Raw genomic sequence first — 72,089 nt, 5'->3', positions numbered from 1 at the left:
AAAGTGCATTTTTAAATGGTTTTATAAAACAAGATGTGTATGTGGAACAACCTCCTCGTTTTGAAGATTCAAAATTTCCAAATCATGTTTTTAAGTTGACAAAAGCTTTATATGGTTTAAAACAAGCTCCAAGAGCTTGGTATGAAATATTGTCAAACTTTTTAATTGAAAAAGGTTTTTCAAAAGGGAAAGTTGACACTACATTGTTTTTAAAGCGAAAAGGTAAAGATTTATTAGTCTTTCAAATTTATGTTGATGATTTAATATTTGGTTCTACTAATGATGCTCTTTGCAAAGAATTTTCTAAGCTAATGCAGAGTGAATTTGAGATGAGTATGATTGGGGAGCTTTCATTTTTCTTGGGGCTCCAAATCAAGCAAAGAAAAGATGGCATATTTATCAATCAAGCAAAATACATCAAGGATATGCGTAAAAAGTTTGGATTGGAATGTGAAACCCCAAGCCACTCCAATGAGTTCATCTACAAAGTTTGACTAAGATGAAGAAGGTAAATGTGTAGATGTTAAACTTTATAGGTCTTTCATTGGCTTTTTGCTTTATCTAACTGCAAGTAGACCAGACATTATGTTTAGTGTTTGCTTATGTACTAGATTTCAATCATGCCCTAAGGGATCACATCTAAAAGCCATTAAGAGAATCTTTAGATACCTTAAGGACACTCCTAGTTTAGGACTTTGGTATCTTAGAGAATCTAGCTTTATCATGCATGCCTTCTCTGATACGGATTATGGAAGATGCAAAATAGATAGTAAAAGCACCTCCTGTACTTGTCAATTCCTAGTAAATATGTTGATTTCTTGGTTTTCAAAGAAACAAAATAGTGTTTCATTATCTTCCACTAAAGTGGAATATATTTCAGCCGGTAGTTGTTGCGCACAAGTTTATGGATGAAACAACAACTTTTAGACTATGAAATTAAAGTTAGTACCATACCTATCAAGTGTGACAACACTAGTGTTATTTGTCTCACTAAAAATCCCATCCAACACTCTAGAACTAAACACATTGAAATTAGACATCATTTTATTAGAGATCATGTCACTAAGGGAGATGTAGTTCTAGAATTTGTTGATACTTTGCATCAAATAGCTTATATTTTTACAAAACCTTTAGACAAAGAAAGATTTTGGACACTTAGAAGATGATTAGGTTTAACTGACCTACCTTGACTTAGTGTTTAAAATGATTTTAGCACTTTTAATTAGAAAATGAAAAATGCTTATAAAAATAACATTTTTGAATGCCTTCTATGCTAATAGTTAGGGGGAGTTTATGATCTTTAGTGAAAAATAATAATATGTTCAAATAAATTTTAAGGATAATTTTGATTGATTGAACATAGTTAATTTTCGAAATATGAGTTGTCAATGCCACTAGAGCTCATTAATTTAGCATTCTAAGAGTTTAAATGCATATTTTTTACATTTTTGTGCACTAGGTATCGATACCCCATAAAAAGGTATCGATGCCCCCTTGCTAGGTATCGATACTGCTTCAACGTGTATCGATACCCTTGTTGAAATTGTATCGATACCCCTAGATGGGTACTGATACCCCCTATCGAGTTTAGGCTTAAAATCCCTAAAATCTTTATTTTTGCTCAAACCCTCACTAAAAACACTCACCGCCGTTTTGCTCTCAAAACCCCCAAATCTCCATATTACTCAAAACCTTCGATTACAAGTCGGATTTCATTTGTTTTTCAACTCGTAATCCTGCTAGCATCATCAAATTAGTGCAAACAACAACAAAATTCACTCAATCTCAAAATTTCAAGGTAATTTTTCTAAAATCACTATTTTATTGATCTTTGAACATATAACTAGTTTTTGTTAGTTCTATTTCGAAATAGATATCGGGCATTTGATAGATTATAGTTTAGAACTAGAATCTATAACTAATTTCATCAAAATCACAAGATTTTTCAAAAAAATTTTAAAAAAAATAATGTTTTGTTTTTAAATTATTGTTTTTGATTTAATTATGTTGTTTTTAAATGAAAACTATACATATAATGATTTTTCAAACCTAGTTTTAAAATAGTTTTAAAAATTGAAAATTAGGTTATTTATTAGAGAATCTTGAATATTGAGGACTCATATTGAGTTTTGGGATTGATAATTGTTGCATACATGTGTTTTAAAATTATATGTACTCTTATTCTGATTTCGTAAACCATGTCTCACACTAAAAGCCCTAGGACATCGTCTAGTCGATCAAACTGACTTCCAAACCGACCTACAAATACACTTCCTATTACTCCAAGAAATCCAAATCTAAATGAACCCGATATGACAATATGAAACTTGTGTTTTAATGAACCTGGCCGCCGGGAAAATCTCTACACTAGGTTTGTTAACCTCTTCGAGTCTTATAAAATTCGGGAAGAGCGTATCCTTCTCTTCAAGCCATGATTGATATGAAATTTAAATATCTTACTACCCTCCAAGAATGCTAATTTGATAAATTATTTCAACTTGAACCAGTTATTTACCAACAATTTGTTCGCATTTTCTATTCCAATGAGATATGCATCCAAAATGAGTCCCAAACCACCATCTAGTCGATCAAACTGACCTCCAAACCGTCCTCCAAATACACTTCCTATTCCTCCAAGAAATCCAAATCTAAATGAACCCAATATGACAATACGAAACTTGTGTTTTAATGAACCTGGCCGCCGGGAAAATCTCTACACTAGGTTTGTTAACCTCTTCGAGTCTTATAAAATTCGAGAAGAGCGTATCCTTCTCTTCAAGCCATGATTGATATGAAATTTAAATATCTTACTACCCTCCAAGAATGCTAATTTGATAAATTATATCAACTTGAACCAGTTGTTTACCAATAATTTGTTCGCATTTTCTATTCCAATGCGATATGCATCCAATATGAGTCCCAAACCGCCACAGTAGGTATTATGTCTTATCTCTTAGACCAATACATTTATATTGACTCGGACTACATAGCTAACACATTTGGTCTAGATAATAACAGTTTAGATAATGAGCAAGAAATAGTAGGTACTCCTTACCAAGCAAAGTCGAGTGTGAGTGTGTTAGATCACCACGAACGATTTCTTCATCTGATCATCCCTTGGTGGTTTAGACCATCCGGATGCAAATACTCCACTCTTAGAGCTTTAGACCTATGGTGGATATATTGTATCAGAAAAATAGGAAAATAAACCTACCACAAATTATCTTTGTCGAACTCGTTGAAACCGTAAACAATGTCCCTTCTAAAAGCGTAGAAACTTTAGTTTACGATTGTTTTCTTAGTAATATGTTTATCAAAGCCAATCTTAAGGTAGATCTTGATGTATCCATCCCTCTTAGCACCCAAATCAATCTAAAAACTTTGCATAAATCAGGATGAAGCGGTGACAAGGATCAATGGGTTCGATCAACACAGAAAACTTTGGGTGCTAGCTCTTCATGAGCTGCTCCGGCTAATGATCCAGAGCTTGATGAACTTCTTCGGGATGTCGATGTTCCCATTAACATAGCTAAGGATGAGCCAGCACAGGAAGGGAGTTCGATGCCTCCATACTTTAGCTCATTCATGGAGATATTGGATATGAGGTTTGCATCAATAAAGCCCCACTTGACTACTATAGGGATTCAACAATTGGAGAATCAACAAGAAATTTGAGCTAACCGCGAAGCAATGAATAATCGATTCAATGCTATGGACGAGAGACTCGATGTGCTTACATGAGATGTGTCTAATATATGGGCACATCTATCTCCTCCTGATCCTCCGATGGATGATTGACCTCGACTTGCTAGTTTTCTTAGGTTGAATTTGAACTTAATTGTTAAAACATTTTGAATGATTTGGATGGTTGTTTGAATATTTTATTTGTATTTTGGATTTTGGATGTTTGTGTTTTGAATGGTTTGAATGTTTAATTTAAACTTAATGTTTATGTTAAATTCATTAATTTTTTACATCATTTACATCTTAGTTAAATTATGACAAATTACCATTACAAATTGTTTATGAATATTGATTAAGGACTAATGGCTAATATTCTCTTGACTTTGATCTTAGCAGCTATATCTATAAATAAATCAATTGTTTATGATATAGTAAGGAGGAGTGGGAGTAAATTTTTCAAAAAAGATTTTTCAAAAGAAAATCTTAAAATTTCTAAAAAGTTTTGTTATATCAAAAATGGGGAGATTGTTGAAAACATTTTGGTGTTTTGATATAACAAATAAAGTAGTAATAAATTTTAATATTTTATATTCAATTCCAAAAATAATATTCGATCAAATTAATCGAATATCACATATATTACTCCAAATTTTCAAATGTCAATTTTACTCCTTACTTAAGTGAAAATTTGTGTTTCAATCTTAAAACATTTTTGAAATAATTTTTACAAAGTATTTCGAACCAAAATTGAGCCAAAAATGAGTTTTAAATATGGAGGTATTGATACCCTCTTAAGAGGTACCGATACCCTCTTAAGAGGTACTGATACCCCTCATATTTCGAATACAAAAAGGGTATGGATACCCCATAGGGTACCGATACCCCTATACAAAAAGTTATCGATACCTAGCTCAAAGGTATCGATACCTCTTATGTTGATTTTGGCTCCGAAAAAAACTGATTGCCCAATGGGTACCGATACCCGTAAGAGGTACCGATAGCCCTAGTCTTATAACAGTCGAAATATTTGAATTTTACACAGGATGTATCGATACCCCTTGAAGGTGTACCTATATCCCTACGCTCTCAATAGCTTTTTGAAGTAGAATTCACACCACAATGGCTCTATTGACTTCACCAATGATCCCCAATGTTCAAAACTCATCCAAGGTGTATTTAAACAAGTTCTGAAGCCTATGATCAAAAATAATTGAGAAAGAATCAAGAGAGAAAGCTTCAAACATCAAGTTTGAGAAATTCAAGCCAATTTTCATTCAATATTCATTTTGCTTTCAAGACACATTTTGTGTTCAATTATATTCATCTTTGAGTGTTATTTCCTTCTTCTAGAATTGTGCAAACAATCTACCTTGTGAGGTTTTTCTATAAATTATAAGCATATCAGACTTATGTATTCATTTGATGTTACCTCCCGATGTAATGAGCATGTTGTTGTTTGAAGGGAACAAATTATCCATCTCATATTTATAGTGGAGCCAAAATTGAAATTGAAATTCAAACTCAAATTAAAATTGAAATTGAAATTGAAAACTGCATAAATGATTCCTATTGTTCAATTAACATGCGTTATCTTCCAAAAAGCAGGGAAAGACAATACTGATTCAGTTCAAAGATGAGTTGGTTCACAGAAATAAAACATTCACATGGAAGACAAGATGAGATAGTTAGATTGTATTCTTTACACCGCCCCATCCAAATGGAATATTTACTGTGTAAGTTTTAAAATACACGGTTTTTGTTTTATAGGTTTCAGTACATTTAAATTGAAAATAGTGCATTATGTGTATGGAATGAAAATATACAGACAATATAAGTAAACCAAACATACATACAAAATATTGTTATACATAACAATGTTCTAATAGTCTACCCACAATGAAATTAATCTGAATAAAAAGGGTTATTTCTGACAAAGTCCGAAACATTAGGCGCCTTCGACAAATTATCCAAATACTCGCGTATGTTTCCGCCTTTTGCTGAGGACATATATAAATAATTGCAATTATCAAATGAATCATGTGCAATTTTACTAATAATAAACCAATTTCATGTAAGTAGACAAAAATTCGTGTCATACCTAAAACATTGTCCTCCCAATATGAAGCGTCAATGGGATGTGGACATATGTAACTGTATTTCTATATAAATACATAAATTGTTAATCAAACAATGTATAAACATATATCTTAACAGAAAAAACATATGGCAAACATGTAATTTACCATATTATAAACCATTTTTCCACTTAATCATCGACCAACAGTGTAGTTAGGGCGCTAAATTGAGGAAACGCATTCCAAACATCATGGAGATCTTTACAGTATGTAACACTATCTTTTTTTTGGTAATTCCCTTGATCCTGTTTATACAGACAGTTGGACATAAATTTCTAGGAATCATAAACAAATAAAAGTAAGCAAAGTATAATGACATTCATCTTACCCAAATGAATACAAAGTGGTCACACAATAAAGGTAGTTTGTGAAGTACACGATCAATGTTATGCCCGAGATTGTTAACAATTTCGAAGATTAACACCTAATTGTAGATTATCCATTTTTCTATAGTAATTCAATTGCTTAACAGTGCTTACCTCTTCTTGGAAGACCAAATGGCAATGAAAAATTTTTCTAAACAAAAATGAAGAAATTCATATACTCTTGGTCTCAATATAAAATGACATTAAAACCTTTTGGTCTCGGTATAAAATTTTCTAAACATCTACAACATGAATAAAAATGACATTAAAGTTGTACTCTTATAGGTTAAGATAATGTATAGAAATGAACAAATTTAAAACCTTTTGGATTTCTTTAGAAGTAGGCAAGGACTCCATTAACATAAAAAATGACAAGTTTTCTTGTCAGTGGTGTTGCAGACACGATATACTTGTTTGGATCTTCATTGTCATCGTCATCATCTATAATGTAATCAACTTCATTTAGCAATTAGTTGTCCACCGCTGTTATAAGAAAAGCAAATACATTTTATAACATGAAAATTTTTAGAACATAAATAATGAATTACCTAACACGTTTAATATCGTTGACGGAATTCGTTACGTAAACTAGAGACTTCATCACGTAATGATGAAATATCGGCTTGCATTTCCTCGAGTTGATCATTAATGTGGCCCACACGAGAATCAAAATGCTCTAAAAAATTCACCATGTATTTAAACATTATCTTCACTGTAATATCCTCTCCAACTGTAGCATCTTTCATCGGAGCGTGTTTCGTCGGTTGGTGGTCGTCATGGCCAATGGGGTCCAATTGCTCTTTCTCTTGTTCTACTCCAATTCCATCTTTTTTACTCTAACCGACATTTTCAATAAATTCGTATCCCGCTCTAGTCATGGATAACATGTCAATCTTACGGGATAATCGAATAGGGGAGTCAAGCGAAAAATCAACTTCACTCTTCTTCAATATATGGGTAATGACACGTCCATATGGTAGTGAAGTTGTGATAGAATCTCCCTTTCTAACTATATTAAGAATTTTCTAAAATATCAGTTGTGGAATGTTTGGAGCGGTTTTGGAGCTATACTTTGCTAACCACCAATAATCATAATCTCGAAGTACGAAAAAATTTCCCCCATAAGGCCGAATAAACCAAGTGAGCATTTTGTGAAACACTCTGGCCTCCACATCTAGGTGAATGGGCCTATTTCTGTCAACACATTTTATTGACACCTATACCCGCAACAATAGATTCTGGAGATATATATATATCATTCCCCATGACATGCGTATAAATTTCGATGATGTTATTCCTATTAGGCTCACGATAGAATGAAACATTATTGTAGAACACTCTAACTAGGTTTGGGAAATATTTTGGTTCTAAACCAAGAAATTCAAGCCAACCCCAAGATGTAAATATCGATTTAAAACTAAAATTATATTTTTCATCGAACATAAAATCCCTACCAATAACACATTCGGGACAAATTTTTCTTACTTTGAAATGTCGATGACATTTTTCTTTCTCCTCATCGGTTCTAAAGTTGTTTGTATCAAATGACCTGATTTGGTCAGAATCCCTTACCTGAGAAGAAGAGCTTGTTTGAGAATAAGGTTTTTCTTGAGAAGAACTGCGCCTCAGATGTTTTGGAGCCATTTTTAGGCGTGGATGATGTTACATGGAACACAAGCAAGTTAAGGAAAAATAGTCAAATCCTAAATCAATAAAACCCTAATTTAGGGCAAAAGTTGCAAGGGATAATTTAGGAAGCTTGAATGGTGCAATATTTTTGAACGGTGGTATCATCGGAGTGGAAGAGTTCTCTTCTTCCTTTTGGGTTTATGGTTTTCGATATAGAGGGGAGGATCGATTCTTTTTCTTTTAAATAATGAAGACCAAAAAACACGCGTGGTTGGTTTGTTTATAGGTTAATAGTAATGAAACCGGTTAAATTTTTTTAACTTAACCGGTTAATATCCTAATATCGGTAATTGTGTTGAAAGTATTAGTGTTTTCATATTATAGCAAAAGTATCGATACTTAAGTATCGACACATATACAAAAAGTATCGATACTTTATGTTTACGTATTTTGTCATTAAACTGATATATTTTTACCACTTACATTATAAATTTACCTATAACTTTAAAGTAATTGGTTTCGAAGTTTTAAGAATCGATACTTTTGATATGTGTATCAATACTTTCTGCGTGCATCTAGTTTGGGAAGCATACTGGAAAAACGTATCGATAAACATACAAAAACTATCAAAACTTTATGTTAATGTATTTTGTCATTAAACCAGAATATATTTACCGCTTACATTGTAAATTTACCTATTACTTTAAAGTAATCAGTTTTGAAGTTTTAAGAATCGATACTTTTAATATGTGTATCGATACTTTCTGCGTGCATCTAGTTTGGGAAGCATACTAGAAAAAACTGTCGATACACATACAAAAAGTATCGATATTTTATGTTAAAGTAATTTGTCATTAAACTGGTATATTTTTACCGCTAACATTGTAAATTTACCTATTACTTTAAATTAATGGGTTTCGCAGTTTTAAGAATCGATACTTTTCATATGTGTATCGATACTTTCTGCGTGCATCTTGTTTGGGAAGCATACTTGACAAAAAGTATCGATACAAACACAAAAAGTATCAATACTTTATGTAGAAGTATTTTGTCATTAAACTGGTATATTTTTACTGCTAACATTGTAAATTTACCTATTTCTTTAAATTAATTGGTTTCAAAATTTTAAGAATCGATATGTTTTATACGTGTATCGATAATTTCTGCGTAAATATCGTTTGGTAAGCATATTGAACAAAAAGTATGGATACATATACAATAAGGATCGAAACTTTATGTTTACGCATTTTGTCATTAAACTGGTATATTTTTACCTCTTATATTGTAAATTTACCTATTACTTTAAAGTAATAAATGTTGAATTTGATACTTATTAATTATACATACCTAAATATGTCCTAAGAAATTAATGTTGTGCCCACTTTTCAACTACCATATCCTAATATAATTGAAAGCACCACTGAACCATGTTGTTTTATGAACCTCTACTTACTTACATCTACATCTACTTCTATTGGGACCACTGAACTTTCCTAAAACAAGAAAATAGTTTTCGTACTTTTGAACCAATAGTTATGGATCATATTGCATCAGACAATGTTAAGCCAACCGAAGAATTCCATGAAGTACTTATTGTTGATGAATCTGAAAGATTGGTTGGTCAGCTCTTCTCTTCACGTGAGGAAGCTTGAGACTTTTACAAGGAATAAGCGCGAAAACATGGTTTTAGTGAACGTCAGGGAACAACACACATTGATAAGGAAGGGAATGTGAAGACACAAGAATTTTTGTGTTCAAAAGAAGGGTTTCGAGTATCCAAAGTCAATAATGTTGATCATCAATGTGCTCATACACTAGTCACAAAAACCAGATGCAAGGCAAAAGTCTTCATTATAGCAACAAAAATAATTGATCAGTGGGTTCTAAGTAAGTCTTTTCAAGAATATAATTATACATTGTACACAACAGCTATGACATCATTTATGCGTTCAAATAGAGTTGTGAGTAAGGCTGATGTGGATGAGGCAACATCATTGAAAGACATCGGTGTTGGGACATCACAAGTAATGAATTATTTATCGCATCAGGGAGGGGGTTATCATAATGTTGGATTTACACATAAAGACCTATACAATGCACTTCAAAGAGGTAAAGCAAAGGAAATCGTCAATGGTGATTTCAATTGCTTACTTTGATTATAAGAAATATGATGATCTCGAGTTTTTTATGACATACTCGGAAGATAAATCAGGGGCATTGTATAATCTTATTTGGGTTGATTCTACATCGAGATCAGATTAAACGTGCTTCAGTGATGTAATTGCGTTCGACATAACGTACAAAGATAATTTGTATGGTTTACCAATTATGCCTATTGTCGATGTCAATCATCACTATAACACAATAGTGTTTGCAACTGCCATAATCGCTGACGAAACATCTCAATCTTTCGAGTGGGTGCTGAAGAATGTTTTAGAAGCCATGATGAATAAATCACCTATTTCAGTTGTCACCGATGAGGATAGGGCAATGCAGAGGGCTATCAAATCTATTATCCCTTTTTTTAAGCATAAATTATGTTCTTGGCATCTTTCTCTTAATGCACAAGCTAACATTGGTAACCCCAAATTTACAGCAGTATTCTCAAAATGCATGGCTTCCTGGTAGACAACAGAGGAATTTGATACTCAATGGCGTTCAATTGTTTTGGAATTCAATGTCGAAAAGCATTCATGGGTGATTGAGAAGGGAAATACTCGGTACTTATGGGCACAAGCATATCTAAATGATCATTTTTTGCCAATATTCGCTCAACACAAAGGTGTGAGTCTATGAATTCTTCACTCACAGTAGCACTGAAAAACAAGAAGACATATTTAGATTTTGTTCGTGTAGTTGAAGAAGGAATTAGTAGAATGCATAAGTGGATTACTTAACTTCCCAGACAAATCCCTTCCAGATCACAAAACTAATTGACCTTGAAAGCCATGCTGCTGAAATTTATACGAGCAAATCATTTCGTTTGTTCTGAGAATAACTTCGACGGGAGACATTGTACCGGCTTAAGAAGAGATTCACTCCTTATCAGTTGAATGTCAAAATTATATTTTGACAAAGTACAAAGAAAAAAACAAGAGATTTGAAATCAGTTTTGATGTCGGTACGTAAACCTTAACATGCTCGTATAAAAAATTCAAGACCGTAGAAATTCCATCTCGCCATCAACTTCATGTTTTGAAGTACTTGGATTACACATCTTTGCCTAAGTCTTTGATTCTAAGTAAGTGGACTAAGGATGTGAAGGCTTGTGCACCAAGTTTTGTTGACTTAAATATCCCCCAAAAGTAATGCAAATGGAAATGTTCGCTTCTCTATGTGCAACGTCAAGTCGGTTATGATGCATTGCATCAAAGACAGATGTGTCTTTCAAAACTGCAAGAGATGAGATGAAAAGACTAACGGCAGAATTTGAAAACTCATTTAGTTTAAATGATTCAGTCAACCAAAGCAGTGTAGTAAACAACGTTCACGACCCTAAACGAAAACAACAAAAGCGAAAAGAATGAGCAAAGAACAAGGTCGATAATAAAATTAGGCGATGTGGGTTCTAAAACGGCGAGGGACATAACAAACTAACATGTCCTCAAGTCAAGCTCAGTTTGGAAACAAGCACATATCCTACATCAACTGATTATTTTTAAGACAGAATGGAATGGTCGACTGGTCTCGCAAATGAAGACAATGATGTGAGTTACTATATCTATTTTACTATGATGTCTTTAATTTTCAATGCTTATTTATAATTTCAATCTGTCTATTATGTTTCAGGACAATGACGATATTTTGAATATTACAAGTCCTAATCTATATATATCGTAAGTATCAGCATAACTCGTGGTATGTATAACAAACATGTACAACAACATGTTGCTAACTTTCCTCATCTCATACATAATTTCATTCACATAAAAAATTATAATTCACATACAAAATTTGGCTTACATCATTACATATGTTTTTTCATGTGTCTCATGCAAACCACTGTCAACGCATCTCTCCTTGTATTTTGATCATGGCTTATGAGATCTTTTAATATTCTTATACGGTCCCAATCTCCAACAACCTATATTCAAATTGTCAGTATATTAACCACAGCAATCAATCTACGACTTTTAACATTTTAACCACAAAGTAATTTTTCATTCCACTTACCAAATGATCCGTTGACCCTCTAGCAACAATCCTTTCCATCCGCATAATCACATAAATGTCGCAATCATGTCTGTTAAAAAATTTGAATACTACACATGTCAAATATGAAACCCACATAAATTGTGCGTTCAATTTATACTAACATTACATACACATTCAATTGTGTATTCATATTATGCTCCACAAATTTGAAATCTTTCAATGAGACCTTCAGATGCCCACATGCATTTACAAAAATGTATTTCTTAATATATTTATCAAATATGGTCATCTACGTGAAAAAATATCAAGTTATATTACAAACAAATTATGCATTATAAATTATATTTTCCTTTCATACATACCAATTTCCTAGCATCTTTTACTCTCTTTTTGGCCCTTGGCGTTGTAAATAGACTATCGTAAACTGTTGCAACACAAGAAACCATATCCAACACCAACATATACCAATGGGAAGCATTTTCGTTTATTTTCATAAGGATCTGCAATAAATGTCACACTCAATTTGTCAAAATTCAACATTTCTTTATAAATAATTACATACAAAACACCATTTGCAATTCGAATAGTATTTTACCGTGTCACAGTCGGTTAATTTCGATTAGTCTTTCAATATCATCTCCTAAAAGCCCGCAACATGGTCAACACATGCCATTTCATCCAACGCCATATTCTGCATTTCCTCGACAATCATTATTAATTGACCATTTATAGTACTACTTTTCAACATTTATTAATTTAACTCACCGCTAAGTTGTATGGAATGTAGTCAATCTTCCGATTCCCCAGTATCTTATTCGAATCATAAAACAACACCCAATTGACCAAATCAATAACCTAACAAAGTTAATTATACAATAACAACATATTCACTAGGTTTTAACAATTTATACTTTCTACTTACCACACCGCTAACCCATGCCATAGGCTTTAACGTTGCAATGTCGGATATTGTGGCGTATTGATTTCCCATTTGGATTACAACATCTTTGTATGAAGAATTTGGACTAATATTTTGTCATGAAATATTTAAATATCATTCACAAAGCAATATATATCACTGACCTCGATTGTAACCCACTGTTCCATATATATTCACACTTTCCACTTTCATATGCACCAATTTCTCTTGGTATTTTCACTTTTTCAACCTACAATTTTTCTTACAAATATTAGTCACAACACAATAATAAAAATCAAATTTAGTTTTATTTTATTCAGCTTACCTTCTGTTTCTTCTTCTTAGGTCCAGGACATTCTAAATCCAGCTCAGCATCGATTACAATCTCAAGTGTTTGCATAACATTAACATCCTTCCTCCTCACTTCATCCATCTTTTCTTCTTAATCTTTTTTAAATTCATCGTATTTTTCCTCCATATAACTCTTCATATCTTTTATTTTAGCCTTCACTTTTTCCCCTTCATCCAATTTTTTTTCAACCACTCCTATCACCCCCTTAAATTTATCCCTCAATTCCACCACTTCTTTCACTACTCTATCAAATTTTCCACCCACTTCCCCCTTAAGGCTCTCAATTGCCTCTTTGATTCTGGATTGTCTTTGCAAACAATTAGAAACGGTTTTTTTTAGCTCCGCCAACTTATCCATCGAAATGTCAAATTTACTTGAACTGCCCTGACCATAATCCCCCTGCTGCCTTCTCTTCTTCCTCCTCTTCCACCTCATCTTCCTCCTCTACCTCCTTGCCAACAACCTTCAAAATTAAATTAAAATATTAATACATAGGATTATATTCTTAATATTATATCTTTCCAACTTCAACTTCGTCATCACTCTAACTACTTCTTCCTTCCCCCATGCACGGATACGTGCCACTCCGGTTCTTTAAAAAGCTGACACATTTGCACAGTCAGACCAAAAATCAAACAATACAACATGCATTTATAATGAAAATTATCATTTTATATAATAAATATACTTACAAGTTTTCTAACCCAACACATCCTTCAACTTATTTACCTCTAAGATTGAAATGCACCCTTTGAGGTATGTCTGGCTTCGGCCCTTTTGAAATCTGATTATTGATTCAATCAATCTGACATGGACATATTCAGCCCAATTCAATGCACCTTTCAAGCCTTCATCACAAATCAACTTCACATTGTCCTTTCTCGGGGATATATCATTCATTGGAAAAAGAAAGATTGCGATAATGTACAATAGTACTCAGGACTTCAAGTTATCTCCGTCGTAAGCTCCTCTTTTAATTTCCTCTTAAAGTCCAACATATGTCACCTTGGGCTTTAAATCATATTTCATAGCAAGTGCTTTCCAGTTCTTCGTCTTAATGACTTCTTTAACGCTATTGCCTTTATCTTCTAGCCCCAAGACAGTTACATGGAACCCCCAAAAGAAATAAATAATCACCATATTTAACTCTACATTTTTGTACATCGAATTCCTCCATCAACGATCAACATAATTCCCTCTGAATTGGTTGATCTCTTACTCCGATCAAATTTACAAACCCTATTTCTTCCAACACATGAATTTTATTCTTCTCCTTCAGGTGTTCAATTATGGAGTTCAGTTTTTTATGCTACACCTTGTCGACACTTCCTACATTTTTTAAAAATATATAATGTTAGTGTTCTTATATATCGTTTATCACGATATTTACAAGTTTAATGAATATTTTCTTTTCATGTGCTTTCCTCCAAGCTTTGTATTGTTGTCTATCCTTTTTGGACCGTGTCGCGTACGGTTCCTTCTCAGCTTCACTCATCGACTTCCATTTCTCCAACACCTCATGTTTCACCTGAAATTAAGCATAAATGTTTCTCAATCAATACATTAACGCTAAATAATACTCAATGTCAATTTCATTTTACATACTGAACCAATATTGTGATTACCAACTTCCTTAATCCTTTAGCATTCAATCATACTGTCAACATTTAAAGTTTTTAATCAATTTAAAGTACTTAAATACTTTAATCCAATTATCATTTCAACAACAATTGTATAAATACATTGATACTTACTAGAAGTACATATATCTACCCAGTGGTTGCTTTCGATTTACTTCATTGTTGATACTCTTGGACTCCATTTTAATGTCATCTTCGCGAACAACAATTGCAAGATCCATTGACTTCATTTTTCCTTCATATATCAGTTTACCAACATTCAAGCATTAAATTAACACAAATCAAATCAAATACAAGTTACATACAATTTATTCAATATACAAGTATCGATAACTAATCTTATAGTAAAACAGTTTCCTTCAAAGGAATGGGAATACTCTCTACTACAGGTATCGAAACATTTACACAACCTACAGTTTAATTTTCTACCTATACTACTATATAAAAGTATTGATATTTATTTTCTACCTAGAATATCACTTTCTAACTCTAATCAGTCACAAATCCTTCTTTACTTCAAAAACCCTAAACTCATAAACCCTAATCCCTATTTCTAAATATTGTAATACTAAAAAACTAGGGTTTGCTTCAAAGGAATGGGAACACTCTCTACTATAAGTATCGGTACATTTATACAACCTACAATATCATTTTCTACCTATAATATTATATAAAAGTATGGATATTTATTTTTTATGTAGAATGTCATTTTCTACCTGTAATCGGTCTCAAAAACTAGGGTTTGCTTCAAAGGAATGGGAACTCTCTACTATAGTATCGGTACATTATACAACCTACAATATCATTTTCTACCTATAATATTATATAAAAGTATGGATATTTATTTTTTATGTAGAATGTCATTTTCTACCTGTAATCGGTCTCAAATGCTTCTTTACTTCAAAAACCCCAAACCCATAAAAACCCCTATTTTCGATTACTGCAATACTAAAAAACTAGGGTTTCGATAACGTACTTTTCGATTCGACTGTAGCAACAAACAAACAACTACGCTTTCAAAAACGCCTTCCTTCTATTTCGCAGCAATTAATATGCTCCGATTTCGAAAACTACGGCCGTGTTCTATCTATTTTCAGAGGAAATGTAGATATGTCTTTGATATTTTAACTGGATATGTTATTTATATTTAATCGATACAATTACCCAATTCTCGATATTTTTGTGTAAGGTGTCGATACTTTCGATACGTTTTCATTTTTTTCTTTTAAAAGTATCGATAATATGATACATATACTTATAAAAGTAGTGATACCTTCAACATATTCGGTAGCGCTTTACCGGTTTTGTCGTATTAAAACTGGTTTTGTCAAATTTTAACATGTTATATTGTCATGTATCGATACATGTTTATAAAGTATCAATACTTTATAGGGGCTATTATTGTAATTCTTTTAAATTCCTAAAGTATCTATAATTTGGTGCATATACTTAGAAAAGTATCGATACAAATTTCAACAATTCTGGCATCTCTACCGGTTTTGTCAAATTGAAACTGATCTTGTCAAACTTCAACTTGTTATATTATTATGTATCAATACTTATGTGCAAGGTATCGATACCTACCGATAAGCTAAGTTTGTCGGTTGCAAAATTTTTAAATATTTTTTCATGATTTCCACCTAGAACATTATTATTACTCAACATTTCTGATAACGTTAAACTGAAAAAAAGAGGAAGGAATGCACTCTGCCATGCAGAGGAAATCCGTCCTTAGCAGACTGCTCCTTCAGGCCGTTTTGGGACCACTGTCAGGGGACACGGGTGGAAGCTTGACGGAGAAATCACGTGTTGTTGTCTATGGGATTGTTGATGCGGAAGCATCTGCGTCGTTGGGGCACTTTTGGTCCATGAAACAAATGATTGAGAAGATCGGTGGCTTCGAGTGAGTCACACACGCGACTTTGAGAGAAGACAGATTCATCTTTGTCGTAAGATCACAAATTCAGATCTAACGGCTACAACTTAGCGATGCAGATGACATTAGTGCATGAAACTAGGGATGGGCATGGGTCGGGTTTTTTGTCCACCCGACCCGACCCGACCCGAGAGCAAGAGAGCCTCCACCCGAGATCCGACCCAACCCGACCAAAACAAGTTTTCACCCAACCCGAATATATGACATAGAAACCCGACTCGACCCGAAATAATAAAAAAAAATTATTCAATAAAAACAGTGACTTAATTGAAAAAAATTATATATAGAGCGATATTATTGTAATTATCCCTAAATATATAGGGTAAAATTATATATTTTTTTGGGATCGGGTTGGGTCAAATTTTTTTCACCCTAAACCACAACTCGACCCGACCCGAACACCACATAAAAAAAACCCGACCCGACCTGACCCGAACCTGAATTGTTTTTAGAAAAATTCGACCTGATTGGATCAGGTCGGGTTTAAATGCCCATCCCTATATGAAACCCTAATTTTACTCTTGGTGTGAATCTGAACCGTTAATGGTTTAGGATATGATGGCTGGCAATCTTTCGCCGCCTAGAGACTTAAACTTCTAGGGTTTTCCTTGTTAACTTTCCATTTGGACCACTTCATGTATTGGGCTTTGTATCTGCTTGTAATGTTTTGATCTACAATTAGAAATTAAATGGAAATTAAATTTAATTAAATGTTTAATTAATATATGAATATTTATACTTATAATAATATATGTATTCTTACCTTATACTATCCATATTAACCACGTGCAAACAACACACATTACACACCTATATAATAGTGTGCATACACATGCTACACACCTATATAAATAAACACAAGAATACCACACATATATAAACACACCTATACATAAAAATAAGCACATATAATGTATATAAAAAAACATTAAATAACCCCCAAAACCCAGATGCTCAGATTAATTAAGAAAATAACTAAATATGAAAATAACTAAATATAAATTGAAAGAAACTTGATTATAGTCTCCAACAAAATGAGTATCTACAAATGATATTTTAAAAAGTTAATTAAATACAAAATAATTTTATTACAAAATAATAATAAAAGAGTTCTTATTAACTAATACAATAAATGATAAAATTTATTTATATTTTCTTAGTACTTGACAATGTCGAGGAGTGGTCAGATGATAATGGCGCAGGACTTGTCAAGTACATTGGGGTCGTCCACTTTGATCGTCTTCGTCTTCATCTTCGTTTGCTTCTTGAAGAGAAGATGTACTGAACATCACTTCACTTTGAGATCCACCTTCGAAATATGGTGATAGGCTTATGGTATTTGATGTCATCATTGTCATCATCGACTCGAGTTGTCTACCTTGTTAACCATATATAATATGATCTCATTCACTCTCACCCGCATGTTCGATCAAAGATGCTTGAGTACTTTACATTGCATCTCATGAACCTCCAACCCAATTTGGTTGACTTTCTGTTGAAGCATGATATGGAGGATAAAAACCAAAAATGGTCTGAGATGCAAAATAATTGGTAGAAGTAGAAGCAGAAGACGAAGATGTCGATGATGATTTCTTGGCCTTTGTGAATTTGGCCTTTCCTTGTTCTCATTCTTCTCTCCTTTGATGTCGTTAATTATGGTTTCTCACTTGCTTTATACTTTCGGAGGTAGGGAGAAATGTCAAAATCAAGGTCAGCGGATGTAATCTCGTAACATATAGGGACTGATAAATAAAGCTAATTCCATTACTCAATGTAGACAACATGCTTTCTCGGTCAATTATCTTTATGATTTCCATGCATATCAATTTTATGGAACGCGTCCATATCAAATATTTACGTAAGAATCAGTTGATGAGATGTAGATTATCGCAACATTTTATCTGCAACGTGCATCTCAACAATCACAAAATGTAGCAAAGGCGTAACGGCACCACAACTCCGAGCCTTCAAAAAATCCTGATGACAATAACCGATAGATCTCATCGTCATAATACGGTATCCAAGAAAACTACAAACATTAATTATAAAAGTTAGTATAAATAAAGGTAAAATTTTAAAAAATAAATAAAAATTAATATTTACCGTATGTCGACCGGCGATATTGATCCTCATTTGTATATATATTTTAGTTTCACCCGACAACTTGGTCTTGGTAATTTTATATTGACGTCTAAATAATATAAAAATAAAAATTACAAAAAAATACTAAAAGTAAATGTAAAAATCTACTAAAAATAATGTTAAAAAATTACTTTGCAACGATAGAAAACTCAACTAGGGTTGTTGTAATTGGTGTAAAAAACGGGAACTTATACCATACCCATGATTGTAGCAAGACTAGACAGTCCACTACATTGACTTTTTGACCCCGTTCGACTATGGTAGCCTTGTAGAGTTCCCGATATAAAAAGCTAAAATCCCATAGCCCCAACTAGTGTTGCGACACTTAGTAAAATTCTCCACCAAATTACCATATTTATTTGGTAACAATATTCCTCCAATCAATTGGAGTAGATACGCTCGAGCTATAAAAATAACCTCATCCTCGGTAAAGTTGTTTGTCACAATAAATTCGGACTCAAATTAAGTTATATGTATTTGGTACCGCTCTAAGACTTCTGATGGTGGCATCTCTCCCAAAACTTGGTGAACAATTCCAAACCGGTTAAAATCGTTGTGCGTCACTAGCGTCACACCGTTAACCGAAACACCGAGTAGATAAGCGACATCTTCCAACATAATTGTCGCTTCACCACTCGAAAGATGAAAATTATGCATCTCAGACCTCTAACGTTCAATCAAAACCGAAATCAACGTAGACTTCACCTTAAAACCACACAGAAATGTGACTGGATTGTTTTCGATATATAATAACCCGCTGATGTTGATCACTCAATGTCATTCCTCGTTGACGAATGCTGACATTTCATCTCGTGTAGACATTTTTCAAAAAAAATTAAAATATAAGAATTTCTCTTATTTTTTTCTTTAACAAAACACAATAAAAAAAGTAAAACCCCAAACCCAACAACAATAAACGATTAATTTTTTCAAAAGTCCCACCAAACTATTACCTCGAGATGACTAGTTCCATGTTGACCGTTAAAATCTAATCGTTGTAACTGTCCTTTACACAATTATTATAAACAATTAAATTTTTTAAAATTCGAGACAAACTCATCACCTCGACATGACAAATTTTACAGTTTTTTTATTTTTTATAAATATTTAATAAATTCAAAATAAAAATTTAATAAAATCATCACGTCGATGTGATAAATCTCACTAAATATATTAAAATATTAACCTATATGAGACCCACTATTTGAGACCATTAAAAAAATATTTTTCAAAAAACTCGACACTTCAACATGACGAGTTTCTCCGTGGCATTTGCCTAGATTGCAAAATAAATTCAGGCATGACCTATTAGGCTAACTAATTTACCAGCCTTTGGTACTGGGCCAAATACCAATATTTATGGATCTCCTATGAATTCAAGGCTATGTTTTATTACTCGCCCGAGTGACATGCATAAATGTGTACCCGAATGGGACTTTATATATATATATATATATATATATATATATATATATATATAACAGACGTTACAAGTTTATGCCCTATACTCAAACATGATCATTTTAAGTGCTCATCTAAAGCTTTGCAATGACATAGGGTGACAAGGTGAATTTGGTTCTAACTGGAAGCTTGAGATCTTCCCAATCTCCATTGTTCACCTTGGAGAAATATCCGTCAACTGTAGTATCAGTGACGAGCTCCAATTTCGACGGCTCCCACTAGCAAAAACAAAACGGAAGGTGGTCCAATCACCGGAACTTGATAATATTTATGGATTGAAGATTGAGAGAAGAGAATCCTAACCTTTGGGTTCTTATCTTTATCCAGCAGTATGGCCCTGCAACCCTGTTGTGTAGGCTTTTAATCAGTTGAAGAAATGGAGAGAAAAAAAAGCAAGTTAACATGCATAAATTTGAGACACTAGAAACCTCGAAAAAGTCTTTGCTGAATTCTCCACGCATGACCTGGCAAACCATTCTATATTCACGAACGAGGCACGGACCGACCCCTTCGAGTCTCCCGACTCTAATCTGATATAGTAAGAGTCAACTTATGCTGAAACAAACTCTTAATCAGAAAATCCAGGATCCACTATTCAGTAATATATAAGGAAATATATTACGTTTTATAAAAGAATGATTTGATAAACAAGGCTTCATTATCTTTTTGGTTTCAGCTATAAGAGGATAATATTCATATGCCGACATTGACGAGGGCTGTATAATTTTTATGGACAAAATCGTTAATGGAGAATTACAATATGATCTGTACTCAATACGAATACGTCAACTTACTGATCTAAGAGAAATTTTAAGACTGGTAGGTGAAGCCTTTTTCAGTGTTTGAATTGTAGCAGAGATCCAACCGTCCCTTTGATCAACAGCCTCCCTCTCCTGTGATAAGCATGTTCACAGGTTTTCAGTTTAGGTGGCATATACAAATTGCAGGAAACTTTGTAAACAGAAGCAAGAAACATTAAAAGAAAGCACCGGATTAGTGTTTCAGATAACAAATGAAATTGAACTATCGACTTACAAGAGCAGATAAAATTTCTTCAATTGTTTTTTGAGAGAAGCATCTATCAATGACAGCTAATCTGCAGCCATATAACCAATGATAATGAGGATTTAAAAAGTCTTGTCAGTCAGCAGTTAGCAAATTTGGATTTCAAAGAATACAAATTCTATATAATGTATTGGATCAGGGTGTTGAACTGCATTACAAAAATGCGCCTTCAGTTTACAGTTATAGGCTACCTCCTCTTTCATAAACAGAATTGAAATACAAGGGAAGATACTCAGTTTCTTATATTTATTATCAATCTCTCCCTCAATGGAAGCAGATATCAAACCAATTATGCAGCAAAAGGCATTGTTAATAGAAAACTAACCGATGGTACACACTCTGCTCTTTTAACGAAGGTTGCTCGAAATATTGACCAATAATTGATGAAATGGTTGCTGGATCACTGGAGTTTACAGCACATAATGCAGCTTCTAACATGGGTAATTTCTGTTGATTAAGTGAAAGATGTAAACATATAAAGTACAAAATTATTAAAAACAATCAAGTGAACTTTCTAAGGCATAAAGCAAGAGAGATTCACACTGCTTATTTTGGATATAAATTAAGCAGAGATTTTGAGGATTCAAAAAGAAGAGTAGGCATCAAAAACTTTCTTACAGCGGGAAAAACTATCTCGTACCAAAAGTAATCACAGTGCAACTTTCCCTCGGTTCACAAGGCACAAATAAGTAGGGAATGTATTTTCAGTTTCAGTTGCTTTAGAAAATGTGGACAGATGTTTTAGCTTCTCCAGACCAAGGAAAGATCTGGTTTGAGCCACAAAAGTAGCTTCATACAATAAAGAGTCCCATTTAGGACCCTTAAAGATGAATCTGGCTATTCTTAGAAAAATAGCTCTATACTATATAGAAGCACATGTTTATTAGGTGACAATAACTCTACACTTTAACTTTCAAATATTAATGTCTAAAGTTTAAAAAGAATAAGAAACATGCATGCTAACTTTAAAGCGAAAGGAAACACAAAGCTGATGCGTTACGTGTTTCCTCTATCATGTTTTCTCAACCAACCGATATAAGTCTACATTGTCTCAAATATATTTTGAAGTCAACGAAATTTTAAGTTGGGAAGCATACTGCTGAAGGTACAAAGTGAGTTGCTAGGCCACATGCAAGCATTTCTGCACCATCCAATCTGGCACCAGTAAGACCGAGATACTCTCCTGAAGTTGATGACGCTATGTGAAGCTAAACATAAAACAAATTCCAGTATACAAGTTTTTTGGGTAGCTAGAAGAAATGAATACAACTTGAATCAATTCTGTGAACCAAATTAAACCCGACAAAGCCCAAAGATAGCTATTGTAGCTATAGGAGAACCCAATTTACGGAGCCTTACTGCCTTTGCATTGTTTCTTGTAACTGTATAAGGCATTAGCCAAAATCCAGGATGCTACCGAAGAGATGAACTTTAGTATTAAAGGATTTACGCTTAGGAAATGAAATTTTAAAAATAAAAGTAATTAAAGGGCATGTATAATATATTCAAGAATATAAATGGGAGTACCGAAAAATCCTGGGAGTCTTGACAAGAAATAGGAGGCTCCTACATCTGGGAAGAGTCCCAAATCTGTTTCAGGCATTGCAAAAAGCTACGCAACATCCAATATATAAACATTTAGAAAGAGAAAACCAATCTGCTACACCTCGCATCTGATTCTGACAAATTAATAGAAAATGTAAAAAGTAGACAAGGTATAGGGAAGAGACATTGCCTTATTTTAGCTAACAATTCTAATACAGCCATTTTCTTCCAATTTATGCAAGGAACTTCTAAAGTATTTCAAAGGAGACAAAAGAGAATAATACCGAGTTCTCAGTAGCAATACGGAATCTACCATGCATTGAAGCACCATTCCCACCTCCCATAACGATTCCATTAAGAATTGAAACCTTCAGTGAGATTTGCATTTTCACAATTAGAAAAATCATATACATACATGATATAGGCAAAAGTCAGAATAGCCTTAAATGCTCTTTCATGAAATTTTACTTGGGATGTGTTCGTTTAACTGAAAAGGACTTATAGATCAGGCCATAAATAAAGGGGAAAAGAGACAAAAAGTAACATGGTCAAAGGAACAACCCTCTTCCTTCCCTCCTGTGACCTCAACAACTGATTTTTGTCTTCCTCTTCTCAATTACAACTTACTCTGTCTTCTTCTCCAGTACAACTTCCATGTTTCTACTTCTCCCTCAGGGCCCCACCCCACCCCTTTTCCATTAAAAGTCTAAGATAACAACCCTTTCTTCACTCTAATTTTGGTAAGTTACCAAATTTTTGTTTTGTTTTATACTCAAATTCAGGTTATATATATATCAATTGATTTCACCCTTTCTTCACTCCATGTTTGTTAAATTTCCGGATTTTGTATTCTTTTATGCTCAAATTAAGATTTCTTTATTGTTCATAACTTGTTTGAGGATTTATTATATGAATTCGAAGAATAGTTTTATGTATTGTTTTGTATGTATTTCACATGATTCAAGTGACTTCAAAGAATTTTTGTTGTTAATTTCTTTGATTATATGGTTATTTCTGATTCATAACTCAATGTTGTTTTCCATGCAAATGCTAAGAGTTTTCTCATGGCATGGGAAGATTTGAAGACCAATTCTGCAATATGGTCATTTGTTCCAGGGGTTGTTCTATGGACCATTTGGAAAGTCGGGAATGCCATTGTGTTCGAAGGAGGGAAGTTAGACCATACTGAATTATTTTTCTTAGCAAGGTTTAGGCTTGCTTCTTGGTTCTTAGCCAAATACAAAGAGATTTCTATTCCTAAGGATTCTCTTATATCTGATCCTTCTCTTGGGGATTCTTGTTCAGTACTCAAATCGATTGTATCTAAGATTCCTTGGTCTCCTCCTCCTAAGGGCTTCATTAAATTGAATGTAGATGCTGCTACTAGCTTTGACTGGAAGAGGAGTGGTTTAGGTGGCGTTCTAAGAAACGATAATGGCTCGATTTTAGGTTCTTTCAAAGAGTCTTCTGGTCCAGGTCCTCCTATCTTGATGGAGCTTAAAGCTATTCAAAAGGGTTTACTTTTCTTGGTCTCTTTTCGAGGGCTTGTTAAGGACCGTTTGATTATTGAGAGTGATAGTAAGGTGGCAGTGGACTGGATCAAGAATGTTGAACTGTCCAGATGTGTATTCTTTTATTGTAAAAGACATCGTTGATAGGCTCAAAGATTGTGAGGGTGTGGTTAGATGGGTTGCTAGGACAGCTAACTCAAAGGCTGATGCCTTAGCTAAGGCTAGAATAGGCTGATTTCAGTGTTGATGTTAATGGCTGATTTTTGGGTTTTAGGTTTTTATGTAAGGGAACCTTCTGGGTGTTGTAATTGTTATGTATCTTATCTTGTTATTAATAAAATTCTAAGGCACTCTTTTCCTCCTTCCGCTGATTAAGGAGCTTCTCTACAAGCTCCATTAATCATGAAGGGGATTTTTAACGAGGCCTATAACTTTTATCAAAATAAATAAATAAATTCAATTCTTCTAATTATTTAGATGGTGTGAAAAAGTTACTGAGGTGTAAATTAGCCATTGATAAAGAGTCTCGAAGATATTTTCCATCTAGTAAGGCAAATTGTTTCTTACAATGTATCCAAACAACAACAACAAAAAAATAGCATTTAAGAGAAATGCTTCGAGGAAAAAGCTATGTTTCCTGGAAAAACATTTTTTTGAAACAAATGGAGCCGTAAAGCCATTTCAGTTACCTGCGGTTTGCTATAGGTTGCCATCAAATAGTTTAAAGTGTATTCTTTCATAAAAAAATTGGCACCTGTTCTCCATCCACCTAAAGCATATAAATGCATAACAAAAGGTCATTGACTTTAGATTCCTCCAACAAACAAGAAGGAATAAGAAGACACATTTGGCTCTTCAAATGTGGTAGTAGGTCCACTGTTCTAGCAAAAGAGCAATCATAAATGGTAGCAAACATGAAGTAGACAAAGAGGAAACACAGGTGACAATAAACTAATAATGTAACTTATCAACCTTTTAGATCTAAATGATCAGTACAATCTGGTATCCACAAGAAATAATGAATCCATACCTGCTCTAATATCATGTACCACAGCTGCAACATCTCCACCAGCACAAAATGCTCTTCCTTTCCCCTAATGACAAATAGCCAGCTATCAGGTATATTCTCTTCAATGCTGAAACGTTTGCTTGCAAAACCAATGAAGGAACCTAGTCTTACCAAAGGGTTGAGTCAAAAACGATGAATTTTGTACCTAGAGATTCTTCCAATATCAATATAAAAAGCTTACTTATCTAAAAAAAATTAATTAAGTCTTTCAGCACAGCCATTACGGAACACCGATGGTCAAAACTGAGCAGACACTGCCTCTCTAAAGTTTATTTACTCTGCCAATTAAGTGGCAAAGATGAGACGTAAATTCCTATCTGACCTTCACCTAAGAACCATATATGATTAATGATGCTAATATGTAAAGCCCAATTATACTTCCAAAAGGAATGCTGACAGAGATTAGAAATTAAACAGTCATGATTGTCGACTATCTACGGCCAAGCTGATGTGCTGCAATAGTTAACCAAAAATACATATAGCCTTTCCATTGGGCATTCTACGAATATGCAAGTAAAACTGCCAAACCTAAAATGTGCTGTCAAACAATCTGATTGAGTGACTTGATATGAGATAAGAGCAGATGCCAGGCAAGCTTGTAATGCAACACCAAAAAATGTCATCAGACTCAAATGTCTTACGATTTCATGTTACTTTTCTTTTTGTCAAATTTTTTCTTTTCATAAAGTGAACAAAACGAATACTAAAGTTGTATCTGCAGAGGTGTGTACCTTCAGTATAACCAGCTTGACATTAGGATCCTCCTCATAGGCAAGAAAAAGTTCTAATAACCGAGAAACCTACCATTGAAAGAGAAAACATTATTACTATTTCATGTTTCAAACAATTAATGTGACTAGAAGGCCGTTGACAAACAATTTATGAAAGTCATGCAGAAAATATAGAAATAGAGAAGAAAAGCATGATTACAAAGTCCACGGTACAAATACTGAATACAACAGTTTATTGGAAAGAGAAATTTGATAGGTTATTTTAGTTGATGATTGACATAGAAGACATGCAAAAGAAACCAAGTGAACTAGAAGTTACACAAATAACTAGAAAAAGAAAATGTTTGATCCAATGTTCTTCAGGCATGCACCTAGGCACGCCTAGGCATTAAGAATTAGCACTAGACAACAATAGCATTTCATAACCTTTTGGGAAAGACACGTTTAATCAAGCTACACCTGATGTGCCTAGGCACACTTTTACAATGAGCCGGCAGGCTCAAAAACAATTGACCTTGATATCCTTTCAAGGTTTGCGAAACAAATCATGCATATTGGCCAATAAAAGGAAAACAAAATTGAATTCTTTGGTAGGATAAGATGGCAATTCCTTGTAATTTATATCATAATTATATATTCTATGATTAATATATAATGCACTATTAGTAGAGTATATCATAAGATGCTGCCACATTAATAAGTAGAAATAAAATTTCAAAACTCCTCGAAACATAAATATAAAAAACTTAAAAATTTTAATAGTATACACGGATAGGCAAGGAAAATTACAAAACAAAGAATTTCATCCTTAATCACATTGTATGGAAAATACTGAAAGAGTTGAAGCACCCTATTAAAGAACACATCATACCATCTGAAATGAAAGGGCATTGAGCTGCTTAGGCCGGTTTAAGGTTAGAATTCTTGCAGATGAATTTACGTCTACTAGAACCTGCAGAGGTAATGAAGAAACATAAATGAACCTCCCAAATACACCAAATTTAGTTAATCTAAGAAGCAGGTAGAAAAGTTGGGAACTCATTGTCGGATAAACAGTTTTGAAATATATAGGAAAATCGGCATGGATTGAATTCAATTAAAAAAAAGGAGTTTGAATTGAATTTAAGCTCAACGGAGAAGCAAAGAGAGTGTGAGAGGATATGGAATGTTATATGGGTTGTCGAGATTTCAAATCAAGTATTTTGAATGAAGAAAACCCAAAATTCCAGAAACAAGAAGAAGATAATTAGAGCATCGTAAATGAAGACGCGCCTGATCATGTTGGGATGAAGCCATATGTATCGATTAGCAGTTGAAAGCACAACCCCGATTCCCAGAACGACAATCTATAAGCAAGCTGAGGCGCAGTTTTAAGCAAATAGTAATTAGGTTGACATTAACATGGAAGTCGTAGCTAAATCATTAAAATAATACCTAAATGATTTTTTACTAAAATAACATTAAAAAATCTTTAATTTCTAAACTGGCATCTATTTCTATGGTATATAAAAAGGTATGCCTGTATGCCATATGGCACAAGTGTTTTTATTTACGTGGCGTAAGTGTTTCTATATGATCCTTTATCAAATCGCTGAAATCTGACATTCTTCGCTCTTGTTTTAACCATTAGGGTTGTCTTTGGGCCTGAGCACAAGCCTAGAATTTTTATAATGTATTATATTTATAAAATATATAAGTTATAGGGTCTAAATAATTTTAATATTTGTTATCGAGAATTCAAATTTTTCCTAATATTTATTATTATGGATTTAATTTTTTTCTAATACTTATTATTAAGGGTTTACTCTTATAATTTATTTTTCTAATATTTGTTTAAGTGTCGAAATTAACATAACGTGTGATATTTAAAGGTTAAAGTGCATTAATGGTGTTTGAACTATATCAAAATGAATTTTTTATTATTAAACTTTTGGATATGATAAAATTAATATTTTAATTTGATTTTAAAATGATTATTATATTTTTTTAATCGCCTTAGACTTTTGTTAATGAGATCAAAGACGAATGCATGATTTCATGTTATGATGGATAAACTTACAAAACTTGAAAGAGAAAAGAATTTATAAAATTTTAGGGGGCAAAATCAGATTTTCAATCGAAAATATAAAAAACAAAATCTAATATATATAGGAATTTAAAATTTTTAGGGAGAGGATCATCCTCACCCGTCTCTAGTCCATCTATAAATGAGATAATATTGTATAAAATTTAGGGGCAAAATCAGATTTTCAATCGAAAATATAAAAAACAAAATCTAATATATATAGGAATTTAAAATTTTTAGGGAGAGGATCATCCTCACCCGTCTCTAGTCCATCTATAAATGAGATAATATTGTACATTAAATCACTGATTATTTAGATTACTCAACAAGTTACTTAGATCTAAATAGACATATTTTGTTGAATAGTCTATCTAAATAAACATGTTAGTTCTGATTTAAATTGAAAATTTGAATAGATTAATTTAAACTAAAATCTAATCTAAGTTTAAATATACAGAAGTTAACAGTTTAAATCCAATCAACCTAAATAGGTTCAAACTTGAAATTTACTCAAATTAAAACTATATAAACCTAAGACAATCTAAATTCAAAATAACACGAACGAGTAATTTTTAAGGGTAAACTACGTATTCAGTATTTAAATTATCAGTTTTTGTTCATTTTAATATCTAAATTTTTAATTTTTTTAAAATCATAACTAATGTTTAGTTTTGGTTTTATTTTAGTATCCACACTTAAAAAGGTAACACATTAATACCTAAACTATCAGTTTTGGTCTATTTTACCACATAAACTTTTAATTTGTTTCAAAAACAACGTTAAATTTTTAAAGGGATACCAAAATGAAATAAAAACTAAATTTTATGTATGGTTTGGAAAAAATTAAAAGTTTATGTACTAAATGGATCAAAATTAATAGTTTAAGTACTACCTGTGTAGTTACCCTTTTTAAAAAATTAAACAATTATTCATAAAAGGCTTAATACAAAAATAATTGATCAAACTATGTATCGAAAAACGTTTTAGTGCCTAATGAATTTTTCACTAAAAATAGATGTTTAAAGTTTTATCCATTACCATTTTAGGTGCTCAAACGATAACTACCTTTAAAAAACTCCGCTAAGTAACACGTGTTACGTTCTGATAATTTTGAGAATTATTATTTAAAATAAAAAATATATGTTTTAAAAAAATAATAATTTTTTTCAAATCTTAAAAAAACTCAAAACTTTTAAAACTTTAATTTTAATCTTTTTGCCACCGTCGATCACCACAGATGTCTTCGATCGATCGAATAACCAATGAGGTGTAACCAGCCAACCACATGCGACCAAACCCCGCATACTTTCACAACCGATCGAACACCAAATCCCCGTAAATCTAAAATTCTTAAATATAAATCCTTAAATATAATACCCAAATCCTTAACCATAATTCCAAATTTATTATTAAATTTAACCCAAATTTATTATTAAATTTTGAATTGCGCAGGGGAGAGAGATGCGAAGGGCAGGGGAAATGCGGGGTTGGAATTGCGCAGAGAAGGTTTTTCTAATTAAAAAAATATTTTTAAAAGATAAGATTCACAAAATTACCAGAATATGATACATAAATAAACTAAATTATTTTATTCTGCACGAGTTATTCAGTTTTATTTTATTTATATATTTTTGTTTCTTTTTGGTATTTAAGGTACACATGGCAGCACGAGGTTAAAGCTCATGCATGAGATGAAAAAAAACCCTATTCTAATTGGTTTTGGCAGCAATTATGGAGAGGAAAAAGATATATTTCCCTTACTTTACGTCAAATCAACAATCTTCTCATTAATATCATATATTTTCCCCTTTCCATTTTTATCATTTTACCCCCAATAAAACACCCATTACATTCCCTAAAAAACCACACGCCCCTCTTTCTTCCTCATTGTTTCCTTGTTTTCTTTTCCTTCAACCTTTTTCTCTTCACTCTTTCCTCCAAACTACAGCCACGATACACCCTGTAACAGCAAAAAACATGGCCAGATTCAAGAAAAATCTAGTCACGTCCTCAGGATTTGAGCGTTTCCAAACTGCCGAAGCCGAAGCAAGGTTAAAAAACCTACAAAAAAGGCAAGTCTATTTGGATGACGACTTTATTTTTCCAGCAGAGGGTGACGAACCCTTCAGACCAGAGGTAATGAACGTAGTAAGGAAACATCAGTGGGAGAAGTTTTCCAGGCATCCTAAGGCGGTGGTGCCGACGATGGTCCGCGAATTTTATGCCCATTTAGGAGACCCATCTCAACATAATGTCTATGTGAGAGGGAAATCCATCCGGTTCTCTCCATCATCCCTCAACCGTTATTTTAAGCTCGGTAAGGTGGAGGATCAACACAAAAAATTCTTTTTCAGGAAGATCAAGAAACATACGATGGAGTCCTTGAGGAGTTGTGTTTCGGATGTGCTAAGTTTGAAGGAAGTGCGCCAACGTGTAAGCGGGTAGATCGCCGAGCCCTTAAGCCAGCTGTAAAGCTATAGAATCAGTTCTTGAACGGCAAGATGATGACGGCCTTCCATAACACAAAAATATTGGTGAGGAGGTTGATGTTGTTGCACTCGATTATTTATGGGTGAGAAATCGATGTTGGGGAGATCATCTTCGAGCATATTCATGACTGTGTGAAAAGGAACCGAGGTAACCTTCTTTTTCCTAACTTGATAACTTCTCTCTTTGTAGGAAGATAAATGTCCTCGAGGATTCGTTTGAGGACTTCATTAAGCCAAAGGAAGGGATCACCAAAAAGAAGGTGCCAGAACTCATGAGCTTCGATGATGATGATCCACATGAAGGCCTGGAGAGAAGAGCGAAATCAATTGTCACGGCAAGAATGGAAGTTGTGGTCACATCTACCAGAGAGACGCGCGAGAGAATCAAGCGTCTAGAAAGTCACATGCAGACTTTCTTCGGCTATGTCAAGGCAAGGGATGCACAGCTAAATGCCTTCTTCAAGGAGTTGTTCCTGATTACCAATGAGGACATGCCACCCTTTCCTAATGAAATTTTGAAACACACAACAAGCGGCAGTACATTTCATGCCTCAGCGCAAAACGTCCCCCTGAGTTACCCGTAAATGTCCCTCCACATGCCACGCATGTCTGGCCTCTACATGACGAAGGCCACAGCGAGATAGATGAATATATGAGCTCCTCATTCTCTTCATGCGAACACACCCAAGAAATTTCTTCTGAATTTTTTGAAGATGATGATTTTATTCCAGTCCCTGATCAACCCACCACCGAACAAGCATCTGAACAGTCCCCGGATCGCCATACTACACCAGTTCCTGACCCTAAAGAAAGGCAGTCTCAAGCAACACCTATAAATCCCACCCACAATAAAGAAAGACCAGAATCAGCTAATGCCCTAAGCACGGGGCGGCGTATTAAGTGAACAGCTAGCCGTGTCCTTCAGCCATCTCTCTTTCTGATTCTATCGGGAGATACTGGATCCGAGAGCCGCCTCCTTCAAAGAAACACAGAACACGCGTGTTAAGCCAAGCCTCCCCACCACAGTAAGGTAATTTTTTTCCTTTGCACTTGCATTTAGATTAATTTAGTTTTTTTTTTCATGCATTGAGAACAATGCATCCCTCAAGTTTGGGGGAGGTGTTGTGTCTCACACTTAATTAATAGCAGTTGATGATAATTAGATAAATATTTTGGTTGTCATGGCATGAGTATGTTTAGACTATTGTTTGGAATAAATTAAGGATGCCCAATGATGAAAGTTTTTATTGTCTAAGCCAGAATTATTTTACATGACTGTCGAAGGATAGAACTGACCTTAGCCTTGATTCTTTGTGAACTTGTAAACACGATTGTATGCTTTCTCTGCTTAAGGTGCTTAGTAAATTTTGATGAAAGAACTTTTTGCATGTCGTGACATTGAAGAATTGTAAAGTTTAAGTTAAACTTCTTAGTGTTTAAATTTTGTTGAATTAAAGGGACACTCCTCTGTGTAATGGCATGACCAGAAAACTCATTAAAAATAAATAGTTGCCTAGGCATATGAGTGAATGAAACTAGTCACATGATGACTCTACCTGACTAGCTTGGGGTGGAAGGTATGCTCCCTTTCACTTAGAGTGTAGAAGGGTAGGTGTGATGAGCTGACTCCCAAAAAAATTAGTTGAATAAATAGATGTGGAAACTATACTTGACTAATAATTTGATGCCTTGGAAAAGTATAAGTACTTACTTGAATTTTTTTAAATACGTTAACGCATAGAATAAGTACAATCACACACACACACTAGCAAAAAATCCTGACTTAGGAAGTCACTTGACTTATATGATAATCTACCATGTTCAGGCTAGCTTTTTTGCTGAGGGCTGAAATTTTAAACCATATGATTGTCTTAATTTTACTTTTCCATGACAAATTTAATTTTTCTACTGATTATCATCCATTGCTTGAGGACAAGCAATAACTTAAGTTTGGGTGTGATAACTTCGTAAAAAGACTCTATTTTTAGTTTTTTTACTTAAGTTATTGTTTGCCTAAACATTGTTGTCATAACATATTAATTGCATTTAATTACGTTTAGGTCATATTTTCATGTGCTAGATAAGTTTTGTCTAGGCAATATTTATTTGGCTTAACTGATGTTGCTGAGGAGAAAGGGTTTTTGTGGGTTGTGTGTGTGTAGGAAATGACTTAAGAAGAATATTTCAGTCGTGACAAAGTATTTCACAAGGGCCAGTGGAATAAATAAGACGAAGACATTGTGGAACAAATTTTTCTTGCCAAGGCAAGAATTATCTTGCAAGTCTGAAGCAGATCTGACGAACTGCTAATGTCACCTGCCATCTGTATGAATGACCTCACGTGCAATCAAGCCTCCAAGAATTTGACTATATCCATTCGCCTTTCTATCTATAGCATAGATAATTCAACACAGGAATTTAGGGAATATTTAATTACACAAAGCCCTAGAAATTCCCATTATAAATACCCATTCATAGCCGCCAAAAAAGGAGGCAATGAAGAATAAGATTTACCTTAGGCATGGAGTAAGCAGCTACAGTACCTTACTTTCCACCATTCTCCAACTCGACTGTCCTTGGTGCCCTCCATAACCAGGCTATAGCAGAGCAGCGGTCAGGCCTCGAGAGAGGGTGGCCGCCAAGGTAGGCGTGGTGCTGGTCAGAGTTGTCACGGTAGAGCCCCATGTTTGGGAGTCGTTCTTCTTTTGTTCTTAATTTCTTTAATCTATTTTGGGGCCTGTATTAAACGATGATACTTTGGCAACACTATTATTTGGTTTACTGGGTGGTTGTTTTTGTTTTGTCGAGACGATTATTCAATGGTTTATGAATGATGCATTATGATTTTGCTTAAGTCTGTTTTGTTCATTGTTTTAATATTTTGCCTTGACACTGTAAGAGCTTTCGAGAGATTTCCTGGTGCTTAGGTGAAACACTTCTATACTTTGTAAGAGCTTTCGAGATATTTTCGTTTTTCTAGAAATTGATTATTAGATTCGAGAGAATTAAGATAAATCTATGTGAGTAATGGAATAGATTCGAGATGGTGATGTTATAACCTGTCTGCCTTAGAGATAAGAAGAGGGCTTCAATCGACTAAAATAGATAAACGCTTGAGTAGGATAGACAACGACTATAGTTCACGCTGAGGGGTATAGCCCAACAATAGTCTAACAAACCAAGGGTTGTAGCTCACGTCGAGTAGTATTATCATCAGAGCCTACATCCAACTAGCATTTTAAGTGCTCAACACTACTTAGATATATACAAATATTTATGACAATACGATCATCATTCTTACTAAAGTAACTCGGGTGTCTGTGTTGTTTTTCAAGCATCACACAAAACATAAGTTTTATGGCAAGTTACTTCATAAAGATCTCATGCTTGTCACACAATTCATTAATGTTTCCACTTATAGGCTTTACTAAAGAGTTATAGTTGTCCTTAAACCCTTCTCAAGTTCTTACAACAAAACTATATTATTTTGTCTAATCTAGTTTGATGGTACCGATACTTAGTCTTTTAGTATCGACATTGGTCTTTCGGTATCGATATCATTTTTACATTTGATGTTTAAGAAAGCCCTATAGTATTGATACCCTTACAAAGAGTATTAGTACTTCTTTTGTAAGGTATCGATACTATCCTAAGTATCGATACTAAGTTCATATTTGACGCTTGGAGAAAAAAAATTCAGTGTCAATACCCCTACATAGGGTATTGATACTTCTCTCTTGGAGTACTGATACTTCCCAAGTATCGATGACAATTTTGTCTACTAGAATTTTTATCTTAACAATGGTACTGATACATAACCCTTTGATATCAATATCCGAAGAATAATATCAATACTCTATGAACAGAGTTTCGATACTACTCAGCCAAAACCCCTTGTTTTGACTTTCAGAAGAACAATATCGATATTTTTTATCTAGTATCGATACCCAAACTAAAAACATACTCTAGTTTATACGAAAATGTCAACCCAACTCAATCCTTATGTCTTTCTAAGGTCCTTAAACATTATGTGAAGCTTATGTAAGTTAAAAGAAGTCATAATAAATCCTTTTTTATACATAAAGAACATCTATTACATCTAAAACCATTTTCAAAAAAAAAATGCACTCATATGTTCTATACACTCATAGACGCTTAGCAAACACATAAGATGATCTACAAACAGTATAGAAGAGTTAGAAGTGTGTTACTTTACTCCTCAACTGCAAGAAATCACTCCAAGTTCACCCAAAAACAAGTTTCTCCTTACCATATTTTTGGAGCCCTCTCTCACTTCTTTAACTAATCACTTTTTTTGCATGTTTAGCATTGAGGCTTCCAGATTTCCTTTGATTATTCAAAATTATGTCATTCGAGAAATTAATAGATCTTTAATATAATTTTTCACATGTTCACGTAATATGTCAGAACTAAATCTACAATATGATAGTTATATCTATATAGCTTGACAACATACAAATAAATATCATTACTCTATATGTAACAATCTAATATATTCCAACTCAAAATTCAAAGGATCAAGGTGTCACACGGAACCAATAAAATGGCTAACCATTTAAAAAAATGTACATCACATATATATCAAAAATAGTTTAGATCATTCATAATTAAAGTTTTACAATACTAGGGAGCTCCCAAAATTGCATCCCAAATAAAAGTATTAAATATAGCAACATAGAGTTAAGAATCGAATGCATATAAGGTTAATGGATAATACATACCTACTAAAAATATTCAAGATGTACTATGATCGCTAGATCTTAGAATGAAACACGAACTGGCGGTAAGCTCCTCGATCTGTCCTCTTAAGAACCTACGAATGAAAACACATTCTGAAGGCTAAGCTCAGAAGCTTAGTGTAATACAAATAACTCTATTGTACTATATGCATTCATCATATAAGTGTGCGAACATGTATAGTCATGAACACACAAATATGGGTAAACATCATGGTGCAGTTGGAGGGTCACTTAGCATCTAGGAATTCACCCCCTTTAGCCTACCTAAGGTACCTTAGATAAGACCCAAGTCACCTAGAATTGAAATCTTCATTTAGAAAAGCCCTAAATGTCCAACACCTAGGATGTTTCTGGGGTCACTTAACATTGGAGCCTACACCCTAGTAGTCTACTCCTCAGGTGTACTTGGGATAATTTCGAGGTCACATAGCATTAAAGCCTACATCCAACTAGCATTTTAAGTGTCTCGACACTACTTAGATGTATATAAATATTTATAACAAGACGATCGTCATTCTTACTAAAGTAACTCGGGTGTCTGTGCTGTTTTTCAAGCGTCACACAAAGCATAAGTTCTATGGGAAGTTACTTCATAAAGTTCTCATACTTGCCACACAATTCATGTACCAATATCATTTTTACAATTGATGTTTTGAGAAAGCCCTATAGTATTGATACCCTTACAAAGAGTATCAATATTTCTCTCGTAAGGTATCGATATTGTCCTAAGTATCGATACTAAGTTCATATTCGACGCTTGGAGAAAAATAATTCAGTATCAATACCCCTACTAAGGGTATTTGTATCTTAACAATAGTACTGATATCTAACCCTTTGATATCAATACCCGAAGAATAATATCAATACTCTATGAACATAGTTTCGATACTACTCAGACAAAACCCATTTGTTTTGACTTTCAAAAGAACAATATCGATATTGTTTATCTAGTACCGATACCCAAACTAAAAAATACTCTAGTTTATACCAAAATGTCAAGCCAACTCAATCCTTATGCCCCTCTAAGGCCCTTAAACGTTATATAAAGCTTATGTAAGTTAAAAGAAGTCATAATAAATCATTTTTTATACATAAAGAACATCTATTACATCTAAAACCATTTTTAAACCAAAAATGCACTCATATGCTCTATACATTAATAGACGCTTAGAAAACACATAAGATGATCTACAAACAATATATAAGAGTTAGAAGTGTTTTACTTTACTCCTAGACTGCAAGAAATCACTCCAAGCTCACCCAAAAACAAGTTTCTCCTTACATTTTTTTGAATCTCTCTCTCACTTCTTTAACTAATTACAAGGTAAAGAGTGAGTTATTAACTCATCTAAGAGCTTGAAATAAATAAAAACATGTTTTCTTAACTTTAGAAATGAATTGAAATCACTATAGATTCCTAAAACCTAAAACGCCTCCAAAATATCCACTATGTTCACCATGGCCAAACCTCGAGATGATGTGTTTGAATAGAAGCTCTAGAGAGGAGATTATGGTTCTTACCTTCACAAATTTGGACTAGGAATAGTGGAAAACAAAGTTTTACACTTTGAAAACTTGGAGAAGAAAAAGAAGAGAGAAATGAGATAAAATATAATGGAAAATAAGAAAGAATAAAATAAATTTTGCATGTTATTTTTTCTGGTAACATCACCGAAAATTGAATGAAATTCAGCCTTGTAAGAATAAAAAGGGGTAATTACTTCGTTGGTCATTCCTCTTTTTTTCTCAATTTAAAATTCCCCCTTTAAGGCTAAATGGGCTCAACCCCAAACTAAAACAAGCCCAACTTAACCCAAAGCTTCATAGTGGGCGCTTAGGTTCATCCAAACCAACTTGAATTAATGTAACACCCTGAATCACGGGGTAGTAGAATTGAGTTAACCTAAGAGAAACAACAACAACAACAAAACCCTATTCCCATAAGTAATGAGGTATGGGGGAGGTAGGGTAGTAGGTTGCCCCCAACGCCAGATTGAGAGCAGCTTCCGTAGAAGACCTCCGGTAGTCAGAAAATTTAAAATAAAGATAAAATGCAATGTATGTATATATAAATAAATAAATACATAGTTGAACAGTCTTCATATGTCATCTTTATATGCGCGTCTGTAATGGGGAGTAATCCCTGCAAATAAATCCCTACGTAAAAATCTCTGCATATAGACCGAAACGTATTAGCTAGTAGTAAACCTTGACCTAAGTTGAGTGGAAATTAGGCTTGGATAAAGCCCAATTAGAGTTAAAAAGGGGTTTTGAAGCAAGACCAAAACTTGAAGGACTAAAGAAGAAGTTTACCTATTTTTTTTATAAAAGTATGAAATCCTTAATTGTTTGATGATATCACGTATGGGATTTTTCTGTTTCCCCACTCTCATTTGTCTTATCTTTTCTCATTCATCTCTTCATTCTTCATCTCCAAGAATCAAACAAATGTTAGAACTTGATAGCAACAATTATAGTTTGTTCCACTGAAGGTAAGAATCGAAACCAACATCTTTAGAGCTTCCATTTGAGACCACAAGATTAGGTTTTGATCATGGTGTCCAAATACGAGTTTTGTGGGGGGTTTATAGAACTTGAGTGTTTCAATCGGTTTTTTAAAGAGTTTAAGCCTTAGGAAGTATTCTTAAACTCTTCTTAACCTTTAAATCAAGCTAGTAACTCAAGTGTTTGATTCTTGCCTAGTGAGAGAAGTTGGAGAAAGCTTCAAGGTCAACGAAAATGAGAAATTAATGCTTGGTTGAACTTTGGGTGTTTCCAGTGGCTTAGAAATCCAATGTAACTTACTTTTAACTCAACTTTAGTACATTGTAGATCACTAGGTGAGTTTGTTAACTTGCATGAGTTATGAAACATGTTCACGAGATTCAATATTTGGGTGTTTGTTTAGCATATTATAGTCTTATTATAACCCCCATTATCAGACATAACACTTAAATAATGTTTGGGGACCTCAGCAGGATTTATGAGAGTGTTGAGGATGTATTTTTGTGCCCAAAACAGAGTATTTCTGATACTTTTCCCTTTTGTGGTTGCAATTTCTAAACTTATCTTAAATTTCCAAGAAATGCCATCTATTTCCCATCTTTTCACTCATTCGATTTTACACCTACTTTTAATCTTTAGAAATCCATATAAATATAATGTCACTCAAAATCATGAGTCAATTAATTTCTTTTATCATTCTCTTATTCCTTTGCAACATAAACCAATCCTTTATTCATGTATCATCTTTATCCAAATTACTATACACATATTCTTTTTATCATCTAAAAACTAACAAACTTATCTTTAACAAATTAATCAGAGAGAAATATAATACTTCAACTATATTTCAAGCTTTCTTCATACATATAAATAAATCCTTATCTCTTTGACTACATTTACATGGCTAAGTAACACAACCTTAAAAAAATATAGTTAGCTTATTATGGCATTTTTCTTCCAATCTTTTAAACTCTATTCCAAATCACCTTTACCAACCTTTTTAAAACCTGAATAATCTGCTTAAACTAACTATATGTCTATACATAGGTATAAATGCTACATTAATTTGGAATTCTCGAAACCTTGTTCAAAGATTTCCATAACTTTGAAGTAACCTTAAATCTTTATTAGATATAATTGAGACATATACTTCACAAATTCAAACAATCTTTTATATAACCTTACATACCCGTCCAAGGAATATTCACATTTTTAAAATAAAGGGTGCTAACATAATCCATTTCTTAATAGAAGTCCAAATTTAGTCTCCAAAGAAATTTTGATATAAAATTCATAACAACTCTTTATTTTTTCCACTTAGAATCGAAAATTTTCTTACTTCTATACCAAACTTATAATCTACACGTCATTACAACCCTTGTCACTATTGAACCTTTAAGCTCTATCATTTAATTTCCTTAGCTATTTATTCATTCACAAATTTAAATCTCCTTACAACATAGGTCATGTCTTTTTCTTCGTACTTCAATACTCTTCTCTTATAACTTATATTCTTCTCTAATTACCAATTTTTATCACATCTTCATAATTTTGATAGTCAACACTACTTACACAGAACCTTATTCTTTATCATTTCTTATACTTGTATTTTCTCCACTTGATTCATCAAGTGCCATACTCAAATACTCACTTAATCCATTTAAAATACTTCTTCTACTTCAATTTACATAATTTTTAACAAAACTTTTAATCCAATTCACCAAGTTCATTTTTAAACTTAACTTCATATCAATTAACCATTCTTAGCTCCTTATTTAATCTTCCAGCACCAGACCCTATTACTTGAGTGTGTCTAGTTCTCATCGAATTTGATCTTCTGACAGAGGATACCACTAATTCAAACCAAGTCTGAAGTTGAAAACCATAATCTCTGCTTTTCTTTGATGGTGCTGAACTTTATGAAGAACCAATTCTCTTAATAATCTAAAATTTTTGTTCTGAAAACCTCTCATTTTGAACTCTCTCAAGAGCTTTAGCGTGATTAACCACTTCTTGAGAAGGGAACAATTTCAAAACCTGTAACACTCTTTTAATTTAGGCGCAACCCTTAATAACCAATCACATAAATCCTTTCCAATCGGAATTAACTCAACGACAATTTACTCAACTTATCAAACCCACACTCTTACTCATACAAGTTACGATTCCTTTGTTTCAAACTCATAAAATCTAACTTCATTTGTCTTATAAACTTGTCACCGATGTACTTATTCTTGAACTCTTAAAAAAATAATAACCACATCACTTGATCTGTTAACATTCTCATGATAACATCTGTTCACTATACTCTAACTTGTCCCCGTAGTAACTAAACTACTCCATCTAACTTCTCCACTTCAGAAAAGTGGAGACCCTCCAACAATATCTTCACATCATTTAACCAAAGGTCTGCAACAGCAGGACTTTCCTCAATTTCACTATTTATCTCGGGTGTTCCTAACCCTTTTACTCCTACAAACACTCCCTGAGGTATTCACTCTTCATCCTGCCTGGCTAGGGCAGGTGAATTGCTACTTCCTTCAGGTATATCACCTTTCGCTTCACTTAGGAAGCTCTCATGGTCAGACATTTAATATACCCTAACAATTCAACTCTATTAACAAAACAACCCACTCCTTACACTATCATATCATAAAATTTTTCCACTTTGTGTTGGCATGTATACTTTTTAAAACACATCTGACTTCAGTTTGAGCCTAGAATCGGCTAAACCTTAGCTCTAATACCATTAAATATAACACCCCAATCCAAATCCAACCCGAATACAAGTATGAGGTGTCATTTTAAATTTTCAAAGCACATACTTGTACAAAATCGTAAAAATTTCAACTTATTTTAAATAAAACAGTATAATTTACATGAATTTAACCAAAACATTTACAAACCCGATCAAAGCATGTCTGAATCAAATCTTTAATTACATGCCAACTACAATCAATATAAATATATATATAATTCAATTCGTTTCTGATCTGATCTTGGGAAAGGATAAGCTGACCTGACTTCCATCTTTTCTCCTTTCTTCTTGGAACCTACGTGTGAAACACTCACACGCTAAGTCGTTGACTTAGTGAGACATATAAAATGCATAATGGAAACTTAAATACTTAACAATACAAGAACATTTCATACCATCATATCATAGAAAACCATATAATATTTCATATAACAAAATATATACATACACATATATAATTATTATCATCATCAACATTTTTATCGTTATCATTCCCTTTTTATCATATAATCTTGTACTTAACATTTATACTCATCATATAATACATTTGACACAGCAAAACACATAACATCACATACAATTTATTTGTGTTATCTCTTTTAATAGCCCATGGTACCTTACTGAAAACTTAAGGTATGTGAGTGCATTGAGGTTGTGCACAAATGTTGTCACCATAACTCGAATAAAATTACACTGAGTGCCATATAAAATATCCCGAAAGACCGTGTAGAAATGTCCCAAAGAACCACGTAGAATTGTCCCAAAAGACCACATAGATGTCTCAAAGGACCTCGTAGAACCATCGACTCTTGGCATTCCAATTATACCCCCAGCTCTCATATCACATACTATGGGCTTACCATTTATATCATTTATTGTATCTTATTCCACATAGTCAATTTATCACGTAGGTCATGTCACATAACTTATCTCATATGTTCAAGTAAACACGTAGATCATCTCACATGGATAATATCTTGTTCACATATGTTTACATATATCACATAGCACATAAAATAATATATAAACTTATACATGTACTCATGTACACATTTTCATATAGTCAGTATATCAAGGCCATATAGTTTATCTCACAAATTTACATAATCACTTATATCACATCAATTATATACTAGTTTCATATATTTACTTAGTTCAGTTTCACTTAACTTGTCACATAGACATGTATTCTCATAACTTATTATCATATAGTTCCTATAACATTTTCATATGGTTTCATAGCTCTTTACCATATAACTCATATCACATAGGAATTTCACAAGACTTATAACATATGTCCATTTAAACACATAGACCTCCTCATATAGCTTATATCCTATTATTATTATATTATCATATAGGTCAATGCTACTTAGCTTATCTCACTTTTCATTTAATCACATAAGTCAATTATACCAGTTCACATAGATCTAATTCATATAACTTATACCTTGTTATCATATATTAACATGTAACACGTAAACACATATTCATGTACGCAAATAGAAACCATATAACCAATAAGCTTACATTCATAGAATCATACAATCAAAGCATTGGAAATAGACTCATCGCAAGTCTTACTTCCATAAATGATCATATACAATATAAGATGCACTCACCTTAGCCTCACTAGTCAAAGCAATTCTCCTATCTCTCTCTTGGTAAGTTTCTATTCGTCGAATTGTCCATACTCATCTTTCGTTTGATATCTACACGAATATGCGACTTACATAAATATCGAAGTTCAATTACTATAAAAAAATACCTTAAAAACATATGCTAAACAAAACACTTAATTTCAAGATTTCCATATGATTTGTATCGGTACCTTTGGTACAGTATCGATACTTCTTTACTATGGTATCGATACTATACCTTAATATCGATACCATTTCTGAATTCTGGAATTTCATTTCTAAATTGGTATCGGTACTTGCATAATGGTATCGATACCCTTGGTATCGATATTACCCCTTAAGTATCGATACTCTTTAAAGGTTTCACCATATTTTATCTTATGGTATCGATACTGTTCCTCTAGTATCGATACTGTTCCTCTAGTATCGATACCCCCAAGCTCAAATTCTACTCATTTGCTTTGAAGTATCGGTATTGATCATCCAGTACCGATACCCTATGCCCATAACTTATTCATTTTAACCCGAAAATCAACCATACTCAGCTAAATTCTTCATTTTACTCTTCTTTTCAAGCCTTTAAACTCAACCACACTTATTCAAATCAACTTATCTCACTTTAACTCATCTTAACATCCAATATTTAACTAGAACACTTGAAACTAAAAATCTTACCGAATATTCAAATTTGTTATTACTTCATTCTAACCTCTTAAATCTCTTATTTTGATTGATGACAAGTCAAATATGACTTCATAATCCATTTATAAACTATTTCTTATTAAATCGCTTAAAAACTCTTTATACAAAATCTCTCATATCTTGTAACTCTTTTAATTTCTACTTCTCTTAAAGTTTCCTTAAACTTTCTTAATACCCAAAGAATCAAAACCCATCATAAATTATAAGAAATAACTAATTTGAACATTCCTTACCTTAGCTATTAAGAGACGGGAAGAGAAGAAGAAGAAGAAGCTCCAAGACTCTAGATTTTTCTTTCCCTTTTTATTCTTTCTTTCCACGTGGATATAAAGACACCCAAATGAATTTTTAATTCATTTTTTATCAAATAACTATTATACCCTTTCATCTTTCAAAATTTGTTATTCAATCATGCTCCAAGAAATTCTAATTAAGTCCCTAAACTTTTTGATTAATCTGAATTGACCACCAAATTTTAAAATCTTGCACTTTGGTAACTAGCCCGGTTTTTGGGATGTTACAACCTTGCTCTCAATAAATAAATTTTTTAAGAATTAAAATTTAAAAGTTTGACATATTAGTTGTCTATGATACAAATTAATAAAAAACAAAAATTTGAAGTATATATATGTATGGACTTAAAAGATTGGGTAAACTACACATTAAGTGCTTAAACTATCAATTTGATTCGCTTTGGTATCTAAACTTTTAAATTTTCAAAATCATACCTAACATTTAGTTTTTGTTTCATTTTAGTATCACAATATTAAAAACTTAACAGATGGACTAATGGGGCACAATTTTGATGGACATACAACCAATTCGAACAGTGTAGCACGAGAGAATGACGAGTTGACCAACATAGTCATGTTTCAAGCTCATCAAATGGTTGACAATAGAGATCGAATGATAAAGGAGTTGAAGAAAACATCGCCAATTTGGGGGGAGATTACAGTTTTTATGGTAAAATGAAGGTTGAAATCACGTTTAGGGGGTTGAAAATGTGCGGGTTAGAAAGTTTGTGTTTCATTGGCCGATAACTATAGATGTGACAGTTAACGAGCCCGACCGTTACGTTTTTAACAGTATAATACTAAAATAAAATAAAAATTAAATATTATGTATGATTTAAAAAATAAAAAGTTTAAGTAGTAAAATATAAAAATAATAATTTATGTACTAAAAGGTTTGACGGGAATCTTTAAAATTATTTGAGGATGATGAATTTTCATTTCATAAACAGAAACAACAATTAATTTAGGAAGTAAAAAAAGTAGTTAATAAACTTACTATGTTTAGGCATTCCATTTTTGAGTAATTATAATTTACATTTTACACCACAAAACTATCCCATTCCTGTACATAATCATAAACTCTGTCATTTTTTCCTCTCACTGACAACATATTTTCTCTCAGTTTCAGCTTGCATTTCGGTTCTTCTGGTGAAGGTAGTTGACTTAGTTATGGTGGCCTCCATTTTGCCAGATCTCGGCATGTGCCGTTGTTGGAATTGCCTTTTCTCTCGTACAATGGGCTCTCGTTTCCCAGGTCAAGCTGTCTCCGGGCTCCTACTCCAAAAACGGAGCCGGCGGCAAAAACGGCTGCACCGATTACCTCATTGAAGAAGAAGAGGGTCTCAACGACCATAATGTTGTTCTTAAATGTGCTGAAATTCAAAACGCCATCTCTGAAGGTTGTTGCTCTCTTCACTTATTTCATTTTTAAAGGCTTTAAGATCTGGGGTTTTGAAAAAAAAAATGAACATTTTGATCTTTTTTTAACGTTGTTTTTGGTATTGGTTTTCACGCTGAGTCACTTAATTGAAATGGTCTTTGAAAAAAATGCTTTTTTCCTCTCTCGCAGTTGTGAAGCATTTCGATTTCTTATGTTCTGAAAGTTTAGATCTCTAGTTTCATATATATTTTTTAATGTTTGGTTTGTCTTGTGAACTTGGAAGAAATAGTTTTGGAGCACGAGTATTTATTATGTTTTCCTATGTTAACGTTCAGTTTAGCATTTTTTTTTTCAATAAATAAAATGTTGGGATATTTGTTTGTTCTATTCAACAGCCATGAAAAACTGAAGAATGTGCAAGCTGTATGTATGTTTGAATGTATTTATGTGTGTATATATACATACATATAATGTGTGTGCTTCAATGAATGTTTATTCAGATCGAAGTGTATGGTGATGAGGGAATCGGGTTTGGATCCACGTGTATTTATTAATTACATCTCACAATCAACATTATTGAGATCTAGGGCTTTTTTTCTCTTTCCTTTTTCTTTTTGGGTTTGTACTTTAGGTGTTGTAGCAGAAGCCATAATGGCATGTGAAAACTTGTTCCTTCTGGTTAATCTACAGATTTGGACTTCCATGGAAAACATTGAATGTTCAGGAATTAAGTTTGTTATGAAATTCAATCCTTTTTGTTGAACTTGAACCAGATCTGGAACTATTGCCTTAAATGGGACCTGAATAAAGTTTCCAGTGGCCCGAATTCGTACATCTGTTTAATTTATATGGGGTCTGAATTAAGTTGCTAGTGTCCTGAACTCTGATATTTGTTTAATTTTTATGGGGCCTGAATAAAGTTTCCAGTAGCCATTCCGACTTTGCATCATGAATGAATGACTGTCATAGTAAAAGCTGATTTGAGCAAATGGTGCAGTGTTCCATGATGTACTTTACACTTTATTTCACTTTTTGAAAGTGAACTGCTTTTGAATAATTTCTATGCTTCCAAGGTCAGAACATGCTTAACTGTTTTCTTGTTTGTTTCTGCTTTCTCTGCAGTTTATAATAAATTTTACTGTTGTTGAAATGCAAAATTATTTCTAGATTCAATACTTATTTTAGTTTACCGTCAACAAACTGTTAATATTCTAAAATGATGTTACCCTTTTAATTTGTTTCTATTGCTTTGCATCGAAGAGTGAAGCTAGGATGGTAATAAAATCACTCTTGCTTTATTCTATAGACAATGTTTGTGATATTATGCTTTTCTTACCAATAATTCTGGTTTGCCGTTCTGTTTGTTGCCTTTTCTGCTTGTAATTTTTGGAAAGAGTTCCCAGTTAGCTAATATTTCGATTTATGAGTTTGCAGGTGCAACCTCGTTTCTTTACACCGAGTATCAGTATGTTGGCATTTTCATGGTTGCTTTTGCAATCTTGATTTTCCTCTTCCTTGGCTCCGTAGAGGGTTTCAGTATGAAGAGCCAACCTTGCACATATGGCCTATCTAAGATGTGCAAGCCTGCCCTTGCCACTGCTGCATTCAGCACCATATCTTTCTTGCTGGGCGCCGTCACTTCAGTTGTTTCTGGCTTTCTTGGGATGAAAATTGCTACTTATGCTAATGCTAGAACCACCCTCGAAGCAAGAAAGGGAGTCGGAAAGGCATTTATTACCACGTTTAGATCTGGTGATGTAATGGACTTTCTGCTTGCTGCAAATGGCCTCTTGGTGCTTTACATTGCCATCAATGTATTCAAGCTCTACTACGGTGATGACTGGGGTGGTCTATTTGAGGCGATCACTGGTTATGGGCTTGGAGGTTCATCCATGGCTCTTTTTGGCAGAGTGGGTGGAGGAATCTATACCAAAGCTGCTGATGTGGGTGCTGATCTTGTAGGCAAGGTGGAGAGGAACATTCCCGAGGATGACCCTAGGAACCCAGCTGTAAGTGACATGTGTCTACTGATATATGTTGTAGCATCTTTTAGATCTGACGCTGAGTTGAAGTTCTCTAGGTTTGTCTCTGACATTTCCGTGTTTTAGGTGATTGCTGACAATGTCGGGGAATGTCGGTGATATTGCTGGAATGGGATCTGACCTTTTCGGTTCCTATGCTGAAGCATCTTGTGCTGCACTTGTTGTTGCTTCCATCTCCTCTTTTGGTATCAATCGTGAGTTGACTCCAATGTTATATCCTCTCATCATCAGTTCTGTTGGTATCATTGTTTGTTTAATCACCACTTTATTTGCAACCGATTTCTTTGAGATCAAGGCTGTTAAGGAAATTGAGCCATCATTGAAGAGGCAACTTATCATCTCCACCGTTCTAATGACTATTGGAATTGCAATTGTTAGTTGGGTAGCTCTTCCTCTTTCCTTTACCATTTTCAATTTCGGAGACCAGAAAGTTGTTAAGAACTGGTAAACTCTTTGTGCTTCCTTTATCGAGAAATGTCAATAGTCATGGGCTTGCATTAGAATGAGAGTAACATTGAGTTTCTTCTGCAGGAATCTATTCTTATGTGTTGCTGTTGGTCTTTGGGCTGGCCTGATTATCGGTTTTGTAACCGAGTACTATACTAGCAATGCGTACAGGTAACTCATCTTGATAGCATTATTTTTCTCCTTTCGTTGTTCTTTGTTATCAGTGATTTTAACTCTTTATTTTATTCTGCAGCCCTGTACAAGATGTTGCCGATTCCTGCAGGACCGGAGCTGCAACTAATGTTATATTTGGTCTTGCATTGGGTTACAAGTCTTGCATTATTCCTATTTTTTCTATTGCTATCAGTATTTTTGTTAGTTTTAGCTTTGCTGCTATGTATGGCATTGCTGTTGCTGCCCTTGGAATGCTGAGCACCATAGCTACTGGATTGGCTATCGATGCTTATGGTCCCATCAGTGATAATGCGGGAGGAATTGCCGAGATGGCTGGCATGATCCATAGAATAAGAGAGAGAACTGATGCTCTTGATGCCGCAGGAAACACCACTGCTGCTACCGGAAAGGTTTGATTTGTTTTTCACTCGAGCAATTATTTGGTTCATGGTAATCTATATGTTTGTTCTGCATTACAAGTTCTAAAGCAGGCCTGAAGTGTGGCTGCAATTCTTGTGATGTATTTTTTTGTTTCTTGGAAAATGCATTCAATATTGTTTCATCATTGGGTTAATAGGATTCATTTGAAAACTCTGCATTTCTTTCCAGGGTTTCGCTATTGGTTCAGCAGCCTTAGTGTCCCTAGCCCTCTTTGGTGCCTTTGTGAGCCGTGCTGCAATTTCAACTGTCGACGTATTAACCCCTAAAGTTTTCATTGGTTTGCTCGTTGGGGCAATGCTTCCTTACTGGTTCTCTGCTATGACCATGAAGAGCGTGGGAAGCGCTGCTTTAAAGATGGTCGAGGAAGTGCGCAGACAATTCAACACTATCCCGGGCCTCATGGAGGGCACCGGTAAGCCAGACTATGCTACCTGTGTTAAGATCTCAACCGATGCCTCTATCAAAGAAATGATCCCACCTGGTGCGCTTGTTATGCTCACACCCCTTATTGTTGGGATCTTTTTCGGCGTCGAAACTCTCTCTGGATCCCTTGTTTCTGGTGTCCAGGTGATGTTCACAACTCTCAATATTGTTTATATGATTTTAACTTGCATGAGACCTTTCCTACAGAAGGGTTCATCTTAATGTTTGCTTCTGTTTTGGCATGTTTCCAGATTGCTATCTCTGCATCCAACACAGGGGGTGCTTGGGATAATGCCAAGAAATATATCGAGGTATCCCTATGAGCTAATCTTATGATCGACGTTTTTAAAGTAGTGGTTCTATATTTACGTTCTTGCTTTCTGAATTGCAGGCTGGTGCGTCAGAACATGCACGAACACTTGGTCCCAAAGGATCAGACCCACATAAGGCAGCTGTTATTGGTGACACCATCGGAGACCCTCTAAAGGACACATCTGGGCCATCACTCAACATACTCATCAAGCTAATGGCCGTTGAATCACTTGTCTTTGCTCCCTTATTTGCTACACATGGTGGGCTGCTGTTTAGGACATTTTAAGAGGAAGTAAACGTCGGCTGATGGTCCCAACTCTGCTGGGTTCTTTTCCGATTCTCGTTTCAAAGTATATTTAGTCTGTAACCCATTTTGACTCTAGAGACGATGTCCTCACAAAAGCCAAATCGGCAAATGAAAAATTTCCCTTGTAAAGGGTTCATAATGACATTGATTGTGATGATGATGGTCAGTTTATAGAGAAAAACTGTATTGTTACTATTATTACGCTTTGTTATATCAAGAATCTTGATTTTTTTTTTCATTTCCCAACTCTATTTTGCCAATATAAATACTACAGTAAAATAAATATATTAGCATTGATTATTAAATAAATACATTATTAGAAATAAAATAGTTGTACATGGTAAAAATCAGTGTCTTAGAAGATATTATGCCATGAGCGGTATAATGGTAAAATATACGTTGTTGTCAAGGATAAAACTGCACTTTCATATTTGTACATCCGAATAAGGAAGATGAAATTTGATCAGCATTACTCCCTTCGGAGAAGAAGACAAAGAAAAACTAAAGAAACCCACATGTTCATTAATGCACTCATGATCTTGCTTTCGTGTTTAATAAGAATATTGTTGGAATCCCCAAATTTTCATTGCTTTTAACTTATGAACATTACACTTGAAGATGCAGATGTACCTTTTTGGAAAGCACCTTGTCGTCTGTCCTTGTTCTATGCAAAAAATGGAACTATTACTAAGCAACAACATTCTCATTAAGTGCAAAAAACAGTGTTTAAACTAGATCAAAAAGTGAAAAAGTTGTTGCAGGCTTCTTTTGTTTGAAATGACAGATTTTTGCTGTACCAGAGAACGGCAATAGCTAGAACATGTCTATGATCTTGTACGCTTGTTGGACACAGGACACTGTCAAAGGATACAACTTTTTTCAGGTTAATATCACCAGAATTTGTCTCCTGTTGCTACATGATGGTAAGATGGTTTTGGTTCTCATGCATCAGTTAATCACATGTATAAATATATACTCTTCTTCTACGTTACTCGGATATAGATGAAGTGCCCAACTTTACCATGTTTAATATTGTTGATGGAAATAAGTGGGTCTCATCACTCATTGGCGGTTTATCATTTATGCTTTAAGTATAGAGTTACAACTGATGAGAGGATAGTGGTTGTCTAGTGTTTTTCCATGGAAGAGTTAAAGAAGGGTGTGAAAGAGAAAGTCTCTAGCCCCAGCTTAATCGTGGCGGAGAGATTTATAGTGGTTCTCGGACGACAGTGTCAGATATAAGGTTATTATGATTATTCACAAATTAACTGATTAAATTAGATCTTGAATTTTGTTTTGATAGATCACGTGGGTGGTCATGTCTAGGAGTCTTGTTTATACACTCCAACCTATCAGAGGAATAATGATGCTCTTATTCTCGGAGGTCAAGATCCTTTAACAACTCCGGTGAACGGAGGAATCTATCTAGACAACTAATTATTGGAGGTCATTTTTCCTAAATTTTCACGTGTTTGAAGGATTCTTGAAGGGTCAATGTGTTAAACACAGATAATAGAAGAAAAACAAAAACTTGTAGCGACATGGAAAAAAAAACTCTGAGATGAAGGAAATTGTGAGTGATTATGGGGAAAAAAGGTATTTTAAATAATTCACTATGGAGAAAAATAATGAAACATTTGTAATATGTTACATTTATTATTCAAACAATGAATCACTAAAAGGAACCGATTTTAGTTCCCTCTACGGTTGTACCTTGCAAGCAGCGACAGTAACATCCGGCATGTGAGCGAACACAATGGATAACGGAGCAACCATTATCGACTCCGCCGTATTTACATGTACAGGCTCCAATTGAGGTATTGTCCCCGACGAATTTACGCTTAAAATGTTTCCATTAAGTAGCATGGTTTGACTCTGTAAATTTCAGTCTTTTGCTCTTAGATGGTATTCCTCTCTTCTTATTTTAGAATAGCTGCCTTTAGGCAGCTTGATAACTGTTGTTTTAGGGATCTTATGCTTATGATGCGACGTTCGTGAGCGGTGCTTGCGTCGCAAGGTCATTGTACCGTTGAACGCAAGCTTTGCTTGAACTGTAGTGTTTTTGTCTAGGTTGATCAATAGTAGTGTAATGCCTTTCTGCAAGATTGGAAACTTGTACTCTAAGAAAGGTAAGATTACTGGCTTTAATAATTGGATATGAGATGAACTTACTGATTGTTTCGCACAGTGAGTGTATGAGTGGATCTTTTCAGCTCCGGTGAAGCTCGTCGAGAGAACATTTCTTCCCATTAGCTGGTGCCAAAGAAGGGCGCTGCAACAGAGAAAGAAGAACTGATACATGCATCACATGGCTCACATCAAAGGAAGAAGTAATAACTCTTCCAAATGATTCACTCGTCCAAGCCTTGGAAAAGAAGACCAGAACAGCGGCAGACTTGCGATGACTTTTTGAATGGTATCCTGATCTTATTTGGTCAATATGTCTTCTGAAGATATAATCTTCTGTCTCTTATCTTTCCAATGGTTCTTGAATCGCATCAATCCGATATCGGGAACTCAAGATATGGTCATTTTACTGAAGACGGTGCATGCAGGAAATCCTATACGGGATTAATACGAGATTTTGTAAATATTACGAATTTTCAATATTTATATTGATTATTTGTGATATAATTTAATATAGGATGATGAATTATCTTTTAGGATCTGATTTATTATTTTATTAGGAATTAAGGTTGGTTTAAAACAATATTTTTAGTTATTATTATTTTATTAGGAATTAGAGTTAATACATGATTAGTTTATTATTATTTTATTCTTTAGTTATTTAGGACCTTTAGAACTCAGTCCCTATATAAAGGAAGCTTCATTCAACTTTGTAATCAAGATTTCTTTGATTAATAATACAACGAGAGTTCGTTTTTGCAAGTGCTGATTGCCTTGTGCATTCGAAGCTTTTTCTCCTTGAGTTCTTTCAAGTTCTTGTGAGGGAGATTAATCTTCACACTCCAATTTGCCTTTTTATCGCGACTAGGAGCGTTGGCTAGAGACATATTATCGTGTTTTCCTTTTCATTGCGACTAGGAGGGCTCGATAGGACATTATCTATCCACGCCATCAATCATCTTTACTGTTCACCTTCATAAGGGAGATCTTTTGATTTCTTGGTTATCTTATTTTATTTGCAATTCCTTTATCTTTTCTTTATCTTGTTTTAATCTTGTTTTTTACCTTGTTTTCAGCACCTAAAAGAAACTCTAAGAACCCTACTTTATGTCGCCACCTTCCCCTATTCATTCCCCATTGTTCTTCATCGAGTCTAGAGCTTTCTAGGTTTGATTCTTCAACAAGAGAAACATTCATTAACCCACCACCGCTTCCCCTATCAATTGGTATCGGATTTGGGCCAATTCTTGGAAAGAAGCGAACAATCTTGCTTGTTTTTGGACACAAAACCATCAAGGTACCCAACGGAGCTAGTTCACAAAAGATTCATCGTTTCAGGTTCTTGTTATTTAATTTTAATTTAGATTCAAATCTTTCTTGTTAGTTTACAATTTTTCAAAAAAAAGAAGAAAAAGGCCGAAAAAAGAGAAAAATAAAAAAGCAAAAAAAAGTCACAAAAATTGAAAAATTGAAAACAAATGAATTTAGGGTTGATATTATTCAAATCTCATATTCATCCTAATAGTAATATCCAGTCCAAATTTCACCTCATTCGGAGTTCATTAGAGTCTTCAAATACATCATTCAAATTTCATCGACAGATTCGGTCTAGAATCTTGTTGAATTTCTTGAAAATTCTACAGGAGAAATTTCGTGGTGAAAATTTCCATATTGAAACTCCATATATTCAAGATTATTCACACAAAAAATAAGAATTTTTGGAGATCAAGAACACCTTCAAACAAAGCGATCACGAAAAACAGATTGTTTGATGACTCACCGTTCAACAGACTCTACTGGATACTACTGAAGGTATTTGGTTTTGAAATTTTACAGGTGGTTTCTTGACGCATCGAAAGACATTTAAGAATTTTTCCAAAATTATTGGACACCGGTAACTCCCTCAAAAACGTTGCTCAAGTTGATCCAGCGTTTTTTAGGTTTTCTGGTTTGGTTTTTTTTTTCTTTGACTCTTAGTGCTTTAGGTTCTTTTGTTTTTCCTTTTTATTGTTCTTTTGCATTATCTAACACATTATCTTTCTTGTGTTAGTAGGATTAAAGAGTTTGCATACTTCTTCCTTCCTTGCATTCTCGTTCTCTTGGAGTCTATCTCTTTTTTGGCCTCTTAGAACTTTTAGGTTTTCTTATTGCCTTTGCTAGTAATCAAACTCCGATACGAATTGTGGAAGACTACTTGGTAAAGTGAATTTTAAAGAGTACAAGATCGGCTTACTTGCCTCTCATTGTGTTACTTTCTTGGATTGACTTGTGAGGTTTCTTGCTTTGTTGAATTTTCTTTCTTTTATTTTTATTTTACTTTAAAATTTTCTTTTGAGTGTTATGATTTCAGGATGGGCGACAATAACAACAAGACACTTACGGCTATCTTAGCCGCACTTTCCCGACTCACGACTCAAGTTGAAAGATTTGATGAAATCGTGAGAGAATGAAAAGAACCACAACTGGATCTACCAAACTAGAATCCAAAACCAAACAATGCTAAACTTTTAGTATCCGGGTGAGAACAACCACGTTTCCAAGCACCCAAACTCTTTGCAAAACCAAAGTTCACGATCCCGTCTTTCAAAGGAGACAATGATCTAGACAGGTACATCGAATGGGAAGGAAAAGTTGATCTCGCGTTCGCATACCATGACTTTCCCCAAGCTAAACAAGTTGACCTCATCACCATGCAATTCGAAGGATATGCTCGAACTTGGTGGATGCAAACAAGGAAAAAGATCCAGAACTTCCAAATTCCAACAATCACTTCTTGGATCAACCTCAAACAAACCATGAGGAAGCGATTCCTACCGACACATTATACACGAGAAGTTAAACTACGACTACACCAACTTCGACAAGGTAGAAGTTTAGTTGAAGAGTACTATAAGGAGATGCAGTCCTTACTCAATAGGGCTAACATAACCGAAAAAGAAGAGGTCACCGTGTCAATATTCGTCATCGGCTTAAACTCAAACATCATTGATCTTCTTGATCTACAAGGGTACGAAAACCTTGAAGATACACTAAAGAAAGCAATGACAATCGAAGCAAAAATCCAAAGGAGATCTCGATTCAGTGAACATTACCAAGGTACTTCATCCTCTTACCAATGTAATCCTTCAAATCCTTCCTCATTTTCTACTCCATATTCTCTAAAAAAGCCAAGAGATGAAAAACCTGACAAGGAGAAAGAACGACCAGCAAAGAATGACACACTTCCAGTCCCTAAAGATCAAATGATAATTTGTGAGGAGGTAGGGAAAGAAAAAAAAAGAAAAAGTTGAGAAAGAGGCAAAAGCAAAAGAGGTCACTAGTTACAAAAGCCAAAAGAATAATGACCCATGGGAGGTGAGTGAACCTAAATGTAAGAAGAAAAGTGTGACTCAAAATCTATGTGTGAGTACAAAAGAATTGAGAGAGAACCTTATTTACAAACAACCTTGCATCCTTGTTCACTTTAGGGAATCAATTATTTCGATTTCTAACATTAACAAGGATTTGCCTAGTGTGTTTTCATATATTTTACAGGATTTTCAAGAAGTGTTAGGTGATCTACCTAACAAGCTACCACTAAAAAGAGGAAAACAACACCAAACCAATCTAATTCAAGGTTCCATCATACATCGTCAAACATACAATCTCGAAGAAACCAAAGAGTTGGATTTGTTACAAAAAGGCTACATCCAGAAAAGCCTTAGTCGTGACGCCATCTTAACGACGAAACATGACTTGAACAACTCCACATGCTTTATAGTTCGTGCACAGGGAATCCATGTAAATGATGAGAAAGTAAAAGCAACACAAGACTGGCCCACACCATCTTATATCGCCAAGAGTTGTTGAATAGTACTAGGTGACCCTCCTGACGGGTTACCACCTGAAAGCGCTAATCACTATGTCATATCAATGAAGAGTCATGATTTATGGGAATCCAAAGGTAAGTATTTTATTATTCATTTTAATGACATTCTAACGTACTTCTTTTCCTTTTTACAAGGTAAAGCTCGTGAAGTTGTCATCCGTACTAAACATAACTCCTTTAAGTGCATAACAGACCGAGGTAAACAAGACATAGTAGACGATGCAATACCATGAAGGTATACTCTTACCTATCAAACGCATACTACTATTCCGAGAATTGAACATATCAAAGATGTATATCACATTAACTCAGATATTTATGATATTTCTACCCATACTAAACAGGTTCTACAGTCCAAAAATCTCCTATAGAGAATTCTTAATTCATGAACCACTCTTAAGAGACTTAAGGGATTACTTTAACAAACCAGTTGATATGGTTTTTAATCACTCATTCTCGCCACACACGAATAAAACCATGGAGAAATTATCTGAAGCAATCATACAGAAAACCAACAGTGGTCGGCACCATGTTGAATTTCAACCTAAACATCATATTACAAGACTTGTATGCAAAAGAGGATTTCAAGACTACAAGAAATCAGTTCCTACAAAGAAGAAACCTCGACTAAAACGCATAAAGACACATCACATTGATCCTGGTAAATGTTTCGCAATTTTTTCTTCCAACACATCTAATTCTTTTTCTCTTGGATTTTCATATTCGAGGACAAATCCTTTTGAGGAGTGGGGGAATGATACATGTACCAGAGTCCATAATACATGCTTCTTTAGACTAATGTTTCTACTCGAACCTATTAGAAGAACAAAGTCTCGAAGATTCAAAGCATATCTATTCGGTAAGCCTAATGTGAATGAATCATTAAACGATTCTAATATTGCTCCCTTTAATGTTTCAGATTTGAGGACGAATCTTTTTGAAGAAAGGGAGGATGATACATGCATCAAAAGGCTCACATCAAAGGAAGAAGTAATAACTCTTCCAAATGATCCACTCGTCCATGCCTTGGAAAAGAAGACCAGAACAGCGGCAGACTTGTGATGACTTTTTGAATGGTATCCTGATCTTATTTGGTCAATATGTCTATATATACAACTGTATGTCTCTTATCTTTCCAAAGGTTCTTGAATCGCATCAATCCGATATCGGGAACTCAAGATATGGTCATTTTACTGAAGACGGTGCATGCAGGAAATCCTATACGGGATTAATACGAGATTTTGTAAATATTACGAATTTTCAATATTTATATTGATTATTTGTGATATAGTTTAATATAGGATGATGAATTATCTTTTAGGTTTATATTTATTATTTTATTAGGAATTAAGGTTGGTTTAAAATAATATTTTTAGTTATTATTATTTTATTAGGAATTAGAGTTAAGACATGACTAGTTTATTATTATTTTATTCTTTAGTTATTTAGGACCTTTAGAACTCAGCCCATATATAAAGGAGGCTTCATTCAAATTTGTAATCAAGATTTCTTTGATTAATAATACAACGAGAGTCCGTTTTTGCAAGTGCTGATTGCCTTGTGCCTTCGAAGCTTCTTCTCCTTGAGTTCTTTCAAGTTCTTGTGAGGGAGATTAATCTTCACACTCCAATTTGCCTTTTCATCGCGACTAGGAGGGTTGGTTAGAGCCATATTATCGTGTTTGCCTTTTCATTGAGACTATGAGGGCTTGATAGGACATTATCCATCGATTTTCCACATATCCATCTACGCCATCAATCATCTTTATCGTTCACCTTTATAAGGGAGATCTTTTGATTTCTTGGTTATCTTATTTTATTTGCAATTCCTTTATATTTTCTTTATCTTGTTTCTTACCTTGTTTCCAGCACCTAAAAGAAACTCTAAGAACCCTATTTGCTGCCACCACCTTCCCCTATTCATTCTCCATTGTTCTTCATCGAGTCTAGAGCTTTCTAGGTTTGATTCTTCAACAAGAGCAACGTTCATTAACCCGCCACCGCATCCCTATCAAGAAAGTTATTGATGTCCTGAATCGTTAGGCCAAGAGTCTCGTAATGAAAGAATTAAAGAAAGCATAATAACCTGTAGTAGTATGGATTTTGTTCAAAGTTGGTGGTGTTTAGTAAACCATAATTCCCACCAATCAGTGATTGTATGCAATATGTTTTCGTATCATACTTCGATGCCATGCCGAGTTGATCTAAGTACCTGCATTTCATGTCTCCGGTTAATACCGATCATAAATCTATCGAACCGAACGGTCTAAGCTTCTGGATAGCAAGGCATTACCACTTTAGCAGAAACTGAACACAATGCATTTGTAACAAGATCTTGGCCACTGTTGTAAGCTCCTTCGGCCTCACCCACCCAGGCAACTGTTGGGACCTTCGGCGCAGCGGAAACAAAACTCGACGGTCTCACCAGCGATCCAAGTACGAAAAACTGAAATCGGGAGGAAGAGATGCGAATACTTACAGTGGGTTCCTTGAAAAACAACAAGGACAACAGTGAATATTGGTGGTGTAGATCGGTTCGAATCTTAAGCCTCCACGAAATCACGTCTCGGCCTCTACTCAGTTCACCCAATTGAGAGCAATCTTTGTTTTCCCCAAAACTATTTTGAGAGAAAACGGCTAAAGGTTTTGAGTGTGTTGTGTAAAAACGCTGCTACCCCTAACACACCCTTTTATAGCCAAGTTACCCTAATCATATTAGGGTTTTATTATTTCAAATTAATTAAATCTATATTTAATTAATTGAAATTAAATATTCGGGATTATTAAAACATATATTTAATTAACTCTAGATATATATTTTAGTAACGTACAACAAATTGTACATCTTTGCTCATTTCAATCCTAGGTTGTGACCTTGTAGGTTCTTGTAACGTTAACAGTAATTATTAGAGCAATTCTAATATTACATACAATGAGTGACATCTAGCAATATATCATTGTCACCAAAGTTACAAGAAAATATGATTCGACATATCATCTTGGTGATTACTCTTTTATATATTACATCCTTATGTCCTTTATATCTATAATAGGCACAAGTCTTGGAATAGTCACACTTGTATAGCCCATCTATTGTTTCTTGATATCTAGAGTAGACTTTAATTAACGAATAGTTTATGATATCTCATATCAACTTATTCGAGCATGGCCATGCGTTTATAGTCTTACTCAATCAAGTGGCCTATGATATATTTCCTATTATGTAGGAAGGACAAATCCTATCTTAATCATACACACCCACTATATATATTGAGATATATTCAATAACAGTCTTTATAGAGCAACCAATTACGGAGCTTGTTTAGCTGCATCAAAACATACAACAATATATGTTGGGATAGTATTGATCTCAAGTCTAAGGATCATACATATAGTCATCACTATGAGCAATGTTATGCCTGTCACATAATAATCCAAGACATATGCTCATGGTCAGTCAATCCAATACATTGTTCTCTAACAATATAATCATGTATCAATTCTGACATCTCTATGTCAATGATAACTCATTGTCATCAATCAATAATATGTTAGTCTTAAGCGTATTATTATTATCCATGCCCATAATAATACTTGACTAGGGATCTTTTAATAATAACAATTATGTCATTATATGGACTTTATTATCTTCCAGTTTATGTTAAACACATATATATAAATGAAAATAATAGCGGCAATGCCTTTATTCAATAAAATCGGTAAATAAAAGTATTATTACAATCATCATATGATTGGTCTTTGGTCATACTCTAACAGCAACTGCCGAAGTCGAGGGACTCTTGATGATGTTATGGGGGCCACTGAATGTTTCAGACTCGCCATCGAGAACCGAAGGATTGAGAATCTTTTCAACAAGATGTCATCGACTCCTACACGGATAAAACGATTGTCAAGTCTTAAGCTCCTGGAAGATTCAAATACTGGATTGTACATGGTGAATCATACCTGGTCCGAGGTTGTATATGTGGTGAGTGACAACATCTAAGGATTTGGTTGTCTTGTTTTGAACCAATCCGAATCATAGAACCCGCCCGGCGCAATGATCAACAGCTTCGAATTGACATTCTCATATACGTTCTGTACTACCCTTCGCAGAGCAGCGGTGTTGACTGCATACTGGTTCGCCGAGACCCGAGTTCCGACTCCGCTCCCACACAATTCATTTCCTGACAAGCAAAAGATAACAAACACAATTGGTTAAGAAGTACTATTTTATGACTCAAATTTTGTTTAGAATATTTTCAAGTTGAGTTGTTCGAATTTATCTTTGACTTTAATTATTCATACTTATAATATTATGGTGTGATTTAATTCTAATTTAAACGGTTTTATATAATCATATATTGTATACATATATATATATTTTATATTCTTTTATATATATGATATACATATATCATCTAAAATTAAGAGATTAAGCTCAAATTTTAAAATCAACCCACTATTTAATAATAAAAAAATTTGAGTTTTCGAATTATATTTATAACTTTCTCGGATGAGTCTAATGTTTTAAAATCAGGGTGGAGTTTTGTTCATATCTAAGATTGATAAATAAATAAACAGATTAAGCTGAAAAAAGAAATTGTCTAACCTTTCACGGCATTCAAGAACGTATTTCTACTAAGATCTTGCAAAAGGAAGAAGAAAAAGAACATCTCAGCAACCACTTTTGAACTGGGAAATGGGATTTTCAGACTGAACAGAATCACCCAGAAAATTAAGAAACAAGAACACCAAAACCGAAGACAAAGAAGACTGAATCATTGAAAAAAAGAAAGAAAACCCATTGTCAAACAACATAAAAAACATGTCTGGTCGATTGCAGACTACGGTCCACTATCAAGATAACACTAGTATATAGCGAGGATTCAAATTGCGGTCATGTTTTCGGTTGCGTTTAAAACGGTCGCAGACGTAACGGATGTTATCGCGGTCACTGCGGATATCGTGGACCTGATTTTTTTTTAAATTCGTACAACTTATTATAAAATATAGTAATTATAATTATATAAAATCAATTTTAATGATTTTTAGAGTATTTTGTAACACTTATAGACTTTTATTAATACATAAAAATAATTTTTATCATCATTAATTATTTTTGTATTTATTTTTAAATTTCTTAAGAATATTATATTAACTCATAAAAAATAAAAAAATAGAAAATATTGAGTTCAACATAGAGTAGGGCTACAGAAAGTTTTCAATGGAACAATTGGATGTTACTAAAGAAATAACGTTTTTATTGAAATCTTAAAACTACAAAAGAACGAATTACTTACCTGTCTTTGGAAAGATGCGACCTAAAATATTACAAACAACATAATATTTTAGGTTACACATAACATGTTTTTTCTTACTTTTTCTTAAAATGTTAACTTTTCCTTACTTTTTTTGGGTGCAAATATTCTTCGTAATATTTAAGGTTGCAATAAAAAATGTTACCTTCTCATAATATTTAAGGTTGAACCGATAATGTTAAAAAAATATGATCTTTTAGGTTGCATGTAACTTAAAATGTTATGTTGTTTATAACATTAAGATCACGTTTTATAATAATTTAGGTCACGTATTTCTTTAACCTTATATTAGGTTACCTACCCCAAAACTCCTCCAAAAGTAGCCCATTAGCCCAAACATGGAGACTGATTTTTCTTTCTAGGCCTCAGGGATTTCCCGAACGTTTCAAAAAACAAAATCGAAGATTAGGATGAAAAAAATATTTACTTAATAATTTTTTAATTATTCATAATATATACATTCTACATATATATTACTCAAATTCAAAAACTCTATAAAAATCATATTCCTTTTACCTTTAAAATTTACTTTTTGGAGTTATTTTATAAATCCAAAAAAATAATCTAAAACATCTAAATTATTAATTTGAGTTATAAATCTCAATTAATATTTAGATTTGATTTATATTTAAGTTTTTGGAATCTGTTATTAATATATTATATGTTTACTAAGAAATATAATGGTTTAATAATTAAATTATAAAAATATTTTAATTATCTAAACGTTCTTAAGTTAGATTACCAAATTGAAATGATGTTTTATTGAAATGTTAGTGACTTAAAAGTTGAGTGCCCATTTAGATAATTTACCCTAAAACAAAGTAAGTTATATATTTTGCTCATTTTTACATGTAAATAAAAAGCCCTATTTCCTGCCTATATCAAAACTCTAATTTCCATCAGCCTTCCTCCTTAAACCCTCCCACCGTTTTGACCACCACCACCTATCCCTTAAACCTTAAACCTAAAATAGACCCGAAAGCGGTGAAATCAGACTTTGTCCTTATCCTAGACTTTGGATCTCAATACACCCATCTCGTGGCCTTATTCTTCTTTAGATGAAAGCTTGAAGCAACAATTAGAGGAATTACATAAACAACTTGGAAAGAAATAGAGATTTGAAGAAACAATTAGGGGAATTACAGAATCAAACTTGATGTTTGGTGTTGTAACGGGGATTAACGGGAAAAACGGTCTGTTATAGTCGCGATCGACCGTTACCCATTAAATTACGGTCGTTATCGACCGTTATGGGTGTGAATTTGTTTCACATCGTGATTTCGACTAATATCGATAACGAGGGCCGTCGATACCGCGATATAACAACCGTTATATCGTTACACGACCATTTTTTGAATCCCTGACGGTAACGCTATTCTCATAAACCGTTTTGCATAACCATAATATCATCCGTTAGATATACATTTATGTTAAACAAGACACAATAAAAAAATGCGACTGCGACTGTAATTTAAATCCGTGATTGCAGGAATAAGAACAAGACATATATGAGATTGAGAATGTAGACACCCATTTTTGTCCGGGTCTAAAAAATATTATTATTATATATACATTTCTGTTAAACAAGACACAATAAAAAAATACGAATGCGACTGTAATTTAAATCCGTGATTGCAGGAATAAGAACAAGACATATATGAGATTGAAAATGTAGACACCCATTTTTATCCGGGTCTAAAAAATATTATTATTATTATTATTATTAATTAATTAATCAATTAAATAAATTTTTGTAGGTCCAACTACAACAATTAACCCAACCCAACCCAACCCACTGCAAGAGAACCCAACAATACCCAAACTCGGTCCAGGACCCGACCCGAATTGATCCGATCCAAAGTTAGCTGACCCAAATCCAAATTAGGATTTTAACCCTAAATGACATTCAGCCGCTACCGCCAATGGACATGGAACGTCCGATATGTCGTGCGTGTGATGCATGAACCAACCCTTTGGCTCCCCGCTTGCGTACGTCGCCACTGTCATGCAGTTTGTTTCAATCTACAGTGACCGAAAGTCAATCAACATTAACACAGAAAGAAAATTAGCAAATCACTCCATCCAAACAACCCATTAAAATATAAGAAAAAATCAAAAGGAAATCCCATGGGGATTGGCTTCAATATATCAACATGCAAAGGGGTTTTCAAAGGGGGAATCAAAGAGAGAGTCTTGAGACAGAGGGATTTGGTGAGAAGAAAAAAGACAAAGAAAGAGAGAGAGAAAATCAATGAAAGCATTCGAAACAAAAAAGGGAAATAAAAAGAAAGAAAAAGGAAGATCAAAAGAAAAGAAGGAAGTATTCCCCATCTCGATGTTCGTCGGCTACTTCGAGGGCCGCCGAAAATACGAAAGTCGAAATGATCTCTTTTTATCTACGAGTTTTGAGGCGTCATTTGCTTAAATGAGGCTCGTATTCTCGATCCAGATAAGAAGAAGTTTTGAGCAACGTCTTTATCTCTCTCTTACGTCACCGATAGACAGCAGTTGTCATCGATCAGCGGCGACGGATACGGCAGAGGCTCGCCAAATTCTGAAAATCGTTGGCACTAGTTGAAGCTCTTGAGAGCTTTCTCTCCCTCTCTTTATCCTTTAGTCTACAACATGAAGAAGAAAATGAAACTGGACGAATGTTTGGCTTGAGTTTCGACCTTATATAACACGGGTGAAACAGTGTCATTTCAAGGGGATGGTTTATGTAATTTTGCGTGTGGGAAATTTCCAGTTTGGATCCTCGTAGGTTCTGTAAACCTTTATTTTAGTCATTAAGTAAAAGGGTTAATCCATGTGTGTGGTCATTAAATTATAATAGGTTTATGTTTTGGTCCCTTATTTCCTGTATTGTTGAAAGTTGATCTATTTATGTCTTCAGTTACTCTTATTTTCGTTTATATGCAATTTGGTCACTATTTTATGTTGAAAAAATGTGGATTATTGTATGATTAGCTCCATGTAGTTCTGTATTCATATATTTTGATTCCTATATTGTTTGTGTATTATATATATCGACCCTTAACTTAGCATGTGCACATTTTGTAAACACTGATACGCAAGTGATATTAAATATTTATATGTGTATGTTTATGTGTGTGTATATATATACACATACAAATTTGTACATATGTGTAGCATTGTTTGTATATTATGATTTTATATGTTTTATGTAGGATATATGTTGTTAGCCATATTTGCATTAGATTTATTTATTTATTATATATATTTTGTGATGATATGTGTATGCATAAATCATCTATATATATATTTATTTCATTCTTATTTTATATTCCTCTATTCGTTAATGAACATGTTTCCAATCTCATTTGCTGCCATTGTACTTTTTTATCTATTAATATTATTCGAATAGTTTCAAGAACACCGATTTGTAGAATGAGTGTGGAAAGCACTGCTTGATCAAAGTAGTGCGATCTGATATGACATTCAAACGAAATGGTAACTCGAAATAAATATTGTTCATTTTATTAATTAAATCTTGTTTATTCAAATAATTCAATGCTTTTTTATGTGTTAGTTTATTCTACGCAAATGTCGGTTTTCATTTTATATTTGATTCGCGTTTTTTAAATCAATGAGAAGAGAATATTCTTTTACTGATAAGAAATAGGTGAGTTAGCTTTTCCGATGGAGGATTGTTAATTTCGAGATTTCTTTTCAAGTTAAAGAATTTTTCCTAATAATAAATAATTTGAAGCAACTTAATAAATGATCATATTTTAACATTATATTCGATTAATAAATTCCACCATTACGACAATGTGTAAGCGATTAAGTACCAAATTTTGGGCGTTGTGGGGTGCTTATCATTCCCAACGCGTAACCAACTCCCGGACCTATTAAATCGAATTTCTAGTAAACACAGACTAATTTTTGTCTTAAAAACGATTTTTTTCTTAAAATTATTTTAAAAGACATTTTTAGGTATTCGACCTACCTAACCCAAAGGTCGATGGCGATTCCTATCCAATTTCATCCAAATTAATTCCAAATAACCAAAATTTTCAAAATAAAGTCATAAGTGTTTTTTTAATAATATTTAATTATTTTTCAAAATAAATGGTTATGATAGCTTGACGACTCCGCTGGGGACTTTTTTTAGAAAGTTAGGTTGTAAGTTGCTTACTCATTGTTGTTGTGGTGAAAATTATGATTTTGAGTCTATAGTTAGCTTATGATTCATTTATTGAAGCTTTTTTAATTTGTTTATTTCTTTGAATTATCATACTAACATTTTAATTTATGTTTTTCAGTTTTTATCATGGTTTTTTCCTTGTTTCATTTTCCTTTTGAGTCAAAGGTTTGTACGCTCCTCCTCACATACATCACGTGCATTTGCATGACATAAGCTCTAGACCTAAGCATCGATCCAAGTAAGTCAGGGTGAATGCTTTACTCTCATAAGAATTTATTCTTCGTATGAGTTTTAGCAAATAACCCATGGGATACAAACCTCATACATTCGTAGGGATTTATTCCTCGTATAGGTGTAAGGCAGTGAATCCTCTCAAATTGAACTCACTCCATTCGAAACCTGTAATGGGTGAGGATCGAGGGTTTGGCAGCCCAATGAGACACTGACATCAAGGACAATTTGGGTACCCTTTCGTCATAGAGCCGAAACCATGCATATAGTGAACCATAGAGCGGTCACCCTAGGTATAGTCATACCGAACCTCTGTCTGTTAGTAGGTACCCGAAATAAGTGTACAAAAAGGAGGAGTGTTTCTAAACCTTTATCTTTTACTTTAAGTTTGTAGAATATATTTATTCTTTTTGAATAAAAGTATGCGAATGAGATATCATGCAGTTAGGATTACTTTCTTGAAATTAATCATTTTGGGTAGAAAACATGTCCGGATAGGATTGTTATCTATTGAAAGCATGCTCGGGTAGATATCATGATTGGGTAGGTGTTATATTTATTTGTAGATAACATCTTTTAACTCTATTGATTATCTTACTTGTATTAACTTATTTCTTTTCTTTTGTTTGTGTCATTTTTCATCATTCTTTGCATTGCATTGTCATGACATAATGCAAAAATATTGATCCGCAAGGGGATATTCAAGAGAAAATTTTCACAAGAAGACATAAAAGTTTTCAATCAAGCAGTCACATACACAAACATGTACCGAAAGCTAAAAGAAGTTCAGAGTACAAAAATGAGACTTGCTCGAAGATCGTGCAACATTCAAGAATGGAATGATAATCTATTGATCCAAGAAGTAATCCAACAGTATATTCTTATTTACGATCATTTATTCACTAATCATCAAGGAGTGACGCATTGACTTCAGCACTGTCGGGGGCATTAACGGAGTTAGGTTATGAAGCATTTGAGGGGCATCATTTTCAAGGACGAAGATCTGAGACGAAGCAGTGATCCATTTCAGACTCAACACCTAAACGAAAGTATTTCTGTAAAATGGACAGTCTTGCAATGTGAAGGCTTTTATCTCTGGTGGAAATTGTTCTATGATATTCACCGTTGGGATCAATATTTTAGCATATGCATTTGCATCATTGCATTCTGCATAGCATTCATTTAAGCATTTTTACATGCATTAATCATATCTTATGGGGAACTCTGAGGAAGTGTTTCTAACTGTGCAACTGCATTCACACAGTACTGAGAATGGATACAAAATCTGATAAATTAAAGAAAGGGCTGGAAGAGAATTTGCGAAAGATGCAAATAGAGTGGGAAGCAAAAATGGAGCAGGCACATAAGGCCACCGTGGATCATATCTTGTAAAACCAAAATGACATGGTTGATCAAATTGTAGCAAAACTGAATGGACTCAACCAAGAAAGAGGAAAAGAGAAGATTTCCTCGATCAGAGAAGCCTCTGAATGTGTGATGGAACACGTTAATCCACAAATACTCATTTCTCCCCAAGCTTCCAAGCCACCAGTAGGCTTCCCCGCCACTAAAACTCTTGTAACCATGTAAGATCCTCGGAGTAATCTCATTGATCACAACAAGTCAGATCCTAATGAGATGAAAAGAGCCAACAATAAGATCCCGGAGAGCTTAAAATAGTGGTGCAGAGAAACCTTCAAGGGAATGAGTGGACAAATCTCTCAAAATGAAATGGATGCAACAGAACTAGTTTTAGTTTCTGACTTGGTGCTCCCACCCAGATTCAAGATGCCCGACTTTGAAATGTATAATAAAACCAATTTCCCTAATGCCCATCTCACGATGTTTATTCGAAGGATGACTGGGTACACTAACAATGATCACATGTTGATCTATTGCTTTCAAGACAGTCTGACTGGACCGCTTCTAAGTGGTATAATCAACTGAGTCGTACTCAAATCTTTTCTTGGAAGGATTTGGCTCGTGCCTTTCTGGGACAATACAAACACATGTCTGATATGGCCCCTGATCGAACAACGCTGCAAAATATGGAGATGAAGAATGATGAGAGCTTCTGATAGTACCCTCAACGATGGAGGGATATTACATCTCAAGTGCATCCATCAATGATTGAAAATTTTTATCACTCTATTCATCGACACATTAAAATCTCCTTATATCAGTCATATGATAGGGGATGCCACTAAGAGTTTCTCTAACATTATCATGTGTGGAGAAATGGTTGAAAGAGCTATCAAGAAAGACATGATAAGATGCACTAGCAGTACTAGTATTGAGAAATGAGCTGAGATTAACATAGTGGGGTTTTATATAAATAACCAGGGGACCAAACCTCATAAGATGTTCCATGAAAGGACTCTCATCGATCCAATTCTAATGACGTATGAGGAATTTTGCCCAACGCTAGTTTAGAATAACCTTGTAACTCTGGTTCAATACAAACTAAGAGAGGCCCCATATCCTAAAGGTCATGATATTAACGTTATATGAAACTATCATGTTGGGAGCTTGGGGCACACCACTGAGAATTGTGGGGCATTGAAATGAAAGGTCCAAGATCTAATCGATTCAAGGGCATTGACATTCAATGTGTAATGGGGCATTCTATTCAGAAGTAGGCTGGGGCATCTATCAAGTATTTTGCTGCATTCCCATAAAAAACATGTCATCTTGTTTGATATTATTTTTCTTTTTCTTTCTATGTTTGAATGTTTGTAAGTCACTTAACTTTAGAATATTTTAAATAAAATGCTTCATTTTGAGGAAATGAGCAATGAGCAAATTTTAATCTTGCAATTCCTTGAATATCATCTTAATTAAAAGTTTTTTAATATTTGAGGTTGTAAATACCTTGTAAAATAAAAACCCCCTTTCCTACTCCAAAATATATACCAGAATACATACCCTTCTCTTACATGGACCTAACTAGTTTTCTCTTCACATGAAGAAGCAATCAAAGGACTTGGAATTCAGGTATGTGTCAGGAGCGGATAAAATGGGGCATATGACACATGAAATTGCAAAACTAATTGGTTTTTATTTTTGTTAATGAGGTTCAATGAAGGTCATGATCTTCACAGATGGAATGGTCGAGTATGTGAATCTAGTTTAGATCAGTTGCTAGGGAATTGAACTCTAACTATGAGATTTTCTGACCTTCAACAAACACTGGACTATAACAGGTTCTTCTCGACAAGCTTAAGAAGTGAAATCCATATACCCAGAATATATATATATATATATATATATATACAATAAAGCTGAGCTATTCCGCTAAAGCAATTGGTAATAGAGGAAACTAGAAAGCTCTGGCTTTATGAATAGATTACATTCAAACCATGACATTGATTGGGTACTTGGTAATTCGATGTTTGCTCCACTATGATTGTAAAGTCGAAGACTTTGTGACGACTTGAATCCTTCAGCTAGTCGAACAAAGGTAATTATAAAATATATATGTACAATAAAGCTGAATTCATATAGCCAAACAACGGCAGATTAAATCAAATTTACTAAATAAGGAGTTTTGGTGAATATGGAGTAAGTGAGTTGAGGAACCCATGTTATAGTCAACTTTACAAGATCACTCAGAAATCTCATTTTTAGACCGATATTTTTGCACTACCTTGGCTAGAGGAACCTATGAAAGTTGAACAAATGGAAGATTTCAAAGAACTGAAACAAAAGTGTTCTAAAGAGTCTAGCAATTGACTATGCTAGTTGTGTCATTTTGTCCACCTCCGATCAAAATGCCAAACCAAGAAAGAGGGACATGTCCTAATTTGCACGATGACCAAAAAAGAAAAAGGATAAATAGATGAAATAAACCTTAAAATGTAGGTATCCAACCTCAAAACCAACCTGTCAATCTTGATATTTATCAAATATTTGCAGCTATCAAAGATTAAAAGAGCAGTTGATTCTTTTGATATTCGATGAACTCCTATTTTACGATTTGTTTCAATTGTGAAACTTAGAAGGAGGTAATATTTTTTTCGAAATTCTTTTTGATTTTTTTTTAAAATTTTGAAAATAAAAAAGAAGAAAAACATTTTCAAACAAAATAATCTCTATGGAGGCTTATATTAGAATTCAACAAATATCTTTCCGAAGCTCATGGTTGAAGTTGGGGTAAGGTAAGCCAAATATTTGGGGTAAAATTTTGATGGGGCAAGGAAAACAAAGTGTCTCAGGTCGAGGTTTGAAAGAGTACGCATTGGTGGAAAATGAAGACAATTGAATCAGGAATAGAATGAAGACTGCTTATGCAATCATTCCCACCAAGAAAACATACATCAACATAAACATACATCAACACATATATACATGATACATGAAATTTGCATCTTTGAATCAAACATTCATCATCATGTGCATTAAAGACATTTTTCCCCTCTCTTGAGGATAAACTCAATAATTCATCAAATCAAACACATCAAACAAACTTCATCATGACATACATAAATATCCAAGATAATTAGTCGTAAATGTATAAAGAAACAATGTCATCTACATATTCAACATCCTGGAGTGAATGATCAGATATTTTGAAGGCATTTCCTCAACATGCAAGAACAAGCAGACTCACTATCGACCTTGAGATTATTTTCTTAAAAACAAAAATTGTCTTACTTGAGACAATTTCTCTCAAAATAAATATTGTCTCGCTTGAGACATTTTTCCTTTGAAATACAAAATTTGAGTTTGTTTCACTTGAAAAAAAGTTAATCTCATTTGAGATTGTTTTCTATAAAAAAAAATTTGTCTCACTTGACACAGTCTTCCTTGAGACAAACTTTGAGATTGTTTCCCTTGAAATAAATTTTGTCTACCTTAAGACAGTTTCTCATGAAACACTAACCTTTGAGATTATTTCCCTAGAAACAAATTTTGTCTCCATTAAGATAGATTCTCATGAAACACTAACCTTTGAGATTGTTTCTCTTGAAACAAATTTTTTCTACTTTGAGACAATTTCTTATGAAGCACCCATCTTTGAGATCGTTTCCCTTGAAACGAATTTTGCCTCCCTTGAGACAGTTTCTCTTGAAACACCCATCTTTGAGATCGTTTCCCTTGAAACGAATTTTGTTTCTCTTGAGACAATTTCTCTTGAAACACCATCTTTGAGTCTGTTTCCCTTGAAACAAGTTTGTATCTCTTGAGTCGGTTTCTCTTGAAACCATTATCCCTAAAGATGGTCTACCATCCTCATCGCGTATGAACCACGTCATCCATCGACTAGACCTCCTCATCACATAGGAGCCGTAATACCCTTAGATAACCATCCGTCCTCATCACGTAAGAATCGTGTTATCATCCCTAAATATGATCTACCATCCTCATCACGTAGGAACCATGTCATCCACCGACCAGATCTCTTTATCACGTAGGAGTCGTGTCACCTTTAGATAACCAGCCATTCTCATCACGTAGGAACCGTGTTATCATCCCTAAAGATGGTCTGCTATCCTCAACACGTATAAACCGTATCATCCATTGACCAGACCTCCTCATCACGTAGGAGTCGTGTCACCTCTAGATAACCAGCCGTCCTCATCGTGTAGGAACCGTGTTATCATCATTTCTAAAGATGGTTAGCCGTCTTCATCGCGTAGGAACCGTGTCATCCACTGACCAGATCTCCTTATCACGTATGAGTCGTGTCACCCTTAGACAATCAAAACTCTTCATCACGTATGAGCAGCGTCGTCCCAAACAAAAACATATCAAATTTCAAAGTAAGAAAGAGAACCGGACAAAAAATTATTGTCTTTTTCATCTTTTCCCTATTCTTATTAACACAAGAATGGGTAAAGAGCGACAGCTGTAAACATCCGTTTTATGTCCGGGTCTAAAAATATTATTATTATTATTATTATTATTAATTATATATTTTTTGCAGCCCCAACTACAACAATTAACCCAACCCACTGCAAGAGAACCCAACAGTACCCAAACCCGATCCAGGATCTGACCCGAACCGGTCTAAAGTCAGTTAGCTTAAACTCGGATTAGGGTTTTAACCCTAAATGACATCTAGCCATTACCGCCAATGGACATGGACCGTCTGATCTGCCACATGTGTGATGCACATGCTAACCATTCGGCTCTCAGCTCACGTACGCCTCCACCAGAGCTCCTCGCATCCAATGTCATGCTATTTGTTTCAATCTACAGTGACTGAAAGTCAATCAACATCAACACAGAAAACAAATCAGTAAATCACTCCATCAGTCAAACAACCCATTAAAATATAAGAACAAATCAAAAGGAAATCCCAGGGGGATTGGCTTCAATATATCAGCATACAAAGGGGTTTTTAAAGGGGAATCAGAGAGAGTCTTAAGACAAAGAGATTCGGTGAGAAGAAAAAAGACAAAGAAAGAGATAGAGGAAATAACTGAAAGCATTCGAAATGAAAAAAGGGAAATAAAAAGAAAGAAAGAGGAAGATCAAAAGAAAAGAATGAAGTTTACCTTGTCTTGATGTTCGTCGGTTACTTCGAGGGCCATCGGAAATACGAAAGTCAAAAAGATCTCTTTAAATCTTGAGAGTTTTCTCTCCTTCTCTCTCTCTCCTTTAGTCTACAAAGTGAAGAAGAAAATGAAACTAGATGAATGTTTGGCTTGAGTTTCGGCCTTATATAACACATTTGAAACGGTGTCGTTTCAAGGGGATGGTTTTTGTAATTTCGCGCGTGGTAAATTTCCAGTTTGGATCCTCGCAGGTTCTATAAACCTTCATTTTAGTTATTAAATGAAAGTGCTAATCCATGTGCGTGGTCCTTAAATTATAATAGGTTTATGTTTTGGTCCACTGTTTCCTGTATTGTTGAAAGTTGATCTATTTATGTCTTCAGTTACTCTTATTTTCGTTTATATGCAATTTGGTCACTATTTTATGCTGGAAAATGTGGATTGTTGTCTGATTAGCTCCTTGTAGTTCTGTATTCATGTATTTTGATTCCTACATTGTTTGTGTATTATATATATCGACCCTTAACTTAGCATGTGCACATTTTGTAAATACTGCTACGCAAGTGATGCCATATTAAATATTTATATGTGTATGTTTATGTGTGTATATATATATATACAATTTTTTACATATGTGTAGCATTTTTTGTATATTATGATTTTATATGTTTTATGTAGGATATATGTCGTTAGTCATATTTGCATTAGATTTCTATATTTGTTATATATATTTTGTGATGATATGTGTATACATAAATTATCTATATATATTTCTATTTCATTCTTATTTTATATTC

The 72,089-nt window shown here is 34.0% G+C and overlaps 1 protein-coding gene, 1 long non-coding RNA gene and 2 pseudogenes across 2 annotated transcripts; 2 read left to right on the top strand and 2 right to left on the bottom strand.

The window, feature by feature from the left end:
* Positions 1-20,448: 20,448 nt before the first annotated feature.
* On the bottom strand, positions 20,449-27,706 carry LOC120177481 (3-hydroxyisobutyryl-CoA hydrolase 1-like). Its single transcript, XM_039183616.1, has 14 exons — positions 27,612-27,706; positions 27,211-27,291; positions 26,340-26,408; positions 25,570-25,633; positions 25,229-25,308; positions 23,313-23,396; positions 23,011-23,095; positions 22,581-22,666; positions 21,809-21,930; positions 21,454-21,514; positions 21,213-21,311; positions 20,847-20,948; positions 20,722-20,763; positions 20,449-20,636 (listed from the first exon to the last, which is right to left on the bottom strand). Exons 1-14 carry the CDS (start codon positions 27,633-27,635, stop codon positions 20,493-20,495), a joined length of 1,143 nt encoding a protein of 380 aa, XP_039039547.1. The 5' UTR covers positions 27,636-27,706; the 3' UTR covers positions 20,449-20,492.
* LOC120177482 lies at positions 21,889-22,667 on the top strand. The gene is made up of 2 exons (XR_005521414.1): positions 21,889-21,963; positions 22,524-22,667. It is a non-coding gene; the product is annotated as an uncharacterized LOC120177482 (long non-coding RNA).
* Positions 27,707-44,706: 17,000 nt separating the features above from the next.
* LOC120177529 lies at positions 44,707-49,324 on the top strand (annotated as a pseudogene).
* Positions 49,325-50,712: 1,388 nt separating this feature from the next.
* On the bottom strand, positions 50,713-71,328 carry LOC120177445 (annotated as a pseudogene).
* Between the last annotated feature and the right edge of the window lie 761 nt (positions 71,329-72,089).

Source organism: Hibiscus syriacus, unplaced genomic scaffold (assembly GCF_006381635.1).
Source record: "Hibiscus syriacus cultivar Baekdansim isolate YM2019G1 unplaced genomic scaffold, ASM638163v2 tig00112289_pilon, whole genome shotgun sequence".
NCBI classification, from domain to species: Eukaryota; Viridiplantae; Streptophyta; class Magnoliopsida; order Malvales; family Malvaceae; genus Hibiscus; species Hibiscus syriacus.
This window is presented reverse-complemented; position numbering and strand designations above follow the sequence as displayed.

Bases quoted from the DNA above. Each gene is read 5' to 3' on its own strand.
- LOC120177481 (XM_039183616.1), bottom strand. From the start codon at position 27,635: ATGGCTTCATCCCAACATGATCAG. The intron at 25,634-26,339 runs GTACACACCTCT...ATTTGTCATTAG, and splicing joins TCAAGCTGGTTATACTGAAG to GGGAAAGGAAGAGCATTTTG. The intron at 20,949-21,212 runs GTAAGTTGACGT...TTACTATATCAG, and splicing joins TTAAAATTTCTCTTAGATCA to ATTAGAGTCGGGAGACTCGA.